Source organism: Ceratotherium simum, chromosome 25 (genome assembly GCF_057802395.1).
Source record: "Ceratotherium simum simum isolate JZ-2026a chromosome 25, ASM5780239v1, whole genome shotgun sequence".
Classification (NCBI taxonomy): Eukaryota; Metazoa; Chordata; class Mammalia; order Perissodactyla; family Rhinocerotidae; genus Ceratotherium; species Ceratotherium simum.
In genome coordinates, this window is record NC_141924.1 from 44,900,698 (window position 1) to 44,972,786 (window position 72,089).

A 72,089-nucleotide genomic window follows, 5' to 3' on the forward strand; every position below is an offset into this window, starting at 1 on the left:
ACCTGTTGGAGAGGTGAGGGGGGCTGTGAATATGAGAGACCATCACTTCTTCGATTAAGTTGCTTTTGGACTTTGAGTTCACACAAAGGGAGGTTATCCTGCTTGGGCCTGACCTAATCGTGTCAGTCCTTAAAAGAGAGCGGAGCATCAGAGATGTTCTGTTGGCTGTAAGCTTCCATGTTGTGAGAGGAGGTGGTTACTTGGCAAGAATGGGAGTGTGGCCTCTAGAAGCTGAGATCAGTTCCTAGTCAGTGGCTAGAAAGAACACAGGAACCTCCGGCCCCCAACACAGAATGGACCCTGCCAACTGCTCGTGAACTTGAAGGAGAACCCAGAGCTCCAGGTGAGGCAGCAGCCCCAGCCGACACCCTGATTTCTGTGAGATCCTGAGCAGACGACCCCGTTCAGCTACACTCGCAGTCTTGACTCGCAGAAACTGTGAGATAATACATTTTTGTTGGTCAAAGCTGCTAAGTTTGTGGTGATTTGTTATGTAGCAATAGAAACCAACTGGTTCAACGGATGGATTGAATCTGTGTGACCTTGAATAAGTTACTTAATTTCTCTATGCCTCAGTTTCCTCAGCTGTAAAGTGAAAGAGGTGGTTTTATTTTCATGATTGGGGTAAAATTTATTCTCCCTGAGAACATATAATTAACACTCAAAATAACATAAACATTGATTACAGGAAAAAAATAAACATAAAGCATGCTCCTGGCACACTGTTACACAGAGATGTGCGTTACTTTCTTTTAAATTTCACAGCACTTAGTGAATACCTTTCATGTACCTGTCAGCGAGAAGAACTGCAGAACATACGAATAATTCGGCAGTGTAGTAGAACATTACTTTTTTTTTCTATGTCTGTGTACTAAATTGCAAATAATGATGATCATAGTTATCACAAGAAGATTTAATTTTCTATGTTGTTTCTTAACAATTTGCTTATTAACAGTTAAAGATATTTACTCTGACGTTTATCATTGCCACAAAGAACTAACCAATTCCTAAATTGTAGGGCCCAGACTCTATCGTAGTATCTGCAGCTGGATTATTCAGTTACATAAATTGGTATTAATAAAATGCGGTCATTGCTAAATGTTCTTCTTCTCCATCCTGACCACAGGAAATCAGGATGAAATGGGACCAGAGAGACAGAAGATGCTGGGGTTAGAATGGGCTGGGTGGGTATCAGGACAGACTTCACATATGCATAAAAAGATATGGAATCTACATAAGACTGAAAACCTGGACACATACATCTCAATTCTCTTCCTCCAATTTTGGGGCTAGAAGTAGAGTGACAAAAAGGATGATGGTCCTCCGGGGAAGACTCACTTCTCTATTTACATGATATACCATTACCTCTGAAGTAGCCATCACCTGCCCTGCATTCTTACAGTTATCCATAGATCCAGACATGGAACATTCCCATTGTTGCAGAAAATTTTATTGAATAGCACCAATCTATATAGCATTTTATTTCCATCAATAATAGGCAACTTTTAAGGCCTGGAACATCATCCCCATCCAAGAACCATGACTAACTATAAACTGAATAAAACAAGTCACTCTAAATTACTCCTGCTCACTCTCTGTTTAATGATGCTGCCTGCTAATACCCATGAGTTGCTACATGTTACCTGCTATATAGCATTGTTTATGAGTATCATCCCACAGAGAGTGATTTGGTCCCATATTGCAAACTGCCCGTGGTTTTGCCATGTGGACACAGGTAGAGGTTGAAGATGGACAGTTTGCTTTCACTCACAAGTGCTCCAGGGGGAACTCCCAGAATGTATAATAATAGTTTATTCTTTCATTGTTCCAGTTCATCTCTTGTCCATTCTTTACTCCAACTCATAAAGCATGGAAGATCCAGCTGTAAATATCTTTATCTCTTCCGTTTTTCCATATATTCCAAATTACTCCTTGGACTAATCCACTGTACATTTTTGACTGCATGTCAATGTAAATCATACCTTTTTTTCTAACTTCTGATTAGTTACACACTATTATCAAAATAGTGTATTACATGTAAACTTAACACTTTCTTTGAAGATTTAATCTCACAACCTCCATTATAATTTGGCCTTCAATCTCTTTTAGAAACATCTCTCAGTTCTTCTGTGAAGAATAAGTAGGGTAACCATATAATTCATTGTCCAAAACATAACACTTTGAAAGGACAAGGGGGCACTGAATAACAGTTGTAACCCAAGACTCTCCCAGGAAAAGCAGGATATGTGGTCACGCTAGTGATAGCCCTTTGGGCCTTGTTAAGGGGGGAGGTCTGACAAATATTTGCATACATCCACAAGATAAAGCAGCTTAATTAACTTTTTCCATCTGAACTTAATAAATGTGCCTAATATACCACTTTCTGGGCCTCTAGTGCCCCCTTAGCCCTATCTTATAGCTTTCCCATTAGTGAAAATTATACCTGTTATAGACCAGTTAGCATTACTGTCATAGGGAGATTTTAGACTATACTATAGATTATTCTTTCCTCTGTTAATAATGAACAACCTATAATTAATACTAAATAAACCAACTGGAGTCTTTATCCTTTTACATGTTCTCCACTAGTAGAAGTATTCTGATAGAGATGGTTTTATTAATCTATTGTTCTTGTGGCCAGCTGTCATTACCCAAAAGAAAAGCGTTATTACAGCTAATGTTGATGACAAGTTGATGATGAGAAAATCAAAGTCTTTTTAAATTTTATGAATAGTCATTAGATCTGTTGGGGGTAAATCACTGACAGTAAATATAATGCTCTTGAATCAAAATTTTAGCTGAAGGGAAGTGGAAAAATATTGATAATAGTAGACTGGGAAATAGTATCTGAGAGAAGTAAAAAATACTTTAATGGCTACACTACAAATGCAACTGAGCAGTTCATTATAGATATTAATTCTAAAGTGATAAGATGATAAGTTGAACTACTTCATAGTTTTAATCATTTCAGACTGCCATTTTTGTCCAAGCTGTAGAGCCCTTTTAAATGAATACTAAGGGCCGGCCCTGTGGCTTAGCGGTTAAGTGCGCGTGCTCCGCTGCTGGCGGCCCAGGTTCGGATCCCGGGCGCGCACAGACGCACTGCTTCTCCGGCCATGCTGAGGCTGCGTCCCACATACAGCAACTAGAAGGATGTGCAACTGTGACATACAACTATCTACTGGGGCTTTGGGGGAAAAAATAAATAAATAAAATTATAAAAAAAAAAAAATACTAAACTCCTAAACAAAAGGATGGACCCTTTACAACCAATCTAAAATGTGGGAACAAAAGACTAGTGCCATGTACTGGAACATATATTGCCTTGAAATGCTTAGGGGCAGAGGGATAATATATTTCTCATTCTCAGATTCCAGAGGTAAGGAATCTCAGGGTCACAATTTAAGGAATAAATAATTCTAAAATTTCAATCTTTGTAAAGGCATTACAATGTTCCTGACATCATATTTTTAAACTTTCACATTTTTAAATCAAACAGTTTATATATACAGGACCTCAGGCAAAAAGAACAAAAATGTCCAAGTTCCAAAACATCCTGGGGATGGTCTATTGAAGACTAAAAGAGAAGATGCATATAGAGTTATTTTCCGCTTTCTCTCTAGGGTAGTAGTTCTCAACAATTAGAATGCATAAAATTCACTGGCACATGTATTGAAAATGCAACTTCCCAGACCTCACTTTTGCATAAAATGAAATATGAGGTTCCTTTGGGACACACAGTTGGAGACATCTAGCATGTCCTTGGACATGTATATCTGAAACAGAGACGCAAGCATGGCTTAGAATGGTACATTTCTAACCAAGGAGGTGATGGAAGTCTAGAGCAAAGCTGTAGAGCCATTTACAAAACAGAAAATCACATACCGATGGGAAGGAACTCATAATCTAACTGTGTGAAATTCTCTGCATTTAGATGGTAAAACTAGTTTTGGGAATAAAATGACTTGGGTAGTTAAATTTCCCAAAATTCTAGCTCATGGAGTCATAGAATGTTACAGGTGGAATGGAACCAAGAAATCGTTTCATTCCAGCTTATTAATTTATCAGTGAAGAAACTTGCCTGATTGGGGTCACAGTTTGTTGTAGAGTCAAGACCGAGCTTACTGTTTTTTCCTATCTATTACACAAAGTCTAAATCAATTGTTGGATCATTGTTGAATCCAATACTAAGCAGAAACAACACAACCACTTTTAATTCAAAAGGAAAATTTAGCTGTAAGGGAAGTATTTAAGAGGCCAACACTAATCTATCTTCAAACTGTAAAAGTGGGTGGTCTGCAAGTAAGGCCTTGAACTGTAATAATTCATACAGCCGCAAGAGCAGATCAGCTAAACTTACTCTGGACTGGGGCTTGATTTAAAGTTATAACGTGTGTGCGCATGCGTAGGTGCATGCATGTGTGCGTATATTTGAAAACAAAGAGCTGGGGACCTAAAAGAGCACAGTGGGAGAAGTTTAGGAGATGAAAGCACATTAATAGCGGAGAGGTCACTGTGTATTTAAAATAGTACTGCCTTTTGCAGATGTAAGGTTAACCTTGCTGGTGTAAGGTGTTATTAAATTAATGAGAGTTTGTCTTCTTAGAGCTCTGTGGGATAGTATTCCTAATTAAGATGTATCTATTTATCTGATAAAATCCAAGTAAGGGGTTTATGCCCATAATAACGACTGCCATCTAATAGCATTTCCTTTCAATAGCATCCTGAAACCTCTGGATAACAAATGAAGGGATATATAGTTTTATACTAATAACTGAGATTTTTTCTATCTGCAAAAGGTACAAAATGATAATTTCCCCAGAGCTTTAAACTTTCCATTTGAACAGTCATCTCTCTCTAATATACCAGCTCCAACTGCTCTTCCCCATCTCCATCCCCCTCTAACCACCCACCCCCAATTCTCTCTTCATCTACTCTGACAAAGTGATCCTAGGTAACTCACTTAACTCTAGGTTCAGTTTAAACACTGCTTTCTCAGGAAAGCCTTACTTTACTCCTCCTATCTGTCATCAGCCATTACCCCAACTACCTTAAGAATTACATATTTAGTTTTCATAACTGTGACATGCTCTTGCTATTCTTGTTGTTAGTGCCATTCGGATGATTCTGACTCCTAGTGACCCTGTGTATAGCAAAGCAGAACCCTGCCCGGTCTTTTTGTACCATCTTCTCACCCTCTGGTGCTATTTCATAGGGTTTTCATGACCAATTTTTTTGGAAGTGGGTGGCCAGGTCCTTCTTCCTAGTCTGCCTTAGTCTGGAAGCTCCCCTGAAACCTGTCCACCATGGATGACCCTGCTGGTATTTCAAATACCGGTGGCATAGATTCCAGCATCACAGCAACACGTGACTGCCACAGCATGACAACCAACAGTCGGGTGGTGTGGTTCCCTCACCAGAAATGAACTCCAGCTGTGGTGATGAGAGCACTGATCTTAACCACTAGACCACCAGGGCTGGCTGCTATTGCTGTATCTATTAATACAAATAGAAAGTTGGTTCACAAAGAATAAGTTACCTTCCCAAATTAACTCTACTAATAACTGAGAGTGAGGATTAAGAGACAAATATCTGAGTACAATGTTTATGAACTTTTCTCTCTGTGTACTTGGTGTTCTTTCTCATTCACACAATTCCCTTTGAGATTTTTCATTAATGCAGACAGTACCTTCCTCCTCCCCTTGATTCCTGGTTAAATACTCCCTATTTCATTTAGCCTATATTCTTCTTTCTCTCCTTTTGCCACCAACTGCTTTCTTTCTTTTTCTTTTTCTGCTGTCAGTCTTACAAAGCTTTCCCAAATTGCTATCTGGGGAACTCATATCTTTTGTGTTTTAGGCTAAATTTCCTAAGTTATCTATAGAAGGTCAATGTGTGATTTCTCGACTGCTAATTTTTTGAATTTGGAATACATTTTTAGAAAAGATGCAGCATTCATGTCTTGGAAAATTTGTAAGAAAAGAAATGATAGCAATTCAGGCAGTGCCACCTTTGTGCAGTTGGACAGACTGAAATTGACCATGCAAGCTGAAATTGTGCAAAGCAATCTTAATAATAAATGGGAAAAATTAGGATCATCTGGTGACCTTCCAAAAATTCTCATCAAAACATTAAAAACTCTTTTATTGTCAATGAGTAAATGTATGGGGAAATGAAAAAATGGTAAAACTAGTATTTATTCTGTATACCGTAAATTTAAACATTAGCAACATTGAAAATAAGCGTGTTTTATTTGTATAACACTTATCAAGAGTAGTTTGAACAGTGCTTGCCTTATTCTCATATATAAATCATTATTCAGAGTGAGCATCTTTTCTAGCCTTGAATTGTCATAATCCTTTCTAAGGTTGGATCAGTTTATGACGGTAGTAGTTTTTTATCGTTGTGTAACTACTTATCAAAACCTAGCTGCTTAACACAGTCCTCACGTATCATCTCACAGTTCTCCAAGTGAGAAGTCAGGGCATGCTTGCCTGAGCTGTCTGCTTAGGGTCTCACAAGCCAAAGATGAAGTGTGTCTGCTGGGCTGGGCTCTCGTCTGGAGGCTTTGGGGAAGAATCAGCTTCCAAGCTCATTCAGGGTGTTTGCAGAATTCAATTTCTGTGGCTGTAGGTCTGAGGCACCCATTTCCTTGCTAGCTGTCAAGCAAGCTGTCAAGCACATGGACACGGAAGTCTAGTTCAAGGGTTTTGGTACACTTTTTATTACATATTCATATATCTCTAAACAATATATAGCATTGGTTTGTATATTCTTTTTTTTTTTTTTTTGTGAGGAAGATCCACCCTAAGCTAACATCCATGCCAATCCTCCTCTTTTTGCTGAGGAAGACCGGCCCTGAGCTAACATCTATTGCCAATCCTCCTCCTTTTTTTCTCCTCAAAGCCCCAGTAGATAGTTGTATGTCATAGTTGCACATCCTTCTAGTTGCTGTATGTGGGACACCGCCTCAGCATGGCTGGACAAGCAGTGCGTCGGTGTGTGCCCGGGATCCGAACCCGGGCCACCAGTAGCGGAGTGCATGCACTTAACCGCTAAAGCCACGGGGCCAGCCCCTGTTTTGTATATTCTTAAGCTCCAAAGAAAAGGAAGCAAATTATAAGAATATATGTTTTACTAAACACATATTTTATTTGTTTACCCCTGGTTATTTTCACTTCTGTATAGTGACTACATATTTTTTAATAGGTATTTATATTGCTTTCGATTTTTTCTTATTACAAATACTGCTAAAAGAGGTGAAAATACGCAGGTATTGGTTATGCTTATCAACTGACATAGATATTTCCAAATTGCTTTCCAAAATATTTTTATCAATTTACAGTCCACCAGCAATGTACAAGAGTTTTAATTGTTCCATATGTCAGAGTTGATAATATCACTATCATCACCCATTTTTATTTTAACCATACTGAGTGGTATAAATTGATATTTCGTTTGTTTTTAGTTTGCATTTCTCAGAACCTAAGTGAACTTTTCACATCTTTTTCCCATTTGAATTTCTTCTTCTGTAAATGAACTGTTCTTTTACTTTGTTCATTTGTCAATTGTATATTACTTTATTAATAATCTTTTATCAGTTATAAGAACTGCTTCACTTCTACTAGCATACCCTGGGGTTTTGCGGTGGTGGTTGTTTGTTTCTAGTATGACAAAGCACAGAAAGTTTGATTTTCATTATGGTTTAATATATCAATTTTTTTCTTTATGTTTGGTGTTTTTATTTACTTAAGAATTTTTCTTTTGCCTACAATTATAAACATATCCTTCTATATTTCTCTATAAATGTTTGATGTTTTACTTTTCCCAGTAAGCCTTAAATCCACATGGGAATCAATATTTATGTCTGAAGTACAGTTTTATTACTTGTTTATGGATAATCTATTCCAGAACAATATATTGGTTTATAATCTGCTGACTATAATACCAATTTAGTCATACATCAGGATGACATCAATGTGCATGTGTGTGTGTTTTCCCATCTAATTCTGAGCTCTCTATTCTATTCTGTTTGTTTCTGTAAACCGTACTATGTAACATACATTCTCCAGAAAGATCTTGTCTATTCTTGCACATTGCTTTTCATATAAATCTTAAAATTAGCTTGTCAAGCTTCACAAAAATGTCTATTTGGATTTTAATCAAGATTACTTCCAATTCATACATCTTAAGGGATGGTATTGAGCTTCCTATCCATGAACATCCTATCACTTTCCATTTATGATTTTTTTTCAATATACCAGAAGAAAATTTTGTCATTTTCTCCACAAAATCTTACCCTGCTCGTTATATTAATTCATAGGACCATTATAATTTTTGTTGCATTACATTATAAACATTTAAAAAAATTTATTATTTTGATTTTGAATATTGACCTAATATCCAGCAACTTTACTGAATTCTATCATTATTTCCAGTGGTATGTTCACAGATTCCATAAAATTATCGATTTATATATCATCTGAGAATGAGCATTTTGTTTCGTCCATTCTTGCTTTTAAAAGGAATGCTTCCAAGTACTCATCATTAAGCATAGCATTTGTCATAGATTTTTGATACATACTTTATTAGTGTATGGAGGTTCTTTAGCCCTTGTTCCTATATGGTTAACAGGTGTTTTTAAACCAATAACTGGTATTAAATTTTATCAAACTATTTTTCTGTTATCTATGGAAATTTTCACCTTTTTTCTCTAATGGTGATGCAATGATTCTGAGTCAAAATCTTACTTTCGTGGGATTAACCTGACTTGTTGATAATGTTTATTTTTGATATTTTAAAGGAGTTCGTTTGCTCACATCTTCATTTTTTTCATCTATCTTCATAATACTCAGCCTATACTGATTTTTGGTTTTTGCTATAATGTCTATAAAATTCTAAGTGTCTAGTGTTTTTGTGTGTATTGGAGATGGGATGAGGTTTTATGTTCTAGACGTATTCATTTATTAAAAAAGTAAACATTCCTTAAGTCACTCTTGATGAGTTATAAATATATTTTTCATCTTTTTAATATTTTCAAAACTCATTTCCTTAAAATTTTCATTAGTATCACAATCTTTTCATTCTACTTTAACCGGTTTGTCTCTTTTAAAATTAGTCAAATTAGTCCTTTCACTTATTAAAAATTCTGCTGCTTCAACAAGATCTCTGGCCTAGCACCAGCATTCTACTTTTGCTTCTATTGCTTCTGTATTTTTGTTTTTGAACTGTGGGCAAGTCACTGCTGTTGGACTTATTTTCTCATCTCTAAAATGAATGTAGTATTATCTTTTTAGCCCACATATTTCCAATGAGGCTCAAGTAATACATGATTGAAAATGTTTTCAAAATGAAAAAAACAAAACACCACCCAAGGATATACAGGTTTATCTGCAATATCTTTTTCAATAAGTGCATCGCTTGTAACAAATGTTTTCCTCCAAAGCATCATGCGCATCTTTTGGAACATGAAATCAAAGAGCTTGTGCCCTGCACAGCCGAGTACAACTTCCAAAGTTCTGATGCTAAAAGTTACCTCTAGGTGATCTGAGAACTGCAATTCACTAATCACGATAATTATTTTAAAGACTAATGTGAAAAGCTGTTTAATGAAGTATAATAAATGTACTTTTAGCATATTAATATATTCTCATTTCATAAAACATCTTTTTAAAAAATTATAGAAATACTTTAAAGTACCTCAGATAGGTCCTAACGGAAGGCAATGTTACTAAATTATTAGTGGGCAAAGAAAGGTCTTTCTGAATCCTTAACTACTTGAGCCTACTGCATTTTCTATACTTGTCAACATCAAATAACCCTTTATTTGTTCCTGACCTCATGCTATATGCTCTAGTTAAAATGCAGTATCTAGGGAGTTAAACATAGGGAGTTGAAAGGTATGCATTTTTTTCTTTTATATTTAAAAACATAAATATAGGTTACAAAACATGAAGAGGAATAATCTTAAAAAGTCCTGCCTAACATCAAGTGGATTTAGTAAGGCACCAAGGTCTTGCAAATACCTCATTTCAGAAAACTAACTAGGTTAGCACTAAATGTATTAATTCAAACGTAAACATACAAAAATAGGATCAAAAAGTATTTGCTGCAGCTGCATTTGAATGTTAGGTGATTCAATACCATGTTACATATATAAGGTTCCCTGAAGTAACCTACTGAAATAGTTTTTTCTCTGACCCCATTTCTATAATTTTTATTCATCTAAATATTATTTCTAATTTGGATTTTCTTTAATGAACTAGAACATTTAGCAAACAACTGATTTTATCAGTACTAAGGAGCAATATGTACAATTTCTAGGGTAAGTGTTCTAACTCTGGATTAGGAATTGGAAGAAATGAAAAATCTTAGAATTACTATAAAAACAAAACGAAAGATCTAAAGAGTTGAGGTAAAATAACAAGTATTGGGAAAAAATCACCTTTAGAAAGGGCAATTCATTTTCTGCTATGAATCCTTTGCCTTGTGAGAGCAAGGATATCGGCTTGAAATGGTGGTAAAACATATACATCAAGATACCTTGAGTTCCATTCAAACTGAACTATCTGTCACATTGAATTTTCAGTAACAGGCTTGGATTATATATATTTTACCACCTTCTTACCTCATATGGAAAAGGGAAGATTGTATATAGTTTCTTTCTTTTACTGATGTTGCAGAAAGCTAAATTTGCAGGACTAGATGGAGAAACAAAGTTGGGCAGAGTTTTTCTATCTAAAACTTCCATTCAGGAGAAAGGGACTAAGGTTGAACAGCAATTCAACACTTATTTTACTACGTCAATACCTGAAAAACATGTACTATTTTAAAAGATGAACACACTGAGTCCAAATAAAGTCATTTTTTAAAACTTTATTATTACTGTTTACCAATGGGGAGATGCAGTTTATTTACACCAGCAGCCATAGGGGCAAGGGGAATACACAGTTAGTTAGCAATCTGTATAGGATGGACTACTTATGCAAAAATAAGAATCTCCAAAACAAAAGACAGTGGTGCGCTTCACTACACATCCCCAATGATCCCAGCATGCGACAATGCCAGGCAATGGGCCCAGGCATGCGGTGGTGGAAACTAATGCACGGAAGAAAAAGCCACAAACCACAGAAATTTGTAAAGAACCCCTTTACCCCCATACACACACACACACACACACTCAAATACATAATAGAATTACAGGGTGATCAATACACTTAATTGAGGAGGGAAGGATAGGAATTCTGCTGTTAGAGGGAAGACAGGCAGGGAAAGGGAGAGTTCCTAACCACTGTCAACTATACGGTAGGGAGCATTCTCTCCCCAGAAAAGGAAGGAGTTTGTCCCCTCAGGGCACCTGCTGGACTTAGGCCACCTCATACCCATCCAGGGAAGGAGGCTATTGCCCTAATAGTGGGAGGCAAAAAAACAAAAACCAAGAGGGAGGTAACATGAACCAACCATTACTCAAAACTACTCCCCACTTCCTCCTCCTCTAACCAGAAGCAAAGGCCAGAAACAGTAATGTCACAATCTGAGCTCCCTCTCTGAAGGAAGAGTGGACCATGGCCTTATCTTCAGCCTGTTTCTCAGACAGTATTTGGAAGTAGGCCAGTCTCACTTAGAACCTCCTCTCTCTCTGTATCCCCTTAGAATGAGATGTCTATAAAAAGTCAAGGGCAGATAACCCAAAATTATTTTAGCTTTTGCCAAAATTTTTTTTTAAAGTTATCACAATTCTTGAAGACCAATCTGTAACTAGGCCCCGACCCTGAGAAGGCCAACTCTGGGGGAGAATGAGATAAGACAGTCTTGAGGCCCTATTACTAGGTTTCCTTAACCCTCTAGAGTATGTAACCCAAATCAGTCCATACAGTCCAAACAGTTCCTTCTGGGATAAGGAAGGATACATGCACAGCAAGGGTTAGAGAAAATGGATCAGGACCAACTCCATCCCTGTGTCAGTCAGCCTTTACTGCTCTTCTGCTTAAGTCCTAGAAGGCAGTATCCAAGTGGAGGTGGGAAGATACAACTCCTCATGAAGTAAGACACAGTAGGAAGGCAAACTAGCTAGGCAGCCCTATAGGAGAAATGCTGAGGCATGACACTGCCTTTCATATACAAAAACTTATGTTCCCTTCTCATCCTAATCCCAACAGAGGGAGCCATAAGAAAGATTGAGTCTCCCACAACCAAAAAGACAAAAACATAAGAAACTTAAAGGAAGCCAAGGAAAGGGAACTTGGGTAGGCTTCAGAAGCAGGAGCATCAAGAGAGATGCAATGAAACAGGTCAATGCAAAAGCAGGGTGGCAGCCAGCACCTGGGGTCATGAGCTGCACCAGTGGAGCAGGGGACAGAAGGAACATGGGGCCAAGCCAGAGAGATGAGGCTGGGCCCCTTACTGGGGCACAGAATGAGGTAAGAAAACATTTCAAATAAAGCAGCACCGTTCTGCTCACCTTGGGGCTCCCATCCCTCCACACTTCATAAACCCTCCATCAGGGAGTAAAGTGGAGGGTAATTTTGATATGCGGCTCACACTTCCCATCCTCCCCTATCCCATTCCCTGACACCAGGGATTTCTGGATGCCCTTTCCTGACTTCCAACAACAAAAGGACAGCTTTTGTTGTCAAGAAGGTCCAAAAGGGATCGAGTGGAGAGGGCTGCCCCTTGTGAGGGGCATAGAAGGTGGTGACAGTCTAGATGATCACCACAGCAGAGCTTTGTGACTGCCAAACCCAAGGAACAGGGACATTCAATAGGACACTGCAGTCGGATGAGATGACCCAGTCCCGCTCCTTGGCTCCTAGCACTAACCCATTCACGTCATTGAGGACAGTGGCAAGAGGTCCTCTGGGCTTAGCTTTCAAACCACCACCTCCTGCACAGCCATGATGCTCTTCTGTAGTTCAGTCCTGCCCCTGGGAGACAGGTAGGAACGTGGCATAACGACCAAGTCAGACTCACGAACTGGCTAGGTAACTAGTAACTCACAATAGGAAAATCACTGCCCCACCAAACTGTTGTCCACAGCAGAACATATCCAGATATGCATCTTGCAGTTTGAGAGATCGTGCATAGTTGCAGAGGCCCCTGCTACCTCCCCAAGAGATCATAACTAAATCCTCAGCCTGCCTGGATAACCAAGTGGTCCATTTGCCAAGCCTATGCCACTGGGTGGGGTGCAAGAAAGAGGGCTGTGTTCAGCAGAAGGCTAGACTTTGTCCTCAAGTCCGCTGAAGTCACTGTAAATGCTGGACCTTTGGGAAACTGGTGGCTCTGACCTTTTCCTCTTCTTGGACCCAAGACCACAGACCTTCCCCTATCAGATTTAGCTGGGAATTCTTTCTTTGGGTTTTCCCAAATTGTAATTGTTAATATCCAGACCTCATTCCTGACTTTCATTTGTCTTGGAGAAGCTCAAGTCAGAGGCTCAGAGATCAGAGGAGCAGTCCCACTGAGGCCCAATGATCAAGGCCTGACCATCAGTTCTGTCCAAACTGTCAGTTATGCAGGAAGCCCTTGACATCGGGCAGACAGAAAGGCTGAGGAAACAAAGCATCTTATGTGCTGGGCACACAGCTGCTCACCCGTGCACTGTGGACAGTGCAGGGATCTTGCGCACCTCCTGGTGTGTTTAGAGACCAACCTGTGTTGCATGGTGCCCAGGATGCACAGCTCCTCCTGCCTGGGGTTTCAAAGCTGACCCAGGGAACACGCATATAAAAGGATCCGAATTCCTAAATTCTCCACTTTAGGTTTCTAATGGCTAGGATCTTCAATGGGAATTGGGACTTTCCTCTGATTTTTTTTCTCTACCTAGCTACCTAACTTCTTCAATCCACAGGACCAGTCTGTGTCACTGTCCTGGTCACCCTCAGCCTCGCTCACGCTGCAGCTACTGGAATTCCGGGGGTGAGCGCTGCAGCTGCTGCTCGGGCCCGCTCCCGGACTCCCCGGGGAGGGAGCAGAGCGGGAGGCGGCACGCTCCTTTCTCCTCCACCGGCTGGATGCCAAAATCCTTCACGCTCCCGGTCTCCGCGAACTCCAGGTAGAAGTAGCCACACTTGACCGCCCGGTGCACCTCAAAGCAGAAGCCCAGGCAGGAATCCTCTATCAGGTCTACGTATATCTCCTGCGCGATGGCCTCCAGCTTGTTGGTGTCCAGGTTGGCCAGCGAGATCTCCTCCATCTTAGCCCGTCAGCTGCCGCGGGGAGGCTCGGCGGGGAGGCCCGGCTGTGGGAGGCTCGGCGGGGAGGCCCGGCCGCGGGGGCCCGGCGGGGAGGCTCGGCGGGGAGGCCCGGCTGGGGGAGGCTCGGCGGGGAGGCCCGGCTGGGGGAGGCCCGGCCACGGGGGCCCGGCGAGGAGGCTCGGCGGGGAGGCCCGGCTGGGGGAGGCCCGGCGGGGACGCCCGGCAGGGAGTCGGCCGCGGGCGCTCGCAGTACTCACGGCGGCACGGCGGGCTCCGCGGGCCGCGCTAGGCCTCAGGCCTCAGGGCCGCACGTCGGGTGGGGCGGGGCGAACGCGGCGGCGGAGGCGGGAAAGCAGCAGCCAGCAGCCCCGGCACCGGACCCCCGAGCCCTTCCGCGGCTTCCGGCGTCTCCCGGGATTTGGCCTCTGTGCTCGGGCCGCCCTGGACTCACCGCCAACGGCCGCAGCCTCACCCCACAGACAGGCCGCTTCCGCTCCCGTGCGGCTGAGCCCCGCCTCTCCGCTTCCGCTCCCTGCCCGCATGCGCACTGGCCCGCGCAAACTCCCGGGCAGCCCCTGACGCGCAGCTGCTTGGGAAGCGTCGGAGTCTATGAAACGGTGGGAAGAGCTACAATGTATCTGACTTGCATTATCTCTAATTGTAAAAAGATTGCAGGGATGGTATTTTATTTGTAGAGGTAAACGTTCTCTAATAAATTCAGCACCCATGCCTAATTGATTCCCGCATGGAAAAGGAAAAAATAATTATGTGTACTTTTGTGATATGATCCGAAATATAGCTTTAGGAACAGTTCTGCGGATGTTTGAAAATTTGACTTATCGTATAATTGACTTGTAATCATTTATAGTACTGCCGCAGTTGTCGTTTAAATCCACTAGATGGTGCAAGGAAACAAATTACAGTATAGTTTATCTTTTAGTCTTTTTTTGAATGAAAAACTAGGTACTAAAGGCATAATTCATATATATTGATCTCATGAACCTAAGGCGTTTATCTCATTTATAAGACCATTAAGTCGGTGTGACTATAAATCGATCATCATATACATCTCTGAAATAATTCAAAGAGAAAGTTATGTGTATATTCTCTGTTGAAGGGGGAGGAATCCTGAAATATGTTAAATATACTGGGAGAAAAAGAAAGCTTTTTCTAAAACTGTGCAACATGAATTGTGAGAACTAAAGCCATTCTACCAGGATTTGAATCCTAGATCCAGCATTTAACAGTTGTGTTTCCTCGTGGGAATAAAGCTGGTCCCTATTTCATGGTTCAAATTAAATGATATATTTTTTATAAGTCGTCTTATGATAGGGCCTTACATGTAAGTAAGCATTCAGTAACTGTCAGCTATTTTAATCATATTAGTTCTGGACTTGAATATATTATAAGAAAATCAGTTTAGTATTTCCTTTAGTTTTTTGCTAGTCTTTTAGTCCCCACCACCACCACTGTGAAATAGAGCAGCCTCTTGTATCTTTGTAATTTATCAAAATATAGCTATAGCCAAAGGAAGAAAATTTTAAAAAGATACGTATTTGTATCTGTATCTTTCCAGAATAAAGGAAATTAGGGACATGTATCTTTCCGGGCAGATACAAATAAGAACTTTCTGATGTATATGATCATTGGAACACTCTTAAATAGTTTTAGAATTTATTCTTAATATCTCGCTCTATATTTTTATGAGTAAAGGGTTAAGGACTAGTTAACCTTATTTGGTTTATGAGTAATTAGCCAGTACTTGTACCCATCCAAATTTTCTGATTGTGTATTTTACCATCGTAAAATCCACAAATTGGCAGATACAGAGGATTTTGAAAGCCTAGGCTATTTAAGACTCATACACGATAGGAATTTTTTTATCTAGGCAGAATTTTTTTTCCATTGCAGCCTTCCTATAATTTGTATGTTCTCCATCTGAAAATTGGCACCATATTTTGATATAAGTTGGAATCTGCATATAGTGATATGCTAAGCCATAAAATATGATTAAGTGCGCAAGTTCTTGGGTCAGACTATCTCCTACCAGTTATTATCTGAGTGAATTTGCTCTATCTACTTGTGTAAATCTCAATTTTCTTATCATACAATGTCAATAACAGTTCCCATCACATAAGTTTGTTGTGCTATTTAAACACGGCAATGTATAAAAAAGTCTTTACAAAGTATCTGACAAATGGTATACAATACAATATTGTGAAATGTCTGGTTAGGTAAGAAAATACAGATGTAAGCATATTTGTTTCCACTCACTGCTTCTCTCCCATGCCTTCTCTAAATTTAATTAAAGCAATGCTTCTCAGATTTCAATGTGCTTGTGAATCACTCAGAGATCCTTATAAAATGTAGATTATGATTCAGTAGGAATAGGAGCTGGGTTTCCGCATATCTAACATACTTTTATGCTGCTGGTTCACGGATCACACTTTAAGTAGCAAGGAATTAAAAGGGCTTGATAGTGGACAACTGTTCTTCATAGTGATTGGCTCCCATGTAATGTGTTCTGGCCAAATTATCATGAAAATCTTTGCATACTTGATTTTGACAGAAGAGAACAAGAGATTGTTTTCCTGCCCCTTAAATCCTCCTTATATTATGAGAGTTGGACCTCATATCCTCAATTTATTTAATGAAGAGCAGCCTTCAATAAAATTTACTTCAAAATATATACAAGCAGACCATCATATTCATTGAAATTCAAATAATCAGGACCATGATTAGGTTTAGATTTCCTGTCAGTATTTTATCCTATTGACTCTTAGAAAAGGATCATGATGTCAGAAATTTGCACTGATGCCCATTGTCCCCTTTTCACCTATCTTCTACTTGTATCATTTAATAGACTGCCTTCTTATTGAAATATATTGAAACTATTTATGTTAAATCAATGATATGCCACAAAAAGAAGTTAGAAAGAACTCCTTAGTTCTGTTGCCATTGGTAGAGTTAAAGATATTTAAGCCTTTGGTATAAAAATAAAATTAAAAAAATAGAAACTGCATTACCTAAATCATTTTCTCAATACAAGCAAATAACAGGGATTACTTATTCATAAGTAAGTGATCCTCAAAGTATATACACATCACATAGGCTTAAAATATTTAGTGCACAAGTTAAGGTAAGTAAAAAGGAATATATTGTGAAATTTTAATTGTCTGTCTTTATTCTCTTCCCATTCAATAATTGTAATATATGCACTGGGAGAATCAGCTCTTTCAAAGAAGAACGTGTTTTAAATTGTTATTTAACTGTTTTTATTAAAGACTGAAATTCCATAAAAGATATTTTTAAGAGTCACACATTTTTTTGTGTTCACACAAAATAGAAGAGTGAGGTAGTAGAGAGCATCAGGCAGAGACCTGGGATCCAGAAGACCTGAGTTGCTGTTCTGTTTCTGCCACTAACTTATCAGGTGACCTTGGTCAAGTGGGTGAATTCACATTTGTGAAAAAACAGACAACTAGGCTCATGTTTTCTGAATGGTTCTTTTAAAACCAAATTTCTATGAATTGAGGAATCTGAGGAAATAAGTTTCACCAAGTTAAGGGTCAAGTAAATTGTTTGTATCGGCCACAAAGTTCAAATGTTGGATCCTAAACTGGACCCCTGAGGGTTTTCCTGCCACAAACTAATCTGCTCTACTTTCCAGGGCATCTTGACGCTCCTCCACATTTTAGGGTTAAAGGCCTTATTCATATACTGAACACCAGCTGAGGGTTGTAATTATCTTGCCCAACATCTGAAGATGTTGCTTGCAGATAGTCATTTTAAGTGGAAAATTTTAATTTATCTGGTGATTTTGACTCCTGTAAAATCCACTTTCACTTATAAAATATTCGTTAAAACTTTACTTGTTTTTCTTTACTTACCCAGGTATTTTAAGATAAATGAATAGTAAATCAGAGAGGGAGGGAACATTTGGCAATATTCTCTTCTCCTATAAACAGTACTTTCATTGGACCATGTCAGAAATAAGTTATGTAGTATTATGCCTTTTTGTCAATAATTTGCTAAAAGAAATATGTGTGTGTCATAACAACAGTAAACACTCACATGTCCTCCCAGGCATGGCCAGCTTGAAGTTTCAAATTCATCCTCTGCTGATATCCATTTTTCAGAATTTGCATTTAAAAACTGATTATCATGCGTTGCATGAGACTCTGAGATTCGATGGTTTGATATTAAATAAGGGTGTCATGCTAAAATTACGATGTCTAAAATAAATTTATGATTTTAATCTGCCCTGCTAAACTGTGAAATTAAGATGACTTAGTGAATTTTGGCATTTATGGCAACTCTTGCTTATGATCTACTAAAAAGAAAGACACTGTAATCCTGAGCTAACTATAGTTTGTAAGTAGTGTAGTATCCTAATCTAAAATAACAATTTTAGTACTTAGCATAATATAGTCCTTTTTTTAAAAGCTTATCTTTTGCTGTATCAATTGTTCAGAACCGCTTTGACCTATGGAAGGGCTTCAGAGGATCCACATATTTGTATGTACAGGCATATGTGTTTAAAAATATTTTTTAAAGTGTTTATGACACTGCCCTTGAAGGTTATAAGATATTTCTTAAATAAAAATAGAATAGTTCTTGTTGGCCCCTCTGTATGTGAGAGAGTCTACATGGTAGTGCAGGGAAGGATATCTCTGCACTATGTGGATATAAGGATGGGCCCAGAAAATGTAAATTGGAACACTGAAAATAATTTATGATTAGGCAATATGAATGTGGCAACAATTAACAGAGACTTTTGAAGACACATTTTAAAGGAATTTCAAACATATGAGAATTACTAGAATATTACAAATAACTTCTACGTACCTACCCTCCACCGCAGTTTACTCATTAACATTTTGCTACTTTTACTTTATTTCTCCCCCTCTAGTTTCCTTGTCATAAACTAATCTGAACTATTGTTTTTCCTAATCTGTTTGACAGTAAATTGCAGACTTCATGCCCTATTACCCCTAAATATTTCAGTGTGTGTGTGCCTAAAGGACCAGGTATTCTCTTACATCACCACAATACAATTGTTGAGTTTAGGATTTTGACTAGTTTAGGAATTGGCTAATACTATTGTCTAATGTACAGTTCATATTAAAACATTACCAATTGTCCTAATAGTGTTGTTTATAGCATTTTTTTTTTCCTGGATCCAGCCAGGATCACATGTTGCATTTACTTGTCATGTCTATTTAGTCTCCTTTAATCCACAACAGCTTCATAGCAGAAAGTTTTGAAAATAAAACAAGGATGTACACAAGTTCAAAGACATTCAATTTTAATCTAATATGGGCAGAATAATAAATATTTTTAACGACATGCAGTTTCCCTAATTAAAGCCTTAATTATGGTAAAAATTTATCTTGACAGATCAAGACACTGGAGCAAGATTGCTTAAAAATGAAGATGATTCTGAAGAAAGCTTATCTACCAGAGTAAATTTACAATGCTGACAAGCAGGTTTCTTTTAGACATAGATGCCTTTCTGGAACTTGTATCGCATCAGTTTTTAATATATTTAATGACAGTAACATTGATTTCTTTTCATCTCCTGCTAACCCTGTACTTTAGGATATCTTGATCTTGCTGACTCTAGTTTTACCAAGCGCAATACTTTTCAGAAATATAAACCTTAAGGTTGATGAGGAGTTTCTATCATGACGTAAACTATTGCATGGGCCTGCCCTGGTTAGTAAAACATGCCTTTTGGTTGCTAGTCCATGTCAGAATAAACCAATGGCAAGGGGTGTCTGCAGACAGACTCACTCAGAAAAGGTCATGGCCTTTTTTCACTTAACCAGTCTGATAGAAAAAGGAGGAAAAGAAGATAATATCTTCACTTCTGATAAGAAAACTAGGGCCAAAGATGTTAAATGCGGAGTTAGTACTGGACAGACTGGACATCTTTTTGTTACACAATGGTGTCTCCCATATTTACTTTTTTAATTGCAAAATCATCCGTAATGACTACTTCCTAGAGTGCATTTCATAAAAACACTTTAGAATCAGCATTAATATGTACTACATGAAAATCTTACTGCCAGTGTAGCATTTTATGCTAGAGCTTCAAAAGGAGCATTTTTCAGATTAACAAACCATGCATTCCACAAAAAGATCATAAACTTAACTTAGAAATGTGTTTTGAGAGAGTTTTAAAAATCAAATCTTTACACAAAAGTTCTTACTGCCTAAAAGTAGTATCATTTTTAGAATTTTTCCTCCAAATTGGTTTTAAATTTTTTGGTGCAAAATTAAGTTTCTTGCTATCTGTCTTTTTTTCTTTCTTTTTCCATACTTCTTTGCTTTCAAGTTATAAAGAAGTTTTCGTGTAATTAATTGAACATGCTTTTTTTTCTAATTTGACTAATGTCCATTAGGTTTGTTTTTGTGTGTCTTCTCCCATCAAGAGCTGTCTCATATTTTCTTAAGTCAAGCTGTTAAACTGGTGGGTGGGATGCTTTTACTTCCTGTGTTCCACAGACAAGCATCTGGCAATTGCCACCAAGTGAGAGATTAATTTTCTTGCAAAAATCTTGGTAAATGTAAAACTGAAAGCAAATTGAGGTACTGACGTAGAGTATCTCAGAATCTCTCACAGATTAATTATAGATTTTTTAAGTTAAAGTAACTCTGGTTTCTGTTTTTGGACTTCACCTCATATGGTGTTACCTCTCCTTTCCTTCATCTGTCTGAAACTGCTCTTTGCTTTTCAATTTCCAAAGGAATTCCAGAACCTTGATTTGTCCTTATTCTCAGAGATCATTAGTTGCCTTCTGGTCTCACTTTTTTTTTTTTATATTTCCTAAAACTCCATTCCTAGTTTTCTTACCCTAACTTTGCCAATCTTCACTCTTTATGAACATCATTATTTACTTTTGCCACTCATTTTCTTAGCCATCCCCCTGCTATTAAAAATTTATTTCAGTCAACTGTGAGTAAATCCCTACCATAAGCGTCAAACATTTTTCTCCTACTTCCTGATTTGTGTGGTTCACACTTGCTTCAGGCGCCTAGGCCTTGTAGTCTATGGAAAAATACACGTAAATGGTGTACCCTTATTGGCATTTAGCACACTGCCATGTACACAGGAGATCTTTAATACTTGATATACTATCAGGATCTACTACACCAAGTTTCAGAATTGAGTTTCATTTTTGAGTATTACCAACTATTAGTAAAATTAATATTTAAATCTTATGTTTTTTCTTAGGACTCCCCAAAGAACAAAGTAAAAATTTAATTATTTTAGAATAGAATAAGCTTTATTCTATCTATGGGTCCATTGGACATATCTCTAAGTCTAAGCTACATTATAGGATCTTGGTTATCTTATTTTTTTCTGTATCTTGGCACATTTTGCTATTTCATCATTATAGGAACGTTTCATCAATAATTATGAATTATTCCTAGTTGTATTTTAAAAGACAAAAATAATAAGAAAACAGAAGAATGATAGAATCGCCTACATTAATGAGGTATCTGGACCTCAGGCCAAACCTGGGTCACTGCCTGTTTTTGTAGTTCAAGTTGTATTGGAACACAGTCACATTTAGTTACATATTGTCTAGGGCTGCCTTGGCTTCAATGGCAGAGTTGAGCAGTTGCAACTGAGACCATATGGCTCACAAGCCTATAATATTTACTATATAGTCCTTTAAGAAAAAGTTTACCTGTGCTATGCTTCTGTTAGAAGGATAAAATAATAGTGAAAAAATTATTATCCTTCACTTTTCTTATTCTGTTGCTTAAAATATTTCCTCATCTTTCAAGAAGGTATAAGAGAAGCCTGGAGACACCGTCTCAGTAGTCTGCTTTTAGCTTATAATTGAACACAATTGAGAATTCAGAATTTTTCATTTTCTGCCCTTAGTGGCATAGAGAAGAAAATTGACAGAAGAAGATGTGTTACAATTATTAGATGAATCAGAAGATAAATTCAAAGAGACAGATAACAGTACTCTAATGATGGTGGTGAAGTAGATCATGGATGTGAAATGGAACATGTAAGTAGAATCTCAGACAATGAGACAATGAGTCTTCAGATGACAATATCTAGATGAATTTTCTAGAATCTGTAAGTGACCAATACATTTCCAAGAAAGAGGAGAAATATAATAATTTCATCCAGTTAGTCATTAAATAGGACAGACTTCATTGGACAGTGTTTTGCAGCAGCAAGGACCTGGACTCTATTTTGCTAAAAAGAAGTGTGACATTTTTTATCTTTTATGATGTCCATGTAACAAAATTTACTTGTTGCAAAAAGGTTTGTAAAGTTTAAATTTATTTTTAAATGTCTAATATGGTTGTTTTCCATTATCTCTTTGTTCTAACCTCTGTGAATTATTTATTAAATGACAAAATTATTTTTAAAAGGATCCATTGGACCCAGGTGGCAAATGATGGTTTCAATTTTCTTGACATATTGAGGGTTAAATATTAATGACAAGAAAGAAAGAAGAAACATATAGCAAGAATAGACTTAGGAAAGGTAGATTTAGTGGTTTTAATTTATAGTTTTTAAAAATTAGTATAATATTTCTGTATTTTATGTTATGTGTTTATTTTTCTCTGGCAGGTAGCCTGTCTACATCCCACACAAAATCTCAAGCATTCATATACAAATTGGCTTGTATAGACAGCTTTCTCTCAAAACATGCAAGTGGCAAATGCCCTTGAAATGGTTCTGTGCATGAAATTCTCTTCTGCTCAGACATAGATGCTCTGTGTTCTTCTCTAGATCAGGTGTCAAGTTCCTGGAGTAATTTTGTTTTGTAGATTTTCCTTTGTGTGCCTGCCTTTTCCCTTTATCTTTAATTAAAGCAGATGTTTCTGCAGATATATTTTCATGTGCTTACCTCTGGTTCCTGATAATTTTTCCTTGGCAGTTTGAAGAAAATAACAAGACAGCTTTTTATTTTTTAGCCCCAAAATACTTGCTCCCATAAGTCCTACATACATAAAAAGGGCACAGCATAAAATACAAACAGAAAAACCCTCAATATCAAGATAAGCTAAGAGAAAAATAACATTATTTTTTAAACTTCTCTTCTTACACCTGAAATAATAAAGTCAATCTTTTGGCACTGTACATCTTGGCACTTGGTGATGTTGGGGAGACAAGTCAGGTTAATGGTTTCAGGCTTAAATTAGACAGTTTGCAAACTGACAGATTTGCTCATTTTTTAACCTACTTTTCCCTGCACAGAGCCAATTATAATTCTGTACAAATCTCACTGTATAATTTTTTTTTGGCGGGGGGCATTGACAACATGGAAGAAGAGAAGAAACGGGAGAAAGACAGGAGAAATGTTGTTGGTTTCTGATTTGACGTCAATAGCCGCCTTGCATTCATTTCTCAAAAGAGTACATTCCTTACATTTACCCTCTGGTGCCATTCATTTATAACTTTTCCTATTTTCACTTTTGTTATAGAAGCATGCATGGCGGTTAAATCGAAGGACTCTGGAGGTAGAACATGGATCCCTTACTATTTCTATGACCCTAGGTGATTCTAGTAACAGCTCATTCTTAATTACATTATCTGTAAAATGGACATTAAAATAGTGCTTTTCTTATGAGGTTATAGTGAAAGTAAAATAAAATGTAAATTGCGTAAAGAATTTGGGGCATTTAGTAAGTATTCAATAAACATAACCTTTTTATTTCTTATAATGATGTAGGAGAAATACTAGTCTTTCAACTCAAATGATCCTTTTCAATTAGTTATTTCTATAGTCAGTAAATATTGAAGTTTTTTTTCTTTCTTTTGTGTTTGGAACTTGAAGTACAGTGATAAAAGGGTCTAGTCCCTCCTCAAGGAGCTACTTAGTGGAGGTAGAGGGATAAACATAGACTCATACAATTAAGGATTATGAGAGTGATGATAAAAATGTGCATAGAATTCAGTAGACATACCCAAAATGTAGTGGTCAGTTTTGTGTGCAGAGTAGGGAAAATTTTGTGGGAATTTGACCCTTTACTTAGGACTTGGCAGAAGAATACTCCTGGTCAGTAGATATAGGTAGAGTGAAGGACATTTTAGGTAGAGAGAAGAGCATGATTAAGAGTATAGAGGTATGAAATAAGATATGGTATTCATTATCTGTAAGTTATTCCTTATAGCTAGAGTGGAGGAAAACATGTTTAGAAGCTGGGGATGGGGTGGAGGAAAAACTGGCAAAAAAGACTTGTGGCCATTGAAGGTTTTTTTTTTTTTAGAGATTTTATATGTATTAGAAAGATTATTTGGCATCAGTGTGGAGGATGAAATGGAATGTTATAAAATCGTGAACAGGAAGGGGTAACTCATAGACTATTGTAGTCCAGGTGAAAGATCAAAAATTGATAAACTAACACAACAGCACTGATGATGGAGGAAAGGAAATGATTATAGTAAATACATAAGGAATCAAATTGATGGGATCTCTTCAGATTTCAATAAGAAAAACCTCATAGAATGACAGACAATATGAAGTGAGGTCATTTAAATAAAAGTACTTTGTAAGATATAAAGCTCTGTATGATTTTCAGTTGTTATCCACATTCAAGAATATATAATCAATGACTTTAAAGACACACTTAATATGTTGTCCTAGAAAGTATAACTATTGTCTGCTCTTAAAGATGTTAAGGCTTTAAATTGTGTTTTTAAATACAATCTTTCAGTCTTTGTCTGGAGACTGTCCTAATAATGCAAGTATATTTGTGGGAACATGTGCCACCATGATATGTGTTTCCACAGAATTCAAGTTTTTTGTATACTTAAAACATCTGATCAGATTAATCAAACCTTAAAATTTTACCAGAAAATACATGTGTACAGACACACACACACACCCAAAATTGAGTGAAACTAAAGGAATTGTTGAGATAATAGAGTTACAAACACATTTTTACAGTGTTTTAGCTATAAGAATAGAACTGGAGGCAAAATTCACAATAGAATTACGTGGTATCATTTTTGAGTTGAGGCTCAACGTGTCTTCATATGCACAGGTGACTGGGAAGAAGCAAATTACTTTTTAAGTGATAATCACTTTTTTCACAGAGCTAGCTAAGGCCTTTGCTGGCCAAAGTCCTATAAACCTTGACAGACCACTGCCCTACGTGTACCTTAGGTCTTTGACTCATTTATTGTTGAAGGAATTCAGCCATGCCTGGCATAAGTTTAAAAACATTCAGAGATCTTGTTCTCATATTCCACATTTTGGGGCCATTTATCCATTGACATTAGGTCTGCCACATCTGTTCATGCATTTAAATGAAAGTTAAAGACCTTCCTTTTTGATCAAGTTTTAGTGTTTTCATAATTTATATGCTCTGCGCTATTTGTTCAGAGCAATTTTCTCTGTTTTATCTGTCATTGGTATTTTTACGCCTTTTATTCTGCAGCCTTTAAGATGTGATGGGAATAAAAACAGCTTTCTAAATAAAGATTGATTATCTGGTAACAGTTACTCAATAAACAATAGTCTTCATGTGAGACTAAAAAAAATACTGTGTATGTTGGTTTAAATGATAGAATGGCATATATCTTAATTCAGTGGAGTGTACACAAAGTTATATCCTCATATAATGTTAAAGTTAAATTGGAAATTTTTTGAGAAAAAATATTTTGACAAATGCCTTGTTCAAATTGCAGAAAACATCTGTGTACGATGTTTTCTTAATATGGACATTGGTATACATTTTTTTCCCCTGGAATTTCATTCTGTCCTGCTAAGAGGAATGTCTCTTGTTGAGACTGAATGGAGTCATTCCCAATCATGTCCGTGGGTCAAAAATCTCCCTTACTTAAATTTCCTTCCCTTAATCTTTAACAATCTTTAATCTTTCACAATCCTTCTTAACACCTTTCAGTCTACTGGAAGAAAGTAGAATGTTTGGAAGAAAAACTACTAACATTTCTAATATAAAACAGGTTTGTTAGATTTATATTCACATTACTTCATTAAAAAATATGATGTGCATCAAAAGAATTAGATTTTTTTATTGATCTTCAATGGAGAAATGAGCTTATGTCTATAAATTAATAGTGTAAAATACCTTTTAAAATGTTTGGTAAAATGTGCTGCTACTAGGAGAAAGTATAAGGAAGCATAATCATAAATAAAATAATATGAATATACCATAAATGGAATTGCATCAATTATCAGAAGAAATAGAATGTGTCTGAGAGATACTTTGGTGAAACAGCTCCTCCGTATTTAGTAAACACATAAACACATGCACACTTACTCTGACACACTGTACTGGAATTTAACCAGACTTTTTTTTTTAACTCAAGAGAGTTCCACATATGGGTTTTATATTTTCATATATTTAAGCATATATTCAACTCTCCTATGTGTGTTTGAAAGACTTGAGTATGTGATTTCTCTTTTGTTGGAATAATTCCTAAATTAAATCTTGAGCTCCAATCACTATATTGAGTTCCAGACTTGAATGTCTACCTACCTACCCCCATTTGGTTATCTATTGGGTATCTCAAACATCTTTACGTGCCTAAAACCAAACTTTTGATTTTCCCCTCATCTTTCTCATAAAACTGCTTCTTCTCATTTTTCTTACCCTAGTTCATTCACTACTGTTTAATCAGATAGCCAGTCTGAGAATCTAGGACTCAATCTTGATCTCTCTGTTCATTAAATCTATATCCATCTGTTGGCATCCTATGGGCTTGCAAATCCAAATATATCCCAAGCTGTGCCACTCTTCAATCCCTAATCATCACCGCTGTCATGACCACGTCACCATCATGTCGCACCTTAGTTGTGGCAATAGTCCCCTAACTGTTATCTCTGCTTCCACTCTTTCTTTCCTATAGTTCATTTGACCTAGAGCAGCTGGAGTGAGACACACACACACACACACACACACACACACGTACACGCTCAAAACTCCAATAACTAGTTTAAATGGTCTGAGATGAGATTGAGCTTGTCAAGGAACAGCAAAAAGACCATTGTGGATGGAACACAGTGGGTAAAGGTCAAGAAGATGGGGTTGGAAGGGGAGCCAATGACGGGATTATATACGAGACTGTAGGCCAAAGTAAAGAGCTGGGATTTTGCACTAAATGTAAAGGTAAAATATTAATTTAGTCTGAAATACTTTTCTCCCACATCTTTTCAGGATTCTCTCTCAATATTCAGGTTTCTTCTCAAATATAAGAGAGGTATTCTCCATCAAACTTATCTAAAATATCATCCTCATCATTTTCTCTACTCACTTGCTCTCACCTTATCTTGTTTAATTTCTTTATATATCCAATTCCTATCTGCAACTATAATATTTATTTGTTTATATATTTATTTCCCTCATTAGAATAAAAGTATCAGTAGGTCAGACACTTCGTCTTGGTAATTGCTACATCTTCAGCACCTAGAACAATACATGGAACATACCTCATACTCAAAATATAAGTGCTGAATGCATGAATGAATGAATACAAACTTTATCTGGAATTAATTTTTCAGATTTCTTATTTTTATACAGTAACATATGAATTAGGTCTGCAGTGTGAAGTATGTATAAGTGTTATTGGTATTACTACTTCTATATTGCTCTGTGACCTTAAGTATATCAATTACATCAATTTGCCTTATTTTTTTCATTTTGAATAGTGTAGATATAATTGTTTGAGAGATGAGAAATTAAATTTTGTTTCAAAGTTAAAGTAGTATATCAGAAAAAGTTGCCCATATATGGGGAAAGCTGATTAGTAATATCATGGTTAAAAGTGTATTAGGGCCGGCCCCTGTGGCTTAGCGGTTAAGTGTGCACGCTCCGCTACTGGCGGCCCCAGGTTCGGATCCCGGGTGCGCACCGACGCACCGCTTCTCCGGCCATGCTGAGGCCGCGTCCCACATACAGCAACTAGAAGGATGTGCAACTATGACGTACAGCTATCTACTGGGGCTTTGGGGGAAAAAAGGAGGAATATTGGCAATAGATGTTAGCTCTGAGCCAGTCTTCCTCAGCAAAAAGAGGAGGATTAGCACGGATGTTAGCTCAGGGTTGATCTTCCTCACAAAAAAAAAAAAAAAAAGGTGTATTAAAATGCTTTTCTTTTTTTTTTTTTTAGAGCAGACCAAAATCCAAATATTTTATCCTTCATCTTTATGAGAAATGGAGAAAATGAGATACTACAATATTTTTTGAGGGTAAAACACTTTATTAAATAAATAATGTGTCAGACCATATAGTCCATTGGCTGCTTACTGAAAATGCTAGCAGCTCTGTAGGCTCACTTTTCTCCTAGCAAGAAGATTTGTTACAATCATGATTTTTCAAATATTTTATAAACCTTCAACTCCTACGCCCAATTTTAGTGTTTTACTTCTGCTTTGAAAACTGCTCTCTTTCAGAATTTTTTTCATGAAAATAATTTGTGAAAATGAGACTGTGATCTTAGGCATCATTGCCTTAGTGTGTCATGGCTTGACTCATAATTCAAAGAAATTATTTTCTCTGTGGGTTAAAAACTGAGCCACAGGGAAATATATGTATCAAACCCTTTGAAACCCAGGCTTATGTGTATAAACTTTCAAGAGAAGGTTCATCTAGCTCTGTATCTCCTGATCATTGCTTCTCATATCAAGTTACCAGTGTTCAGCCTTAAGATTCAAGTAAGGAACAACACAGGTTGAAGAGTGTTCTTTTTAGAGAAAATACCAAGGAAATCATCATTTCTCACTATCTTTGGGAACTTGGGGAGATACTCTCATAACATGTTGAGGTAAACTTACTAAGTTAAATTTATTTTTTCAAAATATAGCTAGAAAGGCAACGCAGACTGATGGAAACATTTAATTTTAGGGCAGAAATGCTAGTTGGAGCATTATCATGTAAGAGGGTGATTCTAGACAGATCTCTTTACAGAGTGGCAATAACTTCATCTAAAAATTGATATAGTTATGCTTTGTTCATAGTGTTGTGGTAAATATTAAGTGCAGAATGTAAAACAAAATTTATAGGTTTTAAGGTACTACATAAATGTTTTTATTATTAGAATACATTTCATCATTTCATTGTGTTTCTTAACAGATATTTTCACTCATAGCTATGGCTTGAATTCGAATTTCAATGGCTCCTTCAATAGTCTCCATAGTAGACAATTTTACCTTGGGCTAGTTAGGAATAAAGCAGAAATAAAGCTAATGGCTTATTGCTCGTGTAAGTTTGGGTTATATTTCTTCTCCCTCTTTCCTCTAATTTTCTTGATGTGTAGAAATGCGTGAGAAGGGAGAGATCACATGACTGCTTACTGGGAATAGCTCGTTCTTCATTGACCTGCTCATTGCTGTACCCACAAGTTTCGCATGTGTAGTAGTGCAAGCTCTGGGCCCCTGGCCATGAAGGGAGAGAATGAGAGCTCTCACGAGACTTCAGGGTGAAACAGCTGGTAGAGATGTTCTACCTTGGATTGTCTTGCCTGAAGATTTCATCAATTCAATTGAGAATAGATTTCACAGAGTAAGTAGGAGCTGGAACCCAATGTCAACTTCTAGTTCAGAGTAAGTATATTCCCTATCTGCCCAAACAGCCATGTACTGTGTACTCCTGTCTCCCTGTTACATTAGAGGCTTCTTATTTACTTTTAGTGATGATTTCATGTAGGCACAATCCCAACCCCTTATATATGCTTGATGTTTTTCACCAATTTCCTTCAATATAATTCTCACATGTGGTGCTATAACTAAACATCCTCTAAAGAAGAATCTAATTTTTACTAGTGTTATTTGCGATGATGATATGCAAATACTTACTTAGTGAAGTAATAGTAATAGCTGTTTTAATATCCTTGTGTGCTAATTATACTATCAAGGCAATATTGGGTTCTGTTTCTATTGACTGATTCTTTTCATAATTATGGGTCACATTTTTCTGCTAATTTGCATGTCTGGATTATATTTTCTTTCTTTAGAGAGTGTTAATTTTATTTTCACAGGCAGTTAAATTACTTGCGGATTCTTGTTGATTCTGTTAGTGTTGGTTTTAGTCTGTCAGGGTAGGTCTATTTTGATTTTATCCTTAATTAGAAGGCGTTGCCTTTATTCCAAAGGCATGTCCTTTCTGGGCTCTCAGTTGAATATCTGAAATCCTCGGCAACATTTCCTCTCTGAATAGGTCAGAATTGCAATCTTTTCCATCCTTGTGTGGCCTCTCTTATCTCCATTTAGTCTTAGTATGGCACCACCTGCTTTTCGCCAAGACTAGTAGAGCCTTTCTGTGAGCATTCACAGCTCAGCCTTCAGCCAAAACCCAGGATGAACCCTCACAGAGACTTCTTGGGCCCTTCTGTGCAACTTCTTTTTTTCCAGGAATCTGCCCTGAAAATTCCATTAACTTAAGCAGTATAAATTTCTCATCTCTACTCCCACAGCTTAGCAATGCCACTACTTTACTTGGGATCCATTTCCCTGAGACAAGTAAAGAAAATACCCCTCCTTAGACACTGTTGTGTTCCTTCTCTTAAGAATCACAGTATAGTCATGTAGCACATGATGTTTTGGTTGATGACGGACCGCATATATGACGGTGGTCCCATAAGATTATAATGGAGCTGAAAATTCCTATTGCCAAGGGATGTCGTAGCCATCATAACATCATAACACAATGCATTACTCACGTGTTTGTGGTGATACTGGTGTAAACAAACCTAGTCATGTAAAAGTATAGCACACGCAATTGTGCTATAGTTATAGGACAGTACATAATACTTGATAACGATAATCAACAACTGTCACTGGTTTATGTATTTTCTATACTATACTTTGTATTGTTACTTTAGAGTATACTCTTTCTACTTATAAAATAAAGTTTACTGTAAAACAGTATGCCAAGTTACGCCGCCAGCAGCCTCATACATCTTGTGTTAACTGCATCTCTTGATTGCGTGATTTTCTCTTGTGCTTGATTTAATCTCATGTTGTTTTTTTATCATGGACCCTAAGTGTACAAAATCCACTGCTAATGTTGCCAGTCAGAGGCCATGTCAAGTTATTGACCTGGAAACAAAATTAAAAGTGATTAAGGACTACGAAGATAGAAAATCAGTGATGGTTACTACTCAACAGTCAGGCATGTCCCATTTCACCATAGCCATGATCTTGAAGAACAAGAACAAAGTGACAAAAGCTGTTAAAGGATCTGCTTAACTGAAGGCAGTGACAGTAAAAAAAAAATTGAGAAAGGCCTGTATCAGACATGGAGAAACTTCTAATGACCTGGGTTAAAGACTAGACCCAGAAGTGTATCCCTCTCAGCACCATGACGATCATGATCAAAGCAAAAAGTTTGTTTGCCATGTTGAAAGAAACGGCTGGATTCTACTATGATGTTGAATTTACTGCCAGCTCTGGGTGGTTTAAATTATTCAAGAATCATTATTCATTTCATAATGTGGAAGTGAGTGGTGAGTCTGTGAGTCCCAATGTGAAAGCACCTGAAGAATTTTTGGAAACTCTAGATAAGCTGGTTGTGGAGGAAAATTACTTACCAGAGCAAATATTCAATATGGATGAAACCTCCCTGTTCTGAAAACAGACACCTGAAAGGACTTTCATCCATAAGGAAGCTAAATCAATGCCAGGATTCAAGCCTTTTAAGAACAGAATAACAGTCATGCTTGGGGGCAATGTTGCAGGCTACAAATTGAAACCCTTTGTGATCTGGCACAGTGAGAACCCCAAGGCCTTCCAGCATATCCGTAAGCACACACTGCCAGTGTACTACAGGAGCAATAAGAAGTCGTGGATGACCCAGCTCCTCTTCCAAGATGCCCTCCTGAATTGCTATGCCAGTAAAATGGAGAAGTACTGTTTCGAGAATACCTTTCAAGATTTTGCTTATTGTTCATAATGCTTCCAGACATCCTCCTTTTATTGGTGATCTCTTTCCCAATATCAAAGCAATGTTTCTTCCTCTAAACACCACCTCTTTGATCCAATCAATGAATCAAGGATTTTAGGGAGCTTTTAAGGCCTGGTACATGAGGAAGACGTTTGCCCAGGCTATTGCTGCAACTGAGGAAGACACCAAGAAGACACTGATCCAATTCTGGAAGGATTACATCTATGACTGCATCAAGAACTGTGCTTGGGATGATGTCACCAAGGAGTGTATGAATGGCATCTCAAAGAAGACATTTGAGGTTCGTCCATGACTTAAAAGGATTTGCCAAGGATGAGGAAGTTGCAAAAATCAACAAGACTGTGGTTGAGATGACAAACAACTTTAATTGAGATGTGGAAGAGCATGACGTTGAGGAGCTTCTAGAGGTGGTTCCGGAGGAATTGACTAATGAGGAATTGTTGGAACTGGAAAAGGAACACAAAGCTGAAGAGGCAAGAGAAAAGGAAACTGCAGGAGAAGAAAAAGAAGATCTCCCAAGAAAATTCACAGTGAAGGGTTTAGCAGAAGCTTTTGCAGACCTCAACAAGCTCCTTAAGAAGTTTGAAAACACAGACCCCAACACTGAAAGGTTTTCATTAATAGAGGGGAATGTTCATGGTGCATTATCTGCTTACAAGCAAATCTATGATGAAAAAAAAGAAACAAACCAAGCAAACCACTATGGATATATTTCTGGAAAGAGTGACATCTCCTCAAGAAGAGCCTCAGGCAGCTTCTTCAGGAGGTGTTCCAGAAGAAGGCATTGTTATTCCTGTGTAGGCCTAGGCTAATGTGTGTGTTTGTGTCTTAGTTTTTAACAAAAAAGATTAAAAAGGAAAAAGAATAAAGAAATAAAAATTTTTAAAAGTAGAAAAAAGCTTATATAATAAGGATATAACAAAAGAAAATATTTTTGTATAGCTATATAATGTGTCTGTGTTTTCAGCTAAGTGTTATTACAAAGGAGTCAAAAGTTAAAAAATTAAAAAGTTTACGAAGTAAATACATTACAATAAGGTAAGGTTAATTTATTATTGAAGAAAGGAAAATCTTTTTTTATAATTTCATGTAGCCGAAGTGTACAGTATTTATATAGAGTCCACAGCAGTGAACAGCAATGTCCTAGGCCTTCGCTATTCACTCACCACTCACTCATTGACTCACCCAGAGCAACTTCCCATCTTGCAGGCTCCATTCAGGATAAGTTCCCTATATAGATGTACCATTTTTTATCTTTTATACTGTATTTTTACTGTACCTTTTCTATGCTTAGATATGTCTAGGTGCACGAATTCTTACCATAGCATTACAGTTGCCTGCAGTGTTCAGTACAGTAACATGCTGTAAGGTTTGTAGCCTCAGATCAATAGGCTGTACCATATAGCCTAGGTGTGTAGTAGGCTATACCATCCAGGTTTGTGTAAGTACACTCTGTGATGTTTGCACAATGACGAAATTGCCTAACAACACCTTTCTCAAAACGAACCCCCATCAAGCGACACATGACTGTACCACTTTGCCTATTTTCAGTACATTAAAAGAATAGCCCCATATATTTTGTCAAATTTCATAGTTTTTTATAGTTGGAGGGCGAGTATGATACCAGTTATTTTTCAATGGTTGGAAATCGAATTGCCACATAAATAGATTTTTAAATTGTTATTTCAATGCTGGAAATTTTTGAATAGTTGAAAAAGTAAATTTGTATAACTTATCACTTGTAAGCTTTTACAGCCAATAATATTTCCTGGCACATTTATGACCCATTTTTGGAGTATCATTGTGCTGTTGCTAAAGTTTTGGGAAACTCGGGTTTATAGTATAAACTTTGTGCTATAATTTGTTGAAGATTTTCTTTTGATGTTCTAAGCCAAACTTTTGGAATCCCAAACAACAATTTTGTAAGTGCCTAATCCTGAAGAGAAAATAGTCACTCCTTGCTGAACAAAAGTCTGAAGGTGAGTATGTTTTCAAGACTATTTTGGACCTTATGACCAAGAAATTAACACTATTTTTGTTATATTTTTGGATATTCCCTTTCCTTGAGTAAGGGAGCATCACCTCAAAGTCTAAATACAAAAAGGAAAACACAAGTAAAGGTATTATTGAGAAAGAAAAATACACAAGAGAAAAAAATCAAAATATTATCCACTAAGCCAATCACTTCCCTAAGTTCAATATTCCATGGACAGAGACCATTATTTCTTGCTCTCATTTTAAGCAAACAACATACCATCTGAGACTCACATTAATTCTTCTTAGATTCCTGGAATACACTGCAGGAATACACTTTTCTGTGTATTATCTGCTTTAAACAGGTATAAAAAATCAGATTGGGAAAGTAAAACTAGTTTAATATCTGTCACGCAAACTTCCATCTCTATATCTCACTAAATATATATACTTAGGGGAATTTTAGTATAAGAAGGAAGAAACCTAAGGATTCAGTTAACATAGTAACAACAATGTATCTCAGAAGAAAACAAGTGAAAGTCCATAAAGTATTAATTTTGTAGAAGGTTAAAGCTTCATCCTTTAGTGAAGATCATACTGGTTATGCTGTAAAACAGTGTCTTGGCGACACGTTGATGCACCTCCCTTCCCCCATTTTAGTTGGTGTTGTGTGATTATTTCTGAAGATATATTAGGTTCTGACATGGCTTTTTTTTCTGATAAATACATTTCGGAAAAATGAGTTTTGTGTTGACTTCTTTCTCTAAATATGATTTCCTAATCATCATTTTTAAGAAATGAACCATTATAATATAACACATTGAAGGGAGATAAAATTCCTAATGTTGACACATTGCACATCTGACCTAATTCCTCATAGGTTGTGCTGTACATTTATGTGTTTTGATGATAACTTTTTTTTAACTAGAGGTGAAAAGGAGGCCTAACTTGCCAATGTGATATTGGCCCTTTCTTTGTTATAATTCATATTTCTAGAATTTTGAGAAGATAGAGATACAAATGTTATCAGAATCTTATCACAAACTAGGCTTTGATTTATTTTTGCTTTATTACAAAGCCAACTTCAAGGAATAACTAACACACAATAAGTTACTATTGAGGACAGTTTTGTGAGGTTCTATAGGTCAGTGCAGCTCATTGCATTTTGAAATGAAATGAAATTGATCATTATGTAATTATTACATATGACCTTACATTACTAATGTGTTTATTAATACTTTCATATGCTAACAATCAGCAATAAATCAGATAACTAAGTAAATTAGTGGAACTAAGACTGCTAGTGTTTGTTAGGGATATGAGAAAAAATTAATTAAAATAATGTACACAAATGGAGTATCCAGTCTAACTATGAAGTAAAAGAAAATAGGAGCTTCTTTATAAATATTGAGCTTCATATCCTGATCATCACACATTTGTGGAAACCTACTGCATCTGTAAGCTTTACCTGGACTTACGCTGGAAGAATTTTTTCGTCTCTTTCATCAAGAAGTCAGAGCTTGAAAGCCCTGGGGTTGTATGGTAGTTGAGCAGTGATGTGTGGGACTCAGTGTTCTTCCACCACCCTGCCCGGCCATTATTTGTGTGTGGCTTTCATCTTTGTAGATGAGGGTTGAGGCTGTACTTCTAGCTATTGCATTTGCTTTTCAAGCAGGAAGAAGAGTGAAGGGTGAAAGAGCTGATGGCTGATGTGCCTTCCATCCCGTTAAAAATCTTTCCAGCAATAAGCTCCACCATGAACTTATGTTTTCATCTCATAGTGACAACTGGGTCATATGGTCACCCCTAATTGTATGAAAGTCTGGGAAGGTTAGTATTTACTTCTCCACCTATGTAAGGAAGGCAAGAGAGAAAGAGCATGGCTAGTGCTAGGGTGGCAAGTCCACACTATCTGCCATCACTAGTATACGCAAACCATGGGATTAGAGCTTATTGATCTGGGGCTACCTATTACCAGAAATTAAAAGTTAGAAAACATTTGATAAACTTTGCATCCGGTAGAGTAATTGCTCCTACAGAGAAACCCATTTCTAGGGGGAGGATGTTTTCTAGCAGTAGTTGAGTCTGTATGGGGAATAGATAATAGCTACCAGATGTCAAGGAAGGAAAGAAAAAAAAACTACTCTGCATGAGAGGAGGTCCTTAACTCTTTAGAGAAGTGAGAGTCAGAGACCTATCAGAGTACTAGCTTTGAAAAAGGTGATCTCTTTGCATAAATCTTCCAGACTTGATTAAAGTTACTAAATTCACGTAATGCTTGTTGCTATTGAATTTTTTGAAAACTGCTGACTGGCTGCATTTTATATCCTGCCTGACATTGGGGTAAAAGTAGGAGAAGCATGTGAAATGCAGAAACTATAAAAAATCAGCCTGCAGGACTTTACATGTATTATAGAGGGAAAACTGGACTGTCTCTAAGGCATGGGAGGTTTCCGACAAGTCAAGTTATTTTTAGAACCTTCAGGGCAGGGAAAACCCAGCTGATATATAGGAGGCCGTGGAAGACCTGAGCTGGCAAATAACTAGCAAGTCAGAATCTTTGCAGAAATTCATGCATATGTAATTATGTAGTAAATGAATAAGAATGTGTGTGTGCGCGCGCGCGCGCCTGTACGTGAGGTTTAAAAACCTTTGATGCTGGATTTTGTTTTCACATTATTATCATTGTTGTTGAAAGTTAAAAGGCAAACTTCTCCAGAGGGAATTTTTCTCTTAGCCTTTCTTTATTGCAGTGTTATCAGATAGTTTAAACTGAAGCCAATTTTTCATTAATTCCTACAAAAAAAGTTTTCTTGATTGTGTTATCCAGTAGGATTGTGAATTCTTGCGTAGGCACTATTTTAAATGTTACGTAGAATCCAATGTATCCTTATGTCTTAATTTGTTTAATCAATGCTTTTTTCATGGGCATTAGGTTCTTTCCAACTTTTTATGATAAGAAACTGTCCTGTATGATATATCTTTCTGTATTAATATGATTATTCTCCTTAGGAATATATTCCTAAAGTGAGATCACAGAATCAAAAAGTATTTGCAGTTTATATTTTGAGATAAGCTGCCAAAATACCTACCAGTAAGATTGTACTAATTACCTTTTTATTAACAAATTTTACTTGCTTTTATTTGAATATTACCAACAATAAATATCTTTTCGTGTTTGTTGGCTAATTGATTTAATTTAGAAGTTTCCTATTCTTATCCTTTGCCATTTTGGTCATATTTCTAACTTCAAAATTTATTTGTGAAAATTCTGCATATAAGGATTTTTAATGTTTTCCTTGATATTTATATGTATGCTGCAAATGTTTTACTACTTTGTTATTTGTATTTTAGTTTTATTTATTTTATTTTATTTATTTTTATTTATTTTATTTATTGTGCCAATCAGAATATTTCTATTAAGATTATCAAATCAGCTTTCAACTATGTTGTTTCTGGTTTCATTTTGGAGTTTTTACTATCCGTCGATATGAACACATTCACCACATTTTCTTGTGATGTTTCCACATTACAATATTATTTTCAGTTTTATGATTGTGAAACTTATTTTGAACTGAGCAGTGAACTGGGAATCCAACTTTTATTTTCAAAATGGCTAGTCCATTGTCTTAACACTAGTTATTGAGTAATTAATCGTATCTCTAAAGATTTTAAATATGCCTCCTTACACCCAAGATATCCATGAAAACTGTTGATTTCTGAGCTTTCTATTTCGTTCATTTAATATGCATCAACTAATTTTTCACTAGTAGCAGAAGAAGTGGTCCCCTGGCTGTGAGGAACAATTAAAGTCTATTACACAGTGTATATTTAATTATACAATTAAAGTCTATTATACTGCAAGAGAGTAATAATAGTTTAGAGCAAGGACATTCATACCATCATCATCCCATTTTAGTCCTGGTAATGGAATTATTTCATACTAGGATTCTTTGTTTAGGAGTTTAAATGTGGAGTCCCAGTTGAATTGTGTCTCCAACATGGACCTCATGGGGAAGGTCAAAGAGGTAAACATGTCTTTTATGCATCTCACCTGCAGCCTGGAAATAAGCCCATCACCTGAACTTAAGGTTCCTCAATTGGAACTTAAGGTTCCAATTTCAAATGGCAGGGCTCTGTTTTTCCAAGTTTATATTCCCCATGACTGTTATATCATAACTGGGAATGTTTCTTATTACTCAACATTTTGAAAGTATCTCTTATTACGTCAAAATATAACAAGACTTAAGATATTTATAGTTTGGGTTAGTCAATAGTCATAATTTCTTCTACTTGTACATGTACGTACACATATTTGACACTTGTTTTTTATTAGGGCAGGACGATCCCACAAAGAACTTTCTAAGATCTTGCTTATATATTCTTATTGTATATTTCTATTTTTACCCACCCAATTTAATTACAGTAGTGTTACTTTTGTTTATGAAGACTTTTGTATCATTGCTCATTTATTCTTTCTACAGAATTTTAAATTACATTCTTTCAAGAACAACAAGAAGTATTGTCAGTACCTTAGATTCATTGGTTTGATTTTTTGTTTAATTTTGGAGGAAGTTACATCTTACAAGATTGAGTCTTCCTCTCCATGAAAATGCCATATCTTTCTATTAAAAATCTATTTTTATATCCTTCAGCAAAATTTTAGTTTTTGCCTCATACAAGCCCTATACAAGTCTTATTAAGTTTATGCCTAAGAATTTTATTTTTTGTGTGCTTTTCTCTTTAATCAGCATTTTCTCATTTATATCTGTTTTTATTAACAGATTGTTTTTATGGAAAATTTATTATATTTTTGTATTTTTTCTTAAGCCGATTAATAGTTTAACCAATCTTTTCATTTGTAATGCTTTTTTAAGTTGATTCTCTGATATTTTTAATGTAAACATATTGTCTGTAAATAATGATTATTTCTTCTTCAAATTATCCATAATAAATCATTGAGGGATTGTGGCTATCCAATCATGCCACTATGAGTAGCAAATGATTTTGCCCATTGTCAAATGCTATGTCACAACTACTCACTGACTACCATCGATATTAAGATGCCTTTGATTAAAATGTATATATTGATTTCTGAGATGTTAGAACATTAAATAAATGGACATCTTAGAGTCATTGAAATACATGGTTAGATTAAATATCTATGTGTGAACTTTTTATATCATGATGATTTAAATCAAACATTATTTTTAAAGAATCATTTTTTACACATAGAATTTTTGGTTCACAGTATTTTTCCTTCAGCTCTTTGCATATTTCATTCCACTGCTTTCTGATCTCCATTATTTCTGATGTTACCCATTTACTATTGTCCCCACGTATATGATGAGGAATTTTTTCTTGCTGGTTTCGTATTTTTTCCATGCCTTTGGTTTTCAACAGTTTGATTATGACCTCTTTGCTTTTATCCTCCTTAGGGCATTCTAAGCTTCTTGGATTTGTAGATTAATGTTTTATTGAATTTGGGAGTTTTCAGCCATTATTCTTATAATAAATTTTACAGCCTTTTCTCTCTCTCTACTCTTTCTAAGACTGACATTACATGTATGTTGGTACACTGGATGTTTGTCCCAAAGGTCTCTGATAATATGAAAAACTGGAATTTTCACACATTTCCAGTGGGAATGGATAATTGTGGAGCTATTTTTCAAAATATTTTTTCAGTTTAAATGTAAACTTATTATACAGCTCAGCAACTTAATTCCTAAAATTCTACTCAAAAGAAATGAAAACATATTCACATAAACTTGAATGTGAATGTCCATAGAAACATTGTTCTGTGATAATAAATGTTGCAAACAATCCAAATGGCCATCAACGGGGGAATTGATAACAAAAAAATGTATATCCATACAATGGTATGTTATTCAGCAAGAAAAAGGAACAAAATAATAATTGACGTTACAATGTGGAAGACTCTCAAAACAGTGTGGCAAGTGAAAGTCACATGCAAAAAACTGCACATTGTATGATTCCAGTTGTGTGAAATGTCCAGACAATGCAGGTTTATAGAGCTAAAAACAGATCAGTCTTTGCATGGGGCTGGGGATGAGAGTGGGGATTGACTACAAACAAGCCCAAGAGAATTTTTTTGGGGGGGTGGAGCTGTTAAAAAATTGGATTGCCCTGGTGGTTGCACAACTCTGTAAATTTACTAAATATCATTAAATTGTGTATTCACTTACAATGGATGAAATTTATGGTATGTAAATTATACCTTAAAAAGTTGTAAAGAAAAAGAAAGAGAAAAAAGGAAAAGATAGGGAAAGAAAACAATGCTACAATGAATTACTGGATGCACATTTCATTCTGGGTATTTTAATATATTTCAAATATAATTTCATAGAAGTAGAATTAAAGGTAAAAATTATATGCATTTTTAATTTTTATATAGTGCCAAATTGCTTCCTGAAGGAATTGTAGCAATTTCCACTCCCATCAGTAAAATCTAATACCTGATTCTCCAAACTTTGACCATGTTTTACGTGATCAAACTTGGATTTTTAACATTCTTCTAGTCTGTACATACTTTTAATATTCATGTACCTTACTATAAGTGAAAATGAGAACCTTTTCATACATTTAAGAACTATTTGTAATTCCTTTTCTGTGCACATTCTGTTCATATCTCATTTTCATATTATGTGTTTTTTGTCTTTTATTGATTTCTAAGAACTCTTTAAATATTAGAAATTTTGCCCTTGCCTACTCTTTAGTTGCAAATATTTTTCCCACTTTGACCTGATGACATCTTTGGCTTTGGACTAAATGTCTTTCATTAAGTGTCCAGTTTTCTTTTCATCTCACCCTTATCTTTTAACTGTGTGATCCAGTCTCCTCCAGTTTATTTGCAAATGGAAGACAATTATCGTAAAAATCTGCCATCTGTTTCTTGGAAGATACAGGTATTTTTAATCTATTATCACTGTTATATTATTTTTTGTAGAATTTTGATACAATTTATGCTATGATTTTGTGTTTGTGCATTTTTGTCTGTGGACACACATCTGGCAATGCCTTTGCCTCCACATGGTATAGACAGAACCCCTTAATCCCCTCCCTCTTAGTTTCTATTTATTTGATTTTCCTTAGTCCTTGATAAAAAATCTGAGTTTTACTGGCTTATTTTAAAGTGGTAGGTAGAAATTTTGCCTTTGTCATGCTATAATTTGGGAGCTTTTCTTCTCAATTTCTTTTGGATTTTCTTGAATCTCCATTATTTATACTTGCTTTGGGGTTTGTCTTTTGTCCTCTTCCATAGAAAAACATTCCTGTGCTACTAGTTAATCCCAAATTAGGAGGGGAAGGATCCCCTTTGGAGAGGCTGACTGAATGATTTACCCATAAGCTTATTGGTGTTTATGGGTCATTTTTTATTTACCACCTTCTAATTATTGACGGGATCTGAGAATTAGGTTTGCTTACCTTACCTCTCCTTAAGGAAATCTTACCTTTCCTGAAGTGAATCCTGGCTATGGGAGACAAATGATGTCGCTTGGCCAAGCCCTACTCCATTACTGCTACCCCTTCCCATCTGTGGAGTAGAGCTTTCTACAAACTAGGAGCTTTCCCTGCCTCCTGCCGGTCACCACTTCAAGTGATGCCTGACACTACTGTGACTGCTCAAGGGAATGTTATATGTTGATTCCTGATGGCCATTTTCCATTTGATCAATGGTGCATCACTTTTGGCTGACATTCCTGCATTATATATTTCTTTGAGGTTCTCTCTCTCCCTCTCCTCGAGTTTCTGCTCTCACTTTGGTAGAACAACCTAGTTATTTCCCCTAGGAAACTGCATCACTTTATTAGAAAATGCCTGACTTCCCAGTAGGCTTCAAGAATGACAAACTCTCCAAGAAATAAACTCTCTGGATACCAGTGTATTTCATCACATTAAAACATTTTTGACTGCAACTGCAGAGCTGGGCCAAAGGGACATTACAATACAGCAAAGACTGTCAGCTATCAATGGATCAAGGGCTCTCTGCAGAAATTGGAAGACATGCTCTTTGTACTTTTAACCTACCAATCTCCACTAAATGTGTATTATAAGAGCAATTATAAGATGCTTTGGGCCGGCTCCGTGGCTTAGCGGTTAAGTGCGCGTGCTCTGATGCTGGCGGCCTGGGTTCGGATCCCGGGCACGCCCCAAGGCACCACTTCTCCGTCCAACCCGAGGCCGAGTCCCACGTACAGCAACTAGAAGGATGTGAACCTATGACATACAACTATCTACTGGGGCTTTGGGGGGAAAAATGAATAAATAAAATCTTTAAAAAAAAAAAAAAAGATGCTTTGAAAGAGGGAAGAAAGATATGAATGGGGGAAACATGATGAATTATAACAAACAAATATCTGAACTGATAAGAAAGAATTAAAAAAACAAAAGTAGAGATAGTGTCTAAAAAATTACCTAGCAAAACTTTCCGTGTTATAATTTTATGATCAATGTTTATTTAACACCAACCCCAACTCCATACTATATGGATACTGAGCCTACTAGTAACTATAAGGATATGCCTGAATTCAAATATGTGAAAATGATGGACAAGAGATATGCTTATGCTTTGAATCCCACTTATCTTGCTCTGTTGATTATGTCACTTGGACATGACTGTAATCTCAGGTAGGGCTGGAAGGGAAGAAGTTTTGTGAAATCAGAAGGTCACATTCTCCTCTGGTGGCCTACCTCAAATATAGTCAATCATTAGGAAATCACATTAAACTGAAGAAAGTTAATTTCTGATAACTATCTCTTGCTCAGAGAACCCTTCCCTAAAACTTCTATTAGCAATTTCTTATCCTTCACATTCTCTGTAATAACACCATAAAAACTTCCTTTGGAGCACTGATTATGCTCTTGAACTCACTAATTTAGTGCAATGATGTGTCGTTGTTGTTGCTGCTATCATCGCAAATTAGACTTCAAGGTCCTGAGATCACTGAGGTTTTGTACACTTTTATATCTGAAGTTGCTCATCTTTCTCCCTGTGGGCATGCATAAACATTCATTGAATGAAGGAAAGAACACAGAATTTGCTCCTCCACTCTTGTAAACCCAGAAATAAGTACCCAAGTTATATCTGGACAAACGTGAGGGTAAATATTGTGTGATGGATATTTGTTGTTTTCGTGACCTCTGGCATGCATTGCTCTCATTCTGATTAATACCCTGATTTCCCTCCTGTGAATTTCTTCTTCCCCTCTGTATTTGACCTGGAAGAAGCTCTCAGTGAAGATCTGCTCTCACACAAAAAAAGAGGTAGACACAAGAATGGAGAAAAACAAAACAAGTGCGCGTAAAGAGTTAATTAGCTCCAGCTACCTGGAACCCTGAGGCGGCTCTCTTTTTGAACCTAGTTCTTAAGCTGCCTCTTTGGTTACGTGAGCCAGGCCCCTATCCTTCCCATCAATTTCTTTTTAGTTAAGTTAGACACAGTTGATTTCTATTGCTTGCCACAAAAGTATCTCAATTTATATATGTGGAGATGTCATTAGTCTTAATAAAACATCAAGAAAAGTTATTTCATTTATCAACGGCTTGACTAAAAAGCTAGCAAGGAATTAAAAAGAGAAACAAAGAATTAGAATAAAGAATGTGAATAATTTTTCAGTGTCATCTGAATCAGTTATTCACAGTGTTAGTTAAATTTTTCCTTGCAGTGCAGTCCCAAATATCAAATTATAATCACATTCAACTACAAATAGTTTCAGAAACTACAGATGTAGTTTCTTCTAAGGCTCAATTACTTTTAATTAAATTGAAAACAATAGTATTACCTCCTTTGTAGGTTTGTTGTGAGAATTACAAGGGATCATGTAAAACACATAAATTAGACAAATTTTAAAAAGTGCTTAGTCCATACTAAGGCCTTAGTTTGAGCTACTATTATAAGGGGAGGTGATTTTTCTGGCCCTACTCCTTGTACTACCACTCTGCTCCTCCATCCTCCACCCTTACCAGCTCTCCCTTCAAGAAGAGAATTGTTGCTACTCAATTGATCAGCGCCTGTTGCATTACTGAGGCCTAGTTTCTCTGGTGCGACCGGACAGTGCCTTGAAAACATGATGTGCTTCTGAGGCTTCCCTGTCTACTTCCTCTTCCTCTATTGCCAGGAGGGTATTGACCAGGAGGGTGAGTCTGCCAAATTTACCATATTAAAAAAAGGGTAAATGTAGGAAGCAAGAAGACTTGTTTAAACCTGATAGTCTCAGCTGGTGGTTTCAAATTTTAGCATTCATCAGAATCACCTGGAAAGTTTGTTAAACTACAGATGGCTAGGCTCCCACTCCGATTTTTCAGATTCAATAGGCTGGACAAGGAGCTGGGAATTTGCATTTGTAATGAGTTACTAACTGATGTGATCATGTGATCATCGCTGGTCTGGGGATGGCTTCAAGGTTCCTGGACCTTTGAGAACCACTAATGCCATTTATTAAAATTCTGCATCTACATTGGAACTTATCAGGTACATATGAAAGTATCAAGAAATTGACATTTGTCATTTTTTTATATTTGCCTCTTCAAATATATATTTGTATTCTCTGTGAAGTCATGGAGAGGGGTTATGAACAATAGTACTACTAAATGCTAAAAATGACAAATTAAAAATATTGTGTTACATATGAGAATGTGCTACCATATTTTTTCATATCTAAATGCCATTGATTGGAAAATAACACTATTATTTTAGGAATTACATGAAGAAAAAAAAATCTGCTAAGTACTGTATGATGCAATGCTTTCTTATATCTTATAGTTTTAATTTTATTCTTATTAAAAGGGTAGTTTTAGACTTTTTTAATCTCATATTTTTATCATATATCATTCTCATGTAATCATAAAAGGCAAAATATAAGTGAAATAATTACTTATGATATTCTTAAAACTTTTCAAATTCAAAGTTCGAGCTTCCATTTACTTTTCTACTCATATAAGTTTAAGCCCAAATTTCTTCTGCATGATGTCGTCCTGTGTGCCCTCAGAGCACTGGGGCTCCACCTTATTGGTAGAGGCTGCAGCTGCAATGCAGCATTTCTTAAAACAGTGATCCACTATTTTCTGGAAGATTTTGTTTTTGAGTATTGACACCCATTCTGAAAGTTTGATATTGAGGTGTTCTTAATCTTACGATGAAGCATTGATTGACTTTCTGGTAACAAACAGGAGTCATATTCCTTCTTCAAATGGTACACAAATAATTTGTTGACTAAAACATGAAGGGACTGCAGTGGTCTCTTCATGCAATCATGAAAAAGAACCAAGTTTCAGCATGAAAAAGCAATGGAAATTAGGTCAGAGCTGCTGCCTAATTGACGGTGATTGTCAGATGCCATGAATTGTAAGACAGATCCCAATTTCAAAGACGCTAAAATATGAAAGAGAAACCATATGTCTTACTACTGATGAAATAATAATTTCCCTAATTTTCAGGGTTTTGGTAAATCAGTAAGACACCACTACCCATTCTCTTCCTTATTGTAGTCATCTACAAAGCACTGTGTCACTCCTTTGAATTCTTCAGGGCTTTAGCGCAAATTCTCCCATAAATTCTGATTGTTTCAATATCCATGTAATGTCCCTCTTGTCTCTCTTCACTTCCTCTTCAACAATGATCTTATACTATAACCCACTTTTTACACTAACTCCCAAATTAATACTAATAATTGCACCTCCTCCACAGTCTTAACTTCAAGCATTCCACTCCCAACTTCACCTGCCGTCTTTCCAGGTCATTCACGTTTTATAGCACCACATCTCCACAAATTCTTTGTCAATACTTAGAGAAATGACTCCTTGTTTCTACAACATGCTCCGTCATTGCTTCTATGTTATCCCTCACAAACCTCACACCACTCCTTCCTCACCCGATTTAGGTTCCATTGTGTATCATTAAACTCAATCCCTCAACTTATTTTCCCATCTCCCTGTGTCTCCCTGTGTCTTACTCGGTTTGCTTGCTGAGTAATTATGCTGCTGAGTAAACTAACTCGTTACCTCCGCTGAACCTGTGCCCGAGCAGCTGAAAGTGGCTGGAGAAAAACGCATGATTCTGCTGCATGCCCTCAGTTTAATTTCATGGCTGCTCACCTCAAGTTGGTTCTTGGCGCTGCTTTATGTTTGTTCCCTTTTTATTTCCACCTCATTTTTTTCCTCTCCCTTTTTCTTATGAATTATTCTCATTGGCATAAAAAATTGCTACAGTATTTCCCATTAAAAAATAATCTGCCTTGATCCCTATCCCTCAGAGCTGCTGTCCCATTTCTCTGCTCTCCTTTACAGCTGCACTCCTAAAAGAGTTGCTAATATTTAACATCTCTGCTTACTCTCATTCAGTTCTCTCTTGAACCTACTCCTTTTATGCTTTTATTCTCACAACTCCACCTAAATAGACTTCAGGGTTACCAGTGACCTCCCTCTTTTCAAATGCAAATGGTTTATTTCATCCTATTCATCTACTGATATGGTTGATCACTTGCTCCTCATTAAAATATATTCTTCATAGTACTCTTCCAAGATTTAATTCTCTTCCTTTCCCTCCTATGTCATTTTCCACTTTTTCTAAAGATTCTTTGCTGGTCTCTTTCATTTTTCTCACCTTTAAACATAGATTGTTTCAGCTCTGTGTCCAAGGTATTTAATTTAGGCTCTTTATTACAAAATTTGTTTCTATTCTGGTGATTTCCAAATTCATATCTCCATCTTAGACTTCTCTCCTGAACTCCAGAGATGTATATGCAACTTTCTACTTAATATTTCCTATTGTGTATATCTAATACATAACTCAATATTAACATGCCTAAAAATCTTTTTCTGATGCCCTGCGTCTCCAAATCTGTTTCTCTTACAGACTTTTTGTCTCAGTCAATGGCAAATTTATTCTTCCTGTTAGACAGGTCCAAAACCACCGAGTCATTCTCGACTTCACAAACTTTATCACGTTCTATATGCAATCTAAAAGCAAACGTCTATAAAGTCTACATTTAAAACATATATATAGGGCCGGCCCCGTGGCTTGGTGGTTAAGTGAGCGCGCTCCACTGCTGGCGACCTGGGTTCGGATCCCGGGCGCGCACCGACGCGCTGCTTCTCTGGCCATGCTGAGGCCGCGTCCCACATACAGCAACTAGAAGGATGTGCAGCTGTGACACACAACTATCTACTGGGGCTTTGGGGGGAAAAATAAATAAATAAAATCTTTAAAACATATATATAGATTCTGACACTTCCACCTTTTTACTTCTAACACTTTTGTCTAAATTCACTATTATTCCTCACAGAGATTATTGCACAATTCTAACTGGTAATTCTACTTTCATCCTTGTTCTTCTATAAGTTTATTCTCTACGGTGTAGAAGGATTTAAAAATTAAAAACTGATTGTGCTATCCCTGTCCCCAAACTCTTCAAAGCTTTCCTATCTGGTCAAAATTGAAAAAACAAGCTTACAATCACCTGTAAGAACTATGTAATCTCTTGTCGTACTTCTCGACTATTCTAAATTGTTTTCTACTATTCTTTTTCTTGAATAAAAAGAAAATTCATGATAATGTGTAACTTCAAAGCCAGCTATACTGCCACAGTATTTCTCATTAAAAAAATAATGTCCCTTGACCCACATACCTTAAAGCTATTGGCAGAATTCACAAAAGAGGTATGTCCTGAGAAACCTCAAGCTGAAATTTGTTTTAGAGTAGTCCCAGGTTGGCAGTCCCCTGAGGTGCCTGGAACAAGGAAATGCAAATCCTCTCTGGAGAAACTCGTATTTAAATAGGTCTCAAAGAATTTCCTCAGATAAGGTTCCATTGAACTTTAGATCAAAGATCATTACTGGAAAAAAGCCTCATCGAAAAGAGTCAGCAGAAAAAATAGACAACAAAATCTTACTGCAAAGAATTCAGATATTGAAATCATCAGATGCAGAATATGAAATCTGCATCTAAGAAAAGAAAAGGGGCCATTGAAATTATGAGTTTGAAATAGGTGACTATAAAAAAATGACTAGGTAGTTTTGACTAAGCACAAAGGAGAGCTCTTAGAAAGAAACAATAAAACTAGGGGGAAATGCCCCTCAAAGGATGAAATATCAGATTATACAAAGCCTAAAAGGAAATTCATAGATTGGAAGATAGCTATAAAAACATTACAAAAAATGCAACACAATGAGACAAAGTGTTAAAAATATAAAAGAAGAGTTAAAATACATAGAGGACAGAGGAAGAAGTTCTAGCTCTCATCCAACTGAAGCTCTAGAAGGAGATAACAGAATGTGGAAAGAGAATATTTAAGCATACCCTTTTTATAACTGAAAATAGACGAACTATCAGATAAAGGAAACAATATATTTCTAGAAGGAGAAATAAAAATAAATCCTTTTAAATACATCTCAGGATGAAAAGGCATATGATTAGTGTAAAAGAGTTGATCTTTGAAATAGGCAAAGAGAAAAGAAGATAACATATTAGTTTGAACCATATCAAATTGCCCTTTTCTGTAGATTAAAAATGGTCAAATAGCTGCAATTTCATCTATGATTCACCCTATTACAAAGAAACAACAGTTACAACTGTTGGGAATTTAGGAAACAAAAACTAACAACTTTTGCTACACAGGTTAGGAAAAAAAAGAAAAAGAATCTGATAATGTGTAACTTCAAAAGCACCCCCATGTGCGTGTATGGGCAGAATTCACAAAACGGGTATGTCTGATGGAAGCTCAAGGTCAAAAGCCATGAGGAAGTGTTTGCAATGCAACATAAGATCTTCAAAATGCTGAAAGAGGCTAACTGTCAACCTAGAAGTGTAAACCTGATGAAACTAAGGCCTGAATAAAGACATTTTCTAGCAAACACTGCCAAATTTTAGCACCCTCCCTAAACGAACTTCAAAGCACTCTACACTTGCATATGTCTACCACCGTGGCAGAAAGTTTAGCTCATTTCTCTCTACAAACATCAAACTTTACTGTTAAATAATATTAGAACAATAGAAATATTATTCTTGATTTAGTTTACATCTCTGGAATATTGTGTCCAAAATATAGAGAGTACATTTTCTTTTAAAAGCACATAAGATATTTTGAAAGGATAATTATATAGTTAGTCATAATTAAATTTTTCTTTCAAGTTTTAGTAAAATGTGAATTGGAGAGGAAAATAGTCACTTAAACAAGCCTCTAAATGTAATAAAAGTACAAGATTTTTAAAGAGACACTTCATAAAAAAGAAATTTAAATTACCAATAAGTATTTTTTTTTAAATTCTTAAATTCATTCAAACTTAAGAAATAAAAATGAGAACCACAATGAAACACACTTTTGTTTATGAGATTGGGAGTGAATGTTAAATTTGAAAAGTACTCAATGCTGACTTGAGTGGAGGGAAACAGGCACTTCACCTATTGGTAGGATGCTAAATTATTACAATTTTTTGATAGAGTGGGAAATATTTGCAAAACTTACATATCCTTTGACATAGCAATTTCACTGCTAGGAATTTATTCTAAGGATATTATTGTAAAAGTATATGTCTAGCTGAAAAAAAGGAGATTATAGCATTGTTTTGATAGGAAAAGATAAACAAAAGGGAAAATCTAGCTGACTTTGGGTTTGGCAATGACTTTTTAGCTAAAACACCAAATGCACAGTCCATGAAAAAAAAAAAATGGGCAAGCTGGTGTATTACTTTGCTAGGGCTGCTATAACAGGTACCACAGTCTGGATTACTTAAACAATAGAAATTTATTTTCTCACAGTAGTGGAGGTTAGATGTCTGAGATCAAGGTGTTAATAGGATTGGTTCCTTCTGAGATCTATGAGGGAAGGATCTATTCTAGGCCTCTCTCTTTGGCTTTTAGATGGCCATCCTCTGCCAGTGTCTTCATATCATCTTCCTTCTGTACATGTCTGTGTACAAATTTTCTCTTCATAGAGGATGCCAGTCATATTGGATTAGGGCCCAATCCAATGAGCTCATTTTAACATAATTACCTCTGTAAAGACCTGGTATCCAAATATGGACACATTTTGAGACACTCGGCATTAGGACTTTAACTTATGAATTTGAGAGGGGGCATATGCACACTATACCAATTGGACTTCATTAAAATTAAAAACTGTACTGCAAAATACACTGCTAAGAGGATGAAAAGACAAGACACAGACTGGGAGGAAATCTTTGCAAAACACATATCTGAAAAAGGAGTAGTATCCAAAATATACAAAAATTCTTAAAACTCAAAAACAAGAAAACAACCTGCTTAAAATTAGGCAAAAGATCTGAACAGACACTTCACCAAGAAAATAAACAGATGGCAAATGAGAATATGAAAAGATACTTGGCATCATATATCATCAGCAAAATGCAAATTAAATGAACAGTGAGATACTGCTACATGCCTGTTAGAATGGCCAAAATCCAGAACACTGAGAGCACCAAAGGCCAGCAAGGATGTGGAGCAACAGGAACTCCCATTCTTTGCTGGTGGGAATGCAAAATAGTAAGCCACTTTGGAAGACTGGCAGGTTCGTTGAAAACTACACATACTCTTACCATAGGATCCATCAATCAGGTTCCTTGGTATTTAACTCAAATGAGTTGAATACTTATGTTTACACAAAAACCTGCATACAAGTGTTCATAGGAACTTTATTCATAATTGCTAAAACTTGGGAGCAACCAAGATGTTCTTCAGTAGGTATTCACACTGAGATATATCCCTACAATGGAATATTAAACAGTGATGAAGAGAAATGTGCTATCAAGCCATGAAAAGATATGGAGTAACTTTAAGTGCATATTTATAAGTGAAAGAAGCCAATCTAAAAGGCTATATTCTACATGATTCCAACTATAGAACATTCTGGAAAAGGTAAAACTATGGAGACAGTAAAATGATTAATAGTTGTCAGGAGTTCAAGGGGAGAGAGGGAGGAATGAATAGGCGGAGCACAGGAGATTTTTAGCGCAGTGAAACTATTCTGTAAGATACTGTAATGGTGGATACATGTCATTATGCATTTGTTAAAACCCATACAGTGTACAATACAAAGAGTGATTCCTAATGTAAACTATAGGCTTTAGTTAATAATAATATATTAGTATTGGTCCATCAGATGTAACAAATGTACCACACTAATGCAAGATATTAATAATAGAGGAAACTGGAGGGAGAGGATAAGGTAGTATATGGGAACTCTGCTTTCTGCTCATTTTTTTCTGTAAACCTAAAATTGCTAAAAAAAAAAAAAAAACCTAAAAAAACAGTGGAAAAAACCTATTTAACAGATAATTATATCATATGTTGGAATACTATATAGCTATTGGTGGTCTAGTGGTTAAGATGCAGCATTCTCACTGCCACAGCCCAGGTTCATTTCCCAGTCAGGGAACCACACCAATCGTCTGTTGGTTGTCATACTGTGGCGGCTGCATGTTGCTGTGACGCTGAAAGCTATGCCACCAGGATTTCAAATACTGACAGGGTCACCCATGGTGCATAGGTTTCAGCAGAGCTCCAGATTAAGACAGAGTAGAAAGATAGCACTAGCCACTCAGTTCTGAAAAAATTGGCCATGAAAGCCCTGTGAATAACAGTGGAGCATTGTCTGATATAGCACTGGAAAGTGAAAGGATGGTGCTCTGCTGTAGACAGAGGGTTCCACTCTGCTGCACACAGGGTCGCTAGGAGTTGAAATTGACTTGATAATGTTAAGAACAACAAAAATACAGCTGTTAAAATAATACAGGAGAATTTGAAAGATGGCTGCATAGGAGGATCCTGAAGTCACCTCCTTCCATGGACACAATAAACCTACAACTACCTGTGGAACAATTTCCTCTGAGACAGATCTGGAAGCCAGATAAAAAGAACCTCCACAACAACTGACAACACAGAGAGGGGTGGAAGAGGCAGAGGCACAGTCCTGCTGAGGAACCACATCCTAGCCGTGGTACTTGATGATCAGGAGTGATCTCAAAGGAGCTCTTCCTGGAAGAGCAGCAGATTCAAGCTCCACATCAGGCACATCAGCCCTTAGATCTAGTACAAGAGAGACCAGATCCCCAAACACCTGGCTTTGTAAGCCAACAGGGAACATGCCCAGGAAAGCAATAGAACTTCAAGGAAAAGAAAATCTGCTCTAAAAGTTCCCACACACAGACTCACTCAACCTGGAAACCAGCACAAACACACCAGATAGAAAAGTGCATAGTCCACTGGTAAAAGAGACTCACTTACTAAGCTCAGAGTGCATCCCAGAGAGGCAGGAGGTGGTTGGGGTCCCCCCTGTGCCCACGATGGAGACACTGGAAGCAGCCATTTGGGTGACCTAGTTCAGCTGTGCTGACATGGACACTAGCAGGCACCATTGGAATCTTTCCTCTAACCTGTTAGCACAGAGGCCTGCCCAGCCCACTAGAGCACCCAAGGCAATCAAGCACAGCCAAGCAGTGCAGGTAGCCCACCCCAGGGACCTGCCCTGACCACCAGTGAGCCCATAGCACATTTGTGCCACTGGGCCCCACAAACAGTTACACAGGGATTGGCTTCACCCACTAACACACCTGAGGTAGTTGCACACCCCCAGGCCACACAGCTGACACTTGCCAGGGAGCTGGCCCCACCCAAGAGGTAGTAAGCAACAGCCTTGTGCCATACAGCCAGTCACACCAGGGGCCTGCCCTGCCCACCAGTGAGCTCACAGCATTCACATGCCACTGCACTACAAAACCAGCCACACCAGGACAAGACTTGCTTACCAGTGAACCAATAGTAGTTGTGCACTACCCAGCCTTGCAGCCAGCTGCACTGAGGGCTTGCCCTGCTCAATAACACACCCATAACACACCCATAGCATCTACCCCCAGTGGCAGTAACTGATCTACCTAATACACAGAAATAAGCACAGAGAATTAGGCAAAATGATATGTTCCAAATAAAAGAACAGGGCAAATCCTCAGAAAAAGAACTAAACAAAACAGAGATAAACAATCTACCTGATGAAGTGTACAAACTAATTGTCATAAGAATTCTCACTGATGTGGGGTGAAGAATAGATGAACACAGTGAGAACTTCAACAAAGAACTGGAAAATATAAAAAAGAACCAATCAGAGCTGAAAAATCAATAATGGAAATGAAAAATTCACTAGAGGGAATCAACAGCAGAGTAGATAACACAGAAGAATGGATCAGCAATCTGGATGAAAGGGTAGAGGAAATCACCCAAACTGAACAGAAAAAAGAAAAAAGAATGAAAAAGAATGAAGACAGTTTAAGTGACCTCTGGGACAACATTAAGTGTACTAACATGCACATTATAGGTGCCCCAGAAGGGGAAGAGAGACAAAGGGGCAGAGAACTTATTTGAAGAAGTAATAGCTGAAAGCTTCCCTAACCTGGGGAAGGAAACAGACATCCAGGTACAGGAAGCACAGAGAACACCAAACAAGATGAACCCAAAGAGGCCCACACCAAGACATATTATAATTAAAATGGAAAGAATTAAAGATAAAGAGAAAATCTTAAAAGCTATAGGAGAAAAGCAACAAGTTACGTACAAGGGAAACCCCATAAGGCTATCAGCTGACTTTTCAGCAGAAACCTAACAGGCAAGAAGGGAATGGCATGATATATTCGAAGTGCTGAAAGAAAAAACCTACAACCAAGAATACTCTCCCCTGCAAGGTTATCATTCAGAATGGAAGGAGAGATAAAGAGTTTTCCAAAAGAGCAAAAACTAAAGGAGTTTATCACCAATAAACTGGCCTTACAAGAAATGCTAAAGGGACTTATTTAAGTGGAAAAGAAAAGACCACACAGAAATAAGAAAATTATCAAAGAAAAAAATACCACTGGTAAAGGCAAATATATAGTAAAAGTAGTGGATCAACTACCTATTAAGCCATATGAAGGCCAAAAGACAAAAATTTCAAAATCATCTATATCTGCAATAAGAGATTACGGGATACACAAAATTTAAAAAAGGTAAAATATAATGTCAAAAACAAAATTTTGGGGTTAGAGTAAAAGTGTAGGGCTTTTGATATAAGGTTGAACTTAAGAGACCATCAACTTAATATATATATTGCTATATACATAGGCTATTATATGTGCACCTCATGCTAACCACAAACAAAAAACCTATAGTAAGCACAAAAAATAAAGAGAAAAGAATCCAAAAAAACACTAAAGAAAGCCATCAAATCACAAGAGAAGAGTGCAAGAGAAGAAGAAATGAGCAGAGAAAAGCTACAAAAACCTCCAGAAAAAGAGTAACAAAATTACAATAAGTACATACCTATTCATAATTACCTTAAATGTAAATGCACAAAATGCTCCAATCAAAAGATATAGGGTGGCAGAATGAATAAAAAAGCAAGAGCCATATATGTGCAGTCTAGAAGAGATGCACTTCACATCTAAAGACCCACACAGCGTGAAAGTAAAGTGATGGAAAAAGATATTCAATACAAATGGAAATGAAAAAAAGCTGGGGTAGCAATACTTACATCAGACGAAATAGACTCTAAAAAAAAAATTGTAGGGGCCAGCCCCGTGGCCTGGTGGTGAAGTTCAGCATGCTCTGCTTCAGTGGCCTGGGTTCAGTTCCCGGGTACAGACCTACACCACTCATCGGTGGCCGTGTTGTGGCAGTGACCCACATACAAAATAGAGGAAGATTGGCAGAGATGTTAGCTCAGGGCGAATCTTCCTCAGCCAAAAAAAAAAAAAAACTGTGACAAGCAAAAAGAAGGGCATTACATGATGATAAAGGGAACAATCCAACAAGAGGATATAACACTTGTAAATATCTATGTACCCAACATAGGAGCACCTAAATACATAAAGCAAATATTAACAGCCATAAAAGGAGAAAATGATAATAACACAATAATAGTAGGAGATTTTAACATCCCACTTATATTGATAGCTAGATCATCCAGACAGAAGATCAATAAGAAAACATTGGCTTTAAATGACACATTAGACCAGATGGACTTAATAGATATATCAGAACATTCCATCCCAAAACAGGAGAATACACATTCTTTTTGAATGCACACGGAATATTCTACAGGATAGATCAACATTAGGCCACAAAACAAGTCTCAATAAATTTGAGAAGACTGAAATCATATCAAGTATCTTTCCTGACCACAACAGTATAAAACTAGAAATCAACTACAAGAGGAAAACTGGAAAAGTCACAAATATGTGGAGATTAAACAAAATTCTACTGAACAGTTATTGGATCAGTGAAGAAATCAAAGGAGAAATAAAAAAATACCTGGAGACAAATGAAAATACAACATACCAAAATCAGTGGAATACAGCAAAAGTGGTACTAAGAGAGAGTTTATAGCAATATAGCCCTACCTAAAGAAACAAGAAAAATCTCTAATAAACAATCTAACATTACACATAAAGGAACTAGAAGAAAAGAAGAACAAGCAAAGCCCCAAATCAGTAGAAAAGGAAATAATAAAAATCAGAGCAGAAATAAAACAGAGACTAAAAACATGGAAAAAAAATCAATGAAACTAAGAGCTGGTTCTTTGAAAGGATAAACAAAATTGATAAGCCTTTAGCTTGACTCACCAAGAGAAAAAGAGAGAAGGTTCAAATAAGTAAAATCAGAAATGAAAAAGGAGACATTACAATGGATACCACAGAAATACAAAGGATTATACAAGAATACTATGAAAAGCTATGCGTCAACAAATTGGATAACCTAGAAGAAACTGATAAATTCTTAGAATCATACAACCTTCCAAAACTGAATAAAAAAGAAATAGAGAATCTGAATAGACTGATCAATAGTAAGGAGATTGAAACAGTAATCAAAAACTTCCCAGAAAACAAAAGTCCTGGAGCAGACAGCTTCCCTGGCGAATTCTACCAAACAGTCAAAGAAGATTTATTGCCTTTCCTTCTCCAAGTCTTCTAAAAAATTGAAGAGGAGGGGATGCTTCCTAATTCATTTTACGAGGCCAACATTACCCTGATACCAAAACCAGACCAGGACAGCAACAAAAAAGAAAATTACAGGACCAGTATTGCTGATGAAGATTGATGCAGATATCCTCAACAAAATATTAGCAAATTGAATACAATACATTAAAAGAATCATACACCACATTCAAGTAGGATTCATTCCTGGGATGCAAGGATGATTCAACATCCACAAACCAATCAATGTGATACACCACATTAACAAAATAAAGAATAAAAAACACATGATCATCTTAATAGATGTAGAGACAGCATTCGACAAGATTCAGCATCCAATGATGATAAAAACTAAATAAAATGAGTATAGAAGGAAAGTACCTCAACATAATAAAAGCCATATATGTGACAAACCCACAGCTAACATCATACACAACAATGGAAAAATGAAAGTTATTCCTCTAATAACAGAAACAAGACAAGGATGCCCAGTATCACCACTCTTATTCAACATAGTATTGGAAGTCCTAGCCAGACCAATTAGGCAAGAAAAAGAAATAAAAGTGATCCAAATTGGAAAGGAAAAGCTAAAACTGTCACTATCTGTGGAGGACATGATTTTATATATAGAAAACCCTAAAGAATCCACCAAAAAACTATTAGAAATAATTAATCAATACAGTAAAGTGGCAGGGTACAAAATCAACATAAAAAAATCAGTTGTATTTCTGTACACATGCAACAGACTTGCAGAAAGAGAAATCAAGAATACAATCCCATTTTCAATTACAACAAAAAGAATAAAATACCTAGGAATAAATTTAACCAAAGAGATAAAAAAACTGTACACTAAAAACTATAACACACTGTTGAAAGAAATTGAAGGAGACACAAAGAAACGGAAAGATATTCTGTGCTCATGGATTGGAAGAATTAACATAGTTAAAATGTCCATACTTCCTAAAGCAATCTACAGCTTCAATACAATCCCTATCAAAGTCTCAATGACATTTTTCACAGAAATAGAACAAAGAATCTTAAAATTTGTATGTAACAACAAAAGACCCTGAATAGCCAAAGCAATCCTGAGACAAAAGAACAAAGCTGGAGGCATCACACTCCCTGATTTCCACGTATGCTACAAAGATGTAGTAATCCAAACAGCGTGTTTTTGGTACAGAAACAGACACACAGAGAGCCCAGAAATAAACCCACATGTCTATGGACAGCTAATTTTCAACAAGGGATCCAGTAACATACAAATGGAGGGTGGAAAGTCTCTTTGACAAATGGTGCTGGGAAAACTGTACAGCCACATGCAAAAGAATGAAGGTACACCATTACCTTGCACCATACACAAAAATTAACTCAAAATGGATTCCAGAATTGAATGTAAAACCTGTACCCATATAAATCCTAGAAGAAAACATAAGCAATACGCTGTTTGACATCAGTTTTAGTATCTTTTTGAATATGTCTCCTCAGGCAAGGGAAACAAAAGAAGAAATGAACAACTAGGACTACATCAAACTAAAAAGCTTCTGCGTAGCAAAGGAAACCATCAACAAAATGAAAAGATGGCCTACCAATTGGGAGAAGATGTTTGCAAACCATATATCTGATAAGGGGTCAATATCCAATATATATAAAGAACTCATAAACTCAATGACAAAGAAACAAACAACTCAATTAAAAAATGGGCAAAGGATCCGAACAGACATTTTTCCAGAGAAGATATACCGACGGCCAACAGGCACATGTAAAAGTGTTCAACATTACTAATTATTAGGGAAATGCAAATCAAAACTACAGTGATATATCACCTCACACCCGTCAGTATGGCTATAATTAACAGGACAAGAAATAACAAGTGTTGGAGAGGATGTGGAGAGAAGGGAACTGTCATACATTGATGGTGGGAATACAAACTGGTGTAGCCACTATGGAAAACAGTATGGAGATTTCTCAAAAAATTAAAAATAGAACTACCATATGATACAGCTATTCTACTTCTGGGTATTTATTCAAAGAACATGAAAACATGAATGTGTAAAGATATTTGCACACCTACGTTCATTGCAGCATTAGTCACAATAGCTAAGACTTGGAAACAACCTTAGTGCCCATTAATGGATGAATTGATAAAGATGTGGTCTATGTATACAATGGAATACTATTCAGCCATGCCAAATTATGAAATCTTGCCATTTGCGACAACATGGATGCACCTTGAGGGTGTTTGCTAAGTGAATTAAGTCAGATGGAGAAAGTCTTATACCATTTGATTTCACTCATATGTGGAAGGTAAAACAGCAAACAGATAAGGAGAACAGATTAGTGGTTACCAGAGGGGAAGGGAGTATGGGGGAGGGTAAAAGCAGTAAATGGGCACATTTAAAGGGTGACAGATGGAAATTAGACTTTTGGTGGTGCACACAAGGTAGTCTATACAAAAGTTGAAATGTAATGGTGTACACCTGAAATTTATATGATGTTATAAACCAATGTTACCTCATTAAAAGATTAAATTAAAAAAATTAAAAGAATGAAGGAGATCTGAATGCATTAAAATGGAAAAGATTTAAGAGAGAAAAATATGGTGTTTATATTATTGTATTTGTGTAAATACAGTTTATATTAAATGGATATATATTATGGTCTATATACTTTTTTTCTGAACAGATGTGAAAGAATTGTTTATAATTCTTCCCTTTGGAAAAGTAACTTAGGGTTTGAATTATGTAGACAATGGGAGGGAGACAGGCATCCTTTTGTATCTCTTATTTTTTGAGTATTTTGCTTATGTGAAATTAAAAGTTAACAATACTCTGTATACGTAAATTATATATGTTTTCCAAAATTTACCTTGGAATAAAAGAGATACGTAGTAGATACTAAGTAAACAGCACATATTGAGAAACTTTCCTTTGCTACCAACTTAAATGGATGATTTAATAGTTAATGACTTACCTATGGATTACTTATTTGACAGCTTCAGTGCTCTAAAATATGAAATCTGTATGCATGGGACACGCGTGAGTTGGGGTGGGAAGATGGGTCAATTAAGAAGTTTTAAGGTGAACTGGATGTGAGAATAAATTTTTATCTACTCTGGGTTGGATCTTTTGATACAGAAAGTGCTGAAATGTACTTTTACATAGACATGATCAAGATGGAAAAAACGAGGGATGGGAAACAACAAAAAACACTGTGGAAAATGAGGAAAAGAGAGCTAATAAACTACACAAAGTATCTTTGAAAGCAGTGGCTGCAGAAACATAGTCATTTCCTTGTTTATGCCATACTGGATTTTAAGTGTCAAGTAAATTTATTAAGAAATAGTAACAATATAATAAATTCTAAGTTGTAGCAAGAGTTCAATCCAACAAATGCTGAATACTATTTATCACATGGCATGGTATTCTCTAAAAGCCAGATCAAGAAAGCATAGATTTTTTTCTCTTTTGCTCTGTTTTCTTACGGAGCTCTTTAATGCTCTCTGACATATGTTAAATTTCGTGACTTAAAGTTACTACGATGCATCACTGCAACCTCTGCTAATGGTTATGAACTGGGAAGAAGAGGCTATTTTTATTCACAGCAGAGGAAAGTTACCAGCAAAGAATTTAAGTGTTGGATGTTCCCTATTGGCATGGATATGTTAATAGATCTTTTTAAACCAATGTTGTCTATAAGACATGTCTGTTCCTTTCTAACTGATACAAATAGAAGCTATTTACTAGGCTTACTCTATCGCTACATTTCAAGGCTGAAGATAAAGCACACTGGGGGCGTATCTCTGCACATATTTCCCAGCAGCTGGTGCTCCACTGTCAGGGGCCAGTGCTCCCCCAGGGGTGCTTGTGCCTAGCTAACTGTGAGTGTCTCTAGTCTCTGTTAGTTACTTCCCTGGGGATGGATGAAGGAAGAGATTTGACATTTTTTTCAGGCAACCATACTAGTGTTTGGAGTCCCAGCTTAACATCAAAGTCAACTTGAGAGTAAAGTATTTGCAAGTAATAACACTTTAATTTGTGGCTCTGATAAACCCTGAAGTAATGAACAAGGAAGTGATACTGCCTAAGAGAAGAGCAAATCAGGAAACTAATTTTGTCGCGTTGTCCTAAGCGCCGGTCGCTGGCCCTGCTTCTGAGGTTTTGTGTATATATAATTGAATGAGGCCTGTTACAGGCTTCTCTATATACTTTTAGCTTATAACAGTTTTTTTTTTTTTGGTGAGGAAGACCATCCCTGAGCTAACATCCAATGCCAATCCTCCTCTTTTTTGCTGAAGAAGACTGGCCCTGGGCTAACATCCGTGCCCATCTTCCTTTACTTTATATGGGACGCCACCACAGCATGGCTTAACAAGCAGTGCATTGGTGCATGCCTGGGATCCGAGCCGGCGAACCCCAGGCTGCCGCGGCGGAGCGCCCGCACTTAACCGCTTGCGCCACCAGGCCGGCCCCAGCTTATGACATTTTTTTCAGCTAATGTACAACCTATACATTACATCCTGTGGACGGTAGATAATTGCTCAAGCTCTCTGCTTTACTGATTCTTTTCAGACAGACCTGTAGGACTCCTAAACTTTTACTGAACAACCAGAACTCGGCATCTATAAAGAGACTTTGAAGTCCTAGAATTTCAAGTTATAAACTAAGAAAGTGAGATAAGAGTGAGTGTTTACATGACTTGCCTAAAATCAGTGGTGTTTGTTGTCAGTCTGCCTTAGACTCAAAAGGATGTGTGACCTGGCGCAGCTTTGGTAGGTAAGTAAATGAGCAGAATGAAAGTCCTTGATTTCTTTCTCATTGTAACTTCATTTCCCCAGTCTAGGCTGAAGCACCTAGAGCAGAATGATAGTCTTCACTGACTTAGTAGACCAGCCGGCCAAACATCGCCGTCTGTTGCCATGTGGCGTGTTGTGGATCTGACACACATTTAGCCTTTGAAGAAAGGACATGTAATTGCATCAGTGTGCCATGAAATCCATTTAATCTGGCAAATGCACTGCAATTCTTTGTTAGCAATTATAAATTCACAGTGGTAGGTGATAGGAACAGAGACAGAAATGGGATGTCAGGAAAAATGAGGATCACTTGCTGGCAACTGTCTATTCAGTTGCCAAAAAATTAAACAGTTTGAGTTTCATTGCAGTATTAGTGCTACTGCTTAGAAACTACCAGTTAATTTTTATACCCCCCTGCCATCCCTACTTTGTTCTCACGAAGCAAACAGATTTAGTTTCCAATGCACAGAGTGATGCTGTAATGAAAAAGGGTATTTCTCTAAAGGAAGATAAATAAAAAAGGAAATATTTCTTTCTAAGATTATAAAATTTTAAACTGCACCAACAGGAACATAACCAGGAGAGTAAAAGTAGAGATTTTTTAAAACTTGAATATAACTGTCCTATATACAGTATAGTGTGTTGTTTTGTTTGAAATTACAGAATTCTCATAAAGACTTGGGCAGGGCACATATATGCAGAGCACCCAAGTTGTTGAAAAGTGAAAATGGTAAAGCTAATACAATGAAAATATTCAGTTTTACACTGCATTTAATTCGTAAATAGCATTCTTGCTTTTTAAAGTCAAATCTAGGGATGCAGTCAAACTACACGTCTTAAAAACATGCATCATTTTGCCCCTCCTGACATGGACAGATCCCATGATTGCTACTCAAGTGGGTTGTGGCAAGTGAGTTTAATAGATGAGGTAACACAATGTACTTTACGTAAATCTCCCAAACGCCATTTAGAGCCCAACTATTTATATGTAAATATAATTTATAGTGCAAAACTTAGGGAGTCCTAGAGGAAAGTTCTTCAACATCATTTTGTTTTCTCTTTTTTTCCTTACCCCTAACTCTTAATCAGCTCTCTGACTTTCCTAAGCACCCTGAGGCAGTGCCCAATTGTTCCTCCAAACACCCCCCTCAGAAATGAATCATCATCGGGGCCGCCCCGTGGCTTGGCGGTTAAGTACATGCACTCCGCTACTGGCGGCCCCAATTCGGATCCTGGGCACGCACCGACGCACTGCTTGTCCGGCCGTGCTGAGGCAGCATCTCACATACAGCAACTAGAAGGATGTGCGATTATGACATACAACTATCTACTGGGGCTTTGGGGAGAAAAAGGGGAAAAAAAAAAGGAGGAGGATTGGCAATAGATGTTAGCTCAGGGCCGGTCTTCGTCACAAAAAAAAGAAATAAATCATCATCTAAAATCACCTCTACTTCTTCTGCAAATCCCCAACCCTTTTTCTTTTTTTAAATTTCCTATTTCAAAATCCCTGCTCCTTTCCAATTCTCTCCCAACATATTTTTCCATATTTCTTCCTCAAGAATCTGCAGATGATGGCAATAATTGCTAAATGAATAATATATGGAGTAAAATGAGATTAGCTAAAATGTCAGTCTTATTTTTATTGCAAATCAGCAACTTAAATTACATTGAAATAGACCATTTTCTTAGTTCTGGATTTGGAGAAAGTGCATATTTATTTGGAACTCTAATGAGAAAATGAGAGTTAGATATCTTATTATCTAATTTTGAGAATACATTAAAACTAAATTAGGTATTTTCTCAGTATAGTGACATCCTATTTCAAATTATACACCTGCAGGACTAGAGTTGATCGCTGAGCTTACACATAAACATTCTTCTATAGAATTTTTAGTAATCTTAATGGCAATCCATGATGATGAATTGAAGCTCGTAGTGAACTGAAATGCAGGATGTGCTCATTAATCAATTCAATACAGTATCTGTCACTGGCGACTTTAGAATTATCTATTTCCTTCTCATATCTGGAAAAGACTAGTTGCCAGATGACTATTGATAAAATGTCATAGTGAAAAAATATCTGCAATTGAAGTATACCTGCTTTGATATAAAGTATTTGATTTATAAAAGGAGAGCGATGTTTGGTATTACATTAACTCTCATAGATACCAACAAGTCAGTATTTTATATGATATTAGAATGAAGATTTGAAATAAATTAGATGTTAATTACGTCATTTTTAACTTAATAATGAAACTACAGCATAGGCACTGAATTCATATTCTGATAACTCCCAAATCTGAATATTAAGTCTGATTTTGATTCCCAAATCTGTATCTTAAGCACTGAGTTCTCATCAGAACTCCAGTCTCATAGTCTAACTGTCTATATCATCTCTGCATGGAGGTGTACTCAGTATGTCAAATTTAGTGTTAACAAAAGGGAACTCTTACCTTTAGTCCTCAAACTTGCTTCTGCCTCAGCCTGCCATTGCAGTAAGGATACCACAGTCCACCCTACAGCTTAAACCAACATCATAAGTCTAACCTTGATACACTCTTTTACTCACTTCTCACATATATCCGTGAGCAAGTCATGTAGACCCACCATCAGTATATGTCCGTGCACCTCTTACCATTCCCTTTATTGTTACCCTAAGCCGAGTCACCGTGACTTCTTGGCAAGATCGTGGTAAAAGTCAGTTTACTAATTTTCCTGCTTTCCTTCTTGCCCTCTCCTTCCACTGTCTACAGTATGAACTGAATAATGGCCTAAAAGTTAAATCAAATCATTCCAATCCCCACTTAAAAATTCTTATCATTTTTTTCACTTAGAATGATTGTCAAAATCTTTATAGACTTAAAATCTGTAAAAGTACTGGCTCTGCTAAACGTTCAGACCTCAACTTGAATCACTCCCTCCTTTACTTATTTTGTTCCAAACTTGGAATTCTTTTGGTTTCTTAATTATGGCAAGCTTGTTCCCACTCCAGGTCTTTGCAAAAATTATTCTCTTTGCTTAAAATATACTTCTGCTTGACTTTCTCAAGGCTGACTCCTTCTTGCCATTCAGATCTCCGTTAAACATCAGTTTAATTGTCCGATTCCTTCCCTGGCATCTCAAACTATGGTAGCCCCCAGATCATCTCTGTCTCATTACTCTATTTTAATTCTCTACATAGCACTTACAACTATCTGGTATTTCTTAAGTATTCATGCATTTTATTTCTACTGACTATCTCTCCCTCCTGGAATATAAGCTCCATGAGAGCAAGAAACTTACCTATTTTGTTCACTCTGCTATTCTCAAGGTGTGTAATAGCGATTGGGGCATTTAGACATTCTATAAGTATTTTCTAAATAAATTGATCAATGAATTATATATTTTCAATTGCATAATTACCATAACTTGGTAAGTGTGAGCCAGGCAGAAAACCATCTGGAAAAATACTAAAATTGTTGAATTTACATGCCAACATGGTATTTTAGAAATTAGATTCCTTTTATGTCCCATGTTTGGATTGGGTTAGAATATTTGCAAGTTTACCTTATCCTTTTGGATTATAAAACTTTTAACATAACAACAGTTAATGCATCCATATATGATCTTGTAAAGTGTATTATGTTCCATGCAATGATTTAAGTGCTTTACACATGTTAACTCATGTAATCTTTATAACATTGTAATAATATAAAGTTTATTTTATAGATGAGGAAACTAAGGCACAGAAAGATCACACAACTACCCAAGATTATATGACTAGTAGGTAGCAGAGCTGGGAATCAAACCTTGCTGCCTGGACTGTCTGTGTTCATAACCACTGGGCTATATTTCCTCTTAACCTTGAAATGCAACTTAACTCATTCAGCCAGCATTCAACAATCATTTACTGATAGCTCACTGTGTTAATGGCAACGTATTAAATATTTTAGATGGAAGGAAAAATATTACAGTTATATTCTTCAGGAAACTTTTATTTTGATGGGCTAGCAGAAAAGTTAACATTTAGTGAAGTGTCAATTATAATGAGTATGGGAAATGTTTGCTAAATAAAAGTGGCAAGGGCTAAGTAAATTCATAGAAACACCTAGGAAGGGCGTCTGACATATATCGAGGACGGGAATTTGTCAGCTAAGGGATCCTGGAGGAGCTTATGTGTAAACTATATCCAAAAGCATCAGTAGGAGTTTCCTAGGAGAAGAACAGGCATGTTTGCAGCAGAGGAACGCAGCAAATTGTAAAGTCTAAAGCCAAGGTCTAACCTGGCATATGTTTTGTCTTATGGGGTTATACTAAGATACTGGACATTCTCAACGTGACTGACTCTCTTTCTGGCTGTCAGTAACATGTGTTCTCACGTGGGTCAGTCTTCTAATGCCTAGATTCAGTGGCCTTCCTGACCTACTGGTTACCAAGTCCACCACAAGTCACAGCAATAGAACTAATTTTCCTCATCCTATACAAAAGAAGAAAAGAAGGAGGTGAAAACGACCTAAATAAGGAATTTAAAAATTTATGCAAATAAACAACTTTAAAACACTTAAACAATAGAATTAATTTTAAAATGCTACAAAACAGAAACATTATTACTTTTAAAGGAATTGTTTATGAGAAACATTTTTATGTTTCTGATAATATGGAATATTATGGCCAATAATATGACAGTTAATATCTTTAAGGGAATGTAAATTAAGATGAGTTTTAGCAACTCCCCCTCAAGCAACCTTAAACTATTTCTTAACAATTATAATAACCAAAGAATAAATATCAAAATAATCACAATAGACTCAAATGTCTATTTGTTTTTTTAAAAATTTGTCAGTAATATCTGTGGATTATTACTTTATAACTTGTTCCTAGAAAAAGGAATTCTACCCATCCCAAATTGTCTTTGTGTGTGTGTGTGTGTGTTCTTTTCCCTTGATGAACACTTTCGGAATCAAAAGAGGTAGATAGATTTAAATGTTTACTTGTATCCAATGCACTGTCATCACAGAGGAACTCTTGGTAGCTACATTAATCAGATAAGAGAAAAATAAAGATAATATTGGAATAAGTTCTATCATCAGAGTTCAGGAAATCATTAGAATATTAAAGACTGTAGTGTAACAAAAACCTTTAGAAAAGGTAATTTCTTTCTTTTGTGTTAGCTTATTTTTTATACATTAATATGTGATTGAAGAAGAAAATGGAGCAGTTCATCTCTTTACAACTTATTGGTTCATTTCTTTTCAAGATATGAAGATCTATCTCATGATTAATTGTACAACTTTTCAGTAGCTATGGTTGTTGCTAAAGAACATTCCATCAGAAACTTGAGAGAAAATTTAAAGACATTCATCAAAGTTCCCATTTGGAGTCTAGAGAAACAATAAAGCAGATATTGACTTCTCTTGAGGACTGGATCATGATTTATTGAGCCAAAAGGAGAGTCAATATTTACCTTCAGTGAAAATAATTCTTGATGGTCAATGAAATGTAAAATTTAATACATTATTTCTAATCAGAAATATCTTGAAATCTATTAAATGATGACACTGTTTAAATAGCATCTGTATTTTTCAGTTTATAAAAATATATGTACATTATAAGAAACTCTGTAATATATAGAACATTAAACGTAGAAAAATTACCAATAATTTCCCACTAAAACAAAAACAATTGTTAATATTGTGGAGTATTTTATGCCAGTCATTTTCCTATAAAAATATTTGGGTGTGTAAATTCAAAATATAAATTTTGATTTTTAAATATAATAAAAATAAAATATGTAGTTCAAATTATTCTTCCCAAATATTCATTTCTGTTTCCTCTAAAAGGATTATACATCCTCACCTATTGATCTGTGACTTGCTAAACCTTATGTACAATGAGTGTATATCTCCGACCCGTTGACATTGTGTTTGTCCACGCAAATTGCTTTGGCCAGTGTTATGGGGCATACACACACGCACACACTACCACAACCAAGCCTTAAGAGCCATTACATGTTTCCACCAGCTCTCTGCTGTTTTCTTTCTGTCACAACACCAATATGTGTCACATAGGGGCTTCTCTTTCTGTATGGATGCAGAGTGGAAGACTGTAGAAGAGTAAGCATCACCTCCTCACAGATGCTGACATGTAGTATGTACAAGAAATAAATGTTTATTATTGTAAACCACTGAGATCTTGGGCTATTGTTGCAGTGCAAAGGTGACTAATACACTCAAGTGTATTAATAAATGTACTGTTTTTAGACATAGCATAAATTTCACTAACCATAAAAGGAACATTGATAAATTCTACTACCTCAAAATTAAAAATTTTTATTAATCAAAAGACACCATAAAGAAAGTGCAAGTAAAAGTCACATTCTCAAAGAAGGTATTTGCCATGTTTGTAACTGAAAAAGAATAAGTAAATTCAAAACATTTGCAGATATTATATATAAATATATATTTATATAATAATTAATATATAAAATAACTAATAATATATTTATGTATAAATATATAACATAAATAATTAAATTAGTATAAAGATCCATAAGGAAAAAAGATGTGTATCAATTGGTCAACAGAAATGCTTACTCTTTAGGTTGGAGTGTATTGGCACAATCACTTTAATAAACAAATTGTTTCTATCTTTTAAAGCTGAAAGTATACATATTGTATTACTCAGAAAGTTCACTCTGTATGCTAGAGAGCTTTTGTACTTCTGTGCTAGAAGACTAGGAGATAGCAGCACCATCCTTAGGAGGAAACACTCAAGTGTGCTTTGACAGGAAAATGGGTAGACAGACAGTTGAGCAGTTCCACAAAACTATTATACAGCTCCATACAAAAACATAGATGAATCTTAGACATAATGATTAACGAGAAAAGAAAGACAGAAAAAAGGGAAAAGAAGCAACCCATGGACACTTGGAATAGGATATTTATTTATGGAGCTTGCACACATACGCAAAAACAATACCTTGTTTAGGAATACCTATGTTTCATGTACGGTAAAGACAAAATTCAGGTAGGAATTACTTGTAGGGGAAGAAGGCAGAGAATAGAAGTGTGGAGCACACAGACAGTGGGTTAACAGCTGTTCATTCTACTATTATGCTTTTAACTTACACAATGTTATGTCATTGCCTCATTCTTAGTGTGTCTCAATAAATTTTTATAAAATGTAACTCTTTTATCTCTAATTATTTTATCTCTAATTTAACTCTTTTATCTATAATTTTATCTATAATAATTATTATTAATATTTAATAATTCCATGATGAATATTTACCTATAATTTTCATCACATTTTGGGTTATTTCCTTAGGATAGAGTACCTAAGAATGGACTTAGTGGATTTGAATATCTTATCATTTTTCATATACATTGCCAAACATTTACTCAATATTTGTGCCAATATTTTTTCTACCTGAAATATATGATTCATGTATCAACATTGTATATTTTCATTTAATATATTGTGCTATTTAACTTATGAAAATAATATTCAATGTAAAATATTTACTTCTTTGCTTATTAGTGAGATTGATTATTTTCCATTTATAGTAAGTATTGGTTTTGGTTTCTTTATTATTAATTTATATGAAGATTTTACAATGGAAATAATCTTTTAAACTCATAATAAGTGTAAGCAACTTCCATGTTGTTGCCTTTTATTTTATATAATTTTAGTTTTTTGTTTTTGTTTTTTATTGCATCAATTTTATTTTATTTTTATTGAGGTAACATTGGTTTATAACATTATATAAATTTTAGGTGTACATCATTATATTTTGACTTCTGTATAGACTACATCGTCTTCACCACCAAAAGTCTAGTTTTCATTGTCACCGTACACGTCCTCTTAACCCTTTTTGTCCTCCTCCTACCCTCTTTCCCCTCTGGTAACCACCAATCTGTTCTCTACATCTATATGTTTGTTTGTTTGTTTATCTTCCACATATGAGTGAAATCATGTGGTATTTGTCTATCTCTGTCTGACTTATTTCTCTTAGCATAATACCCTCAAGGTCCATCCATGTTGTCATAAATGCTCTTAATGGCATCTAGAATGGTGTCTCTTTTCCAATAGATTTTCAATTTACTTTGTCCAGATCCATCAGAGAAATCATTATGTATGGCAGCTATAGCCTTACGAAATGTATTTTTTAAATACTGAGACTTGAAATTCGAAATTACTCCTTGATTCATGGCCTTCAGAATGGACATGGGCTAACAAGCATGAAAATAACATTCGTCTCATTGTACATCTCCATCAGAGCTCTTGGGTGACCAGGGGCATTGTCAATGAGCAGTACTATTTTGAGAGGAATCTTTTTTGAGAGGAAGCAGTAGGGTCTCAACATTGGGCTTAAGCTATTCAGTGAACCGTATTGTAAACAGGTGCGCCGTCATCCAAGCTTTGTTGTTTCATTTATAGAGCACAGGCAGAGTAGATTTAGCATAATTCTCAAAGGCCTTAGGATTTTCAGAATGGTAATTGAGCATTGGCTTCAACTGAAAGTCCCCAGCTGCATTACCCCTAACAAGAGAGTCAGCCTGTCCCTTGAAGCTTTGAAGCCAGGCACTGACTTCTCCTCTCTAGCTATGAAAGTCCTAGATGGCATCTCCTTCCAATAGAAGGCTGTTTTGTCTACATCGAAAATCTGTTCTTTAGTGTAGCCACCTTCATTACTTATCTTAGCTAGATCTTCTGGATAACTTACTGCAGCTTCTCCATCAGCACTTGCTGTTTCACCTTGCACTTTTATGTTATGGAGATGGCTTCTTTCCTTAAACCTCAGGAACCAACCTCTGCTAGCTTCAGAGTTTTCTTCTGCAGCTCCCTCACCTCTCTCAGCCTTCATAGAATTGAAGAGAGTTAGGGCCTTGCTCTGGATTAGGCTTTAGCTTAAGGGACTCTTGTGGCTGGTTTGATCTTCTATCCAGACCACTAGAACTTTCTCCATGTTAGCAACAAGGCTATTTCGCTTTCTTATCATTTGTGTGTTCACTGGAGTAGCACTTTTAATTTCCTTCAAGAACTTTTCCTTTGCCTTCACAACTTGGCTAACTGGCACAAGAGGCCTAGCTTTTGGCCTATCTTGGGTTTTGACAAGCCTTCCTCACTAAGCTTAATCATTTCTAGCTTTCGATTTAAAGTGAGAGATGTGCGACTCTTTCTTTCACTTGAACACTTAGAGGCCATTGTAGGGTTATTAACTAGCCTAATTTCAATATTGTTGTGTCTCAGAGAACAGGGAGGCCCGAGAAGAGGGAGAGAGAAGGGAGAATGGCCGGTTAGTGGAGCAGTCAGAACACACATGACATTTATCAATTAGGTCTTATATGGGCGGGGTTTGTGGTGCCCCAAAACAACTACAATAGTAACAATACAGATCACTGATCACAGATCATCATAACAAATATAATAATTATGAAAAAGTTTGAAATATTGTGAGAATTACCACAATGTGACACAGAGACATAAAGTGAGCAAATGCTGTTGGAAAAATGGTGCTGATAGAATTGCTGGATGCAGGGTTACCACAAATCTTCAATTTGTAAAAAACGCAATATCTGCAAAGTGCAATGAAGCAAAGTACAATAAGATGAGGTATGCCTGTGTTAGGAAATGTAGAATATTTGGTAAAATTTCAAGAATGCTTATGTTCAAACTCTGCTCCACGGGAAGCGCAGCTGAGTCAAGAAAGGAGCAGGAGTCAGGAGTGAAGGAGTGAAGGGAGGAGGCCTCCATAGTCAGCTTCCCCTTTGTTGTACTTGATGCCTCCAAATGAGACATTCAGCATTTTATTAAAGAACCATTGTCCCCAAACAAAAGGGATGTTCATAAATGCCAATTTGTCTGTCTAGATTTTATAATATTCAAATATTGATCATAATCAATATAATCAATATTTGAATATCTCAGGGAACACTGGCTTCCCCCCCCGCCAAAAAATACACATACACCAGATTTGGGCCCAGTGTTAACACCATCTAAAACTGAAGTCCAAACTTTAATAAGCTGATAGAGTGTCTTATAGATTACTGAGAGACCTTGAAGGATTCTCAGGCTGCCAATGTACAAGGAATAAGGAAACCTCATCCATACATAATAGATTTTAATGGCAGCATACCAGGGGTTGGTGCCAAACTAGTTGTGAGCAAAGCCACTAGAGAAGCTCATGCATGATATTGACCCAGGCTCTCAGGTCACAAGGGGCCCAGGCCACTTGTACATTTCTTGAAAATCCCCGTATGTTAAAAAAAGAAAAACGGCAATTTAGGATTACAAAAAATGGTGGTATCTTTTAAAAGCTTTCCATTAAGAAATTTACATGTTTCACACACACATAGACACAGACACACACACACACACACAGACACACACACACTGCACTGACTTTGTCAGTTAGAAATCATCAGGCATAAATTGGAGGTCCTTTGAAAATGTGAGATCTGGAGCACATGCTCCACCCATCTCCCATAACAGGTCCTGAGGGAGACTTTTCAGAAGGAGATATATCAGATAACCTCCTAACAGGATCCACATTGTGCTGGTTTCTTGTTTTATTTTTTTTATAATACTTTTATGGTACTCTTTTATTTTCAACTCATCTCATGGCTATTTTAAAGAGACATGGGTAAGGCAGTTCTCAATATTTCCATTCATTTCACCTTTGACCTTGGCTCCTTTACTTTTGAAGAATGTGTAATGGGATTCCATGAATCAAAGCACCTTCTGGGGGCCGGACCAGTGGCATAGTGGTTAAGTGTGCGCGCTCTGCTGTGGCGGCCCGGGGTTCGCAGGTTCAGATCCCGGGCGCATCGGCTTGGCAAGCCATGCTGTGGCGGCGTCCCATATAAAGTAGAGGAAGATGGGCATAGATGTTAGCCCAGGGCCAGTCTTCCTCAGCAAAAAAGAGGAGAATTGGCAACAGATGTTAGCTGAGGGCTAAACTTCCTCATCAAAAAAAAAAAGCACCTTCTGTATGTTTTGGTCATGATTCTTTTATTCACAAGGGCCCACATAACTCAGTGTATGAATTTTTAGGCATAGGTGACTCTCTATAAAAGATTACTCTAAAGAAATCCAAATATTTTAGATTTTACAAAGTAGAATTTAAATGAGGACACAGATAAGGATTGTAGTTCATTTCATGAAGCATTGTTAAGTCATTTTTCTTTTCTCCATTTTGGCCCCAAATTTCACAAAGGGGGAGTTTATCTTTTACACTGGAGCTTTTTCCCAAGAGAATTCTCCAG

At 36.5% G+C, this 72,089-nt stretch overlaps 1 protein-coding gene across 1 annotated transcript; it reads right to left on the reverse strand.

The window, feature by feature from the left end:
• Nucleotides 1-10,855: 10,855 nt before the first annotated feature.
• ATXN7L3B (ataxin 7 like 3B) lies at nt 10,856-14,712 on the reverse strand. The gene has a single exon (XM_014794237.2). It carries the CDS (start codon nt 14,192-14,194, stop codon nt 13,901-13,903), a length of 294 nt encoding a protein of 97 aa, XP_014649723.1. The 5' UTR covers nt 14,195-14,712; the 3' UTR covers nt 10,856-13,900.
• Nucleotides 14,713-72,089: the final 57,377 nt, after the last annotated feature.

Excerpts from the sequence above, each read along its gene's own strand:
- ATXN7L3B (XM_014794237.2), bottom strand. The coding sequence starts at position 14,194 with ATGGAGGAGATCTCGCTGGCCAACCTGGACACCAACAAGCTGGAGGCC.